Source organism: Melozone crissalis, unplaced genomic scaffold, assembly GCF_028551555.1.
Source record: "Melozone crissalis strain CALT ecotype California unplaced genomic scaffold, PUWL_Pcris_2 ptg000006l_1, whole genome shotgun sequence".
Lineage (NCBI taxonomy): Eukaryota > Metazoa > Chordata > Aves > Passeriformes > Passerellidae > Melozone > Melozone crissalis.
In genome coordinates this window covers 39,577,748-39,634,243 of record NW_026535784.1, presented here as the reverse complement: position 1 = coordinate 39,634,243, position 56,496 = coordinate 39,577,748, and the positions used below count along the sequence as shown (strand labels likewise).

Genomic DNA, 56,496 nt, shown 5'->3' with positions numbered 1-56,496 from the left:
ATTGGGTTTTTTGTTAATTATTGCTTGCTTGAAACAACTAGGTTTGGTGATTTTTCCGGTGATTGAACTAAAAAAAGCAGAAACTTATTGCAACAGGTGGCAAAAGCTTAGGGGCATAAGGATAAGTGCTTTTAGCAAATTGAGTCATTACAGGTTTTGTTTACTGGGGAGCTGATTTAGAAAGCTTTAAAAAGAAAGAAAACCTTAGCAGAAACACAGGATAAACTGAACTTTTGTGTATGTGTGTCCCGTTTTATCCACAGAAGTGGCTTTTCTGAGAACTAACTGATGTTTAGGCAGGACACCAAATTCCTTAATAATACTATCAGATAGCTTTAAGTCTGGTGTGAGCTTATAGCTAAATTAGTTTGTTCTAGAATTTTTCAGTCTAATGACATTCATTCTGCTTTAATATATGCTAGTTAAACCACTAGAAACAAAAGGTAAGTTGGCAAATCTCCAGTTTAACAACAATAAAAAAATAGTCACATAAGTTTTGTCCTTGTTTGGAATTTCATCATTTACACTGCAGAAAGACATTGCTTGGAAAAACAAGTTTGTGGCCTTTTGGTGGGAATCCTACTGATCTCTTGAATTCCCATTGTAAGAGTCAGATAATGCTGGTGATACTTTTGTGTCCTTTCGTGTGCAGGAGAAAAATCACACTTTTTTAAAATACTCAGTTTCACTAGATGGCAGCATCTCAGTATTTCAACAGGAAATTACGTTCGTCCAGGTTGGACTACAAATCCCAACAAGCACAGGGAAAAAAAATAGGATAGAACTTCCTTTGGTACAAGGGTCTGTGAATATAGCAAAGCTGTTCTAGATCTCTTGGTGAGTGACTGTATTAATATTTATTTGTAAAGGCTTCATAGAATCAGTATGGCAAATGTTCATAAAACATGACTATTAGATTGAAAAATGTATTTATGATGCATTTTGCTTCCCACTTGTTAAGGCATTTTGGGGAAGTACTTGAACTGGTCCAGGTGGCTTTTGGAAAGAAAAAAAAATTCTTCCATTACGTTGCTTCAGAAGTCTCATTTGTTGAATGTGTAACCTTCAGGAAACAGTTCTGGTGCAACTTTTGTTAGGAAAAACATCTAACAAAACAGAATTTCTGATCAAAATAAAAGAAAAGAATAATTTATTCAAAAAGTAGGATACTAAATTCGACTCAGTAATCTGAGTCACAGCATGGATTTGAACATCTCTAGAGGACAGCACTGGCTGCTAACATAGGGAAGATTATGGTACCTTTATTTTAATTTCCCGGTGAAGTACTTGATGTGTTGAATTTGTGTGTATATTTCATTTATATATATATATATATTAAAAAAATATATATATAAATTTATATTTATATTTAAGGACTTTGTTCTTATGACACCTTTCTACACCCATATCTACATAGACAAAGTTGCTTGGAGGAGTATGAGAATGCTGCAGTTTAGCTTATGGGGAACCCAATTACCAAACTCCAGATATTTCACTGTGACTAGAACACAGGGACCTCACTTTTTAGGAAGTTCTTTGAGATTTGGTATTTGTTTTCACTTGTTTGCCTGCATTTTTGTATGCTGTATTTCGTTAAACCTAACACAGCACTTAAACAAGGCTGTATTTTGCCTTTTGGCTGCTCCACCTAGGCTAAGGTAGCAGATCCTAGAGGTTCCCTACTGCCCCAGGCACACTGTGTTCCCTGAGAACAGGGAACAAGAGGCAAGACTGGGGGCTTCATTCCCCCACACTTTCCTGCTTCACTGGGACTGAGAGCCTGCTGTGCTGGAGGATTCCTAAGACAACTGAGGGCAGATACCAAGGCCAGGGCATTGTGTGGGATGTATTGCAGTCTAGGACATGGAAAAGTTTGTAGAGAAACAGAAGACAGACCTGCTTTCTGAGAATACCACAGATAGTGGAAACACTAGATTATCAATTATTGTACTGCTGTTTCATCCTGGCTTTTTTTTTTTTTTTGCCTGTTTAAGAAAAAATCAAATTTCTGTTATAATGAAGCTTAACTTCTGAGCTCAAATGCCTTTTGACTTCTTGAGACCCTTTATGTACTACTAAAAAAAAAGAAAAAGATGGGGCAGCGCTGCCTCTCAGAACTCTGGAAAACTGAGGGCCACAGGACAGTTGTGAAGGCAGAAGTACACCCTGGATCGTGTCTAGTTTTGGGAATGTGTTTGCATCTGATTCCAGGGGGGGGATGGTGTTGCCTTGTTTGCTCAATTTCTGCTCATTCCCGTGCAGGTCAGCGCCATGGGGCGGCTGGATGGGAAGATCATCCTGTTGTCTGCAGCAGCACAGGGCATTGGCCGAGCAGCTGCTATTGTAAGTTGGAAAATGTTTGTTCTGCTGGGCCTGTGCAAGGTCTCTTATTCTAACTTGTCCAGTGACACCTGCACCAAACCAGTTCTTGAATTAATAAACCACAGATGATACTAGAAGCACACAGTGAAAAAGTCAGGGAATAATGTAGCCACTATGCTGTATCATGCAGGCTTTGTGCTGTTTCAGTTTATGAAAATCTTCAACTCTGAGTGGAGATGTTAGACAAGGATAAGAACCAGATTTGAGGACAGCTGCATCTGCTTTTATAACAATATATGGTTGGTACTGCCTGTACCTTTTATTCAACATCTCTGTTGCTTTGTTCTGGAAGAAAATAGAGATGATACAGGGGATATTTCCTGGTGTAAGGCTGGATACTGTGAGGATCCCTTACAGTAAAGCCAAGATATTTTACCTATATTCATGACTGACAAAACCAAGTTCACATGATATTAGCACATTGTTCACAATGAGCAACTGTAAGGAACCATTTACAAATTTTGTTTGATTACTGTTAAACAGAATTTAAGGTATGTATTAACTTTCCAGTTAGCTTATAACTCCTTTTGACCAGTTCTTCTCCTGCTACTTCCCTTTTCCATGGCAAATAAAAAACCCAGTAGAATTATCTTGTTATCTCTCTAATGTAATTAACAGCTCAGGAAAAGCTCCTGTAGCATTTTTGCTAGACTGGTTAGTTTCTCATTAGCGTGCTGAGAACACAGAAGACTGCTGATCTTGGCTCTTACATGAATCACTCAGTCCAAGGAGCAGGTAATCCTCCTGATAGTTTCACTTTGTAAATACCCAACCAACCATGGAAAGCTGATATGGTTAATCTCACTATCCCCTTAAGCTGCACTTGGGACACCTATTTTGAAGATAAGGGGCTACAGTCCAAGATGTCAGAATACTTTTTACTTCCTTAGCTGTTGATTTATCAGTAATCACAATAAAAAGAGGCTTTTGAGGAGGCTTTCAAGAATGAAGCAGTGTCTCTGGTTAAATATCAAAAGCCATGCTGCTTTTAATATTGTTCTATTCCAATTACTTGGATACAGAAGATTTTGTTTATAAAATCCTGGTTTATGACTTCTGCCTTTACCTGTCAAATTTTGTAACATTTTAATCTAACAATAGATTTAAATTAGATTTAAATCTAACAGTATAGGCAGTTCTAGCCCCATTGCTTACTACTGCAGCTAATAAGGACAATAATAATTTCCATTATCTTAGTCTGGTTACTGTTCTTATACTTTATTTATGGATTCCTTCCTTTAGGGAAAACACCTTAAATCTGTCTTATCACACAAAGTTAAATAGTTGTCTGCAACTCCCTGATATGCCCAGAATGAAAACTTAGAGATCAGCTACCTTCAGCTTGGCTTGGCTCCTATTTCAAGCCAAAAAGCACCTGAAAACAGATTTTATTTCTGGTATGACCTGGAATATCTAAATATAAACTGTTTCTGTGTTCTCCAGGCTTTTGCTAAAGAAGGAGCCAAAGTCATTGCTACAGACATCAATGAGTCCAAACTGCAAGAACTGGGGAAATATCCAGGTAAACAGCCCTACATCAGGCATTAGTTCAGCTCTTACAAGTTTTGTGTAGGCTATCTGAGATACATTTTGAGGATAGGAAAGCTTGAAAGAGACAGGAAAAAAGAAAACCAGACTAGTTCTTCTGATGTTTGCATTGCTTTATGCTGTGGTATAAAAGAACAGAGATTTGCCATGTGAAATATTGCAACGTCAGCGTATCAGAGTATTATTCCAGACATGTGGAATAACTGATTTTCTTGTGTCACAGAAGAAGTTGATGTTTGCTGGAACAGCACCCATTTCAGTTACCTTTTGCCTTCACTAGGCTAATTATCAAGTGCATCACTCTGGAAGGCATGGGATGTTTTTTTCTCTGATCAAGAGAACATCCCACTATACAAAAAGGTAAACTTAGTGTCTTGCATTTCTATGGTCCATAGTTGGCTTGTCCTTTTAGTGCGTTCCTTATTGTCCTATAGAATCCATATGTCTTCAGAAATGTAATTCTAGCAACATTAGATATGCCTATTCTGTTGGTATAAATGTTCAGGCCTGAAGGTTGTTTTGTACTGCCACCACAGGAACATGCTTCAAGGAGCAGGTTTTGCACAGGCATGTTTCTAATCACAAGTGGGATAGTAGGTTAAAAAGTATTTTTTCAATCTTGAAATAAAAATAAAACTTGGGTGTAGTTCACAGCTGACAATGCTTCTAATTTGATTTGAGAAAAGAAAGTGGATTTAAAGAATTCCTACTAAAGGCTGATAGTAAAATACACAAAACCACAGCTGGCACAACTTTTAGCATGACTATCAGGCTCTGCCAACTGGAGCTCACACCAAGAAATCCCTTTGTTATTGTTTGGGAACTTGAGGGCTTTTCAGGTTCCTTCTGAGGGTATTTGGGAAAATGTTACATTTTTTTCCTCTGCTACTATGCTCACAAGGAAAGAAATAATTTTCCATATACTCAGAGCCATTCCCATCCTTTAGACATAAGATTAGTCAGTCTATAATTCATCAAGACTTGGCACTTTGAGGTCTTTGAATTTTATCCAGGAGAGGTAATTCCAATGTGATGTTAATCACCAGCCTGTAGTCTGATCGAATGCACAAATCTCTTCAAAAGTGTCTCTACATTTAACTAAGGCACAGAAAGCCTTTTCATGGGAACCAGAGCTTGGTGCTTTGATTTCAAAAAAACCCAGGGTTTTATCCATTTCAAATCAAATTCTCCTTTGACAATACTCAGATGCTTTACAGAGAGCTTTACAATGTTTCATGGAATCATATCTGTTGGATTAGACTTTGGGAGGCCGTGTAGTTCCATCTAGTGCTCAAACTGGCACTGGTTAGAGCAGGTTGCTCAGGGCTATGTTTAATTAAGTTCTGAACATCTCTAGGGATGGAATTTCATCTGCAGGACCCTGTTCCAGAGTGACTGCCCTCATGATTTTAATTGTTTACGCAAAATAATTTTGCTGTATTAATTAAATTATATAAAGCTCATTCATAACATCATCAACTACACATGAGAATGTGGCATGTAGTGAGACTGGAAGACACACGTAACTAGTTCCAGGTGTTATTCTATGATAATGTGTGAAAGCTTATTATGATTATATAAGTTCTCTAATTCTTCTGTGTGAGACTATAGTGCAATTCAAACTTATTTGGAATGTTTTTATAGTAAATTAAGCTAGCTCATCTGCTTGTCATGCTGTATAACAATTAAAACAGTTGATCATTTTAATTCTCTCCTGAAATTTTAAATAGCATCATATGCTGTCCCAGATTAACCACTGCACAAACTTAATCATTGAGTGAATTGAATTTCAAGTGCTATCCTAAACACATCAGAAAAATACTCAGCTAATCCCCAATGAAATACATTGAAGCAAATGCTGTGTTTTTTCTAGGCATTCAGATACGGGTTCTGGATGTCACCAAAAAGGAGCAGATAGAAAATCTGGCCAAGGAGATTGAAAAGATTGATGTCCTCTGTAACATTGCAGGGTAACCAGAATCTCTTTGCTACTACTGTTTTTCCAGTTTTCCCTGTCCTCCTTGAAGTAATAGAACTACTTTCTATTACTTCAATGCATTTTATTTGTTATGTTTTAATGGATTTTATACTCTTAATAGAAACCTCCGTGTGTTTCCATCAAAACGGAACTTTTTTTGCACAGCCACATAACCCAGGCCAAGATAGAACAGCTCTGGAACTTGTGTTTTCCTCACTCTATGGGTACCCTGTACTGATGGCTTTGGCCCTTCCAGCACAACAGTGAACAAAGCCTGGCAGTCTGCTGGTGCCTTTTTTTTTTTTTTTTGTTGTTGTTGTTGTTGTTGTTGTTTCTTCTGCTGCCAATCATTTTGTTGCACATATTGAGTCTGCTTTATGTCCTTGATATTTACCAGAAGAAATACACTGCTGCTTGCATTCTTCAAAGGAGCTCTTATCTCCCTCTTTTAAAGGTTGGAAAAGTTAATTGCTACAAAACAGCAATGGAAAGTGGATTACTGTCTATGACTTACATTTACAGAAATGTAAGCCGCAGACAGTAATCCACTTCATGCACTCATTCTAGGTTTGTTCATCATGGAACCATTCTGGAGTGTGAGGAGCAAGACTGGGACTTCACGATGAACCTCAATGTTCGCAGCATGTACCTGATGATCAAGACATTCCTCCCCAAGGCAAGGCTTGGCTGCCCATGACTTTCAGTCTCTGCTGCATTGTTTAAAGTGTGACAGATCAGAGTTGCTGCCACTGTGGCAGTGTACAAAATACAAACGTGCCACTTTGGATAGGGGGGCCCTTAGAATATAGTAATCCTACTATTAAACATTCTCTTCATTGCATAATATTTCAAGTAGACAATTTATCTAAAGGATATGGTAGAGACAATTTATCTGGGGAGTTGGCATATGTCAACTAGCTAAAATACTTCAGACTTCATGCAGAGCAGTGATGGAGTCATTGCAATACAGTGCTAATGTATTCTACTACAGCACACAGCTGCCCAATACCACTGCTACAATGTATTAATAAATCATCTATATTAATATGAATTTTGTACAGCTCTGGAGACTATCTTGCGAAAAAATTCAGGGATACTGATTAGAGCACAGCAGCTCCAAGACGCTTCTTGGTTTTTCCATAATCACTGGGTTTGGGTCTACAAAACCTTGTGGACTGAATAAGGTGTTTGCATTCCCATAAATGCAAAGGCCAGATTTGAAAGCTGTGACTATGACTGGATGACAACTACTATTTTCAGTATTTTTCCAGTTCTTTTTGCTTGGTTGGTTTGATTTTTAGTTTGGTTGGGGGTGGTTTTTTTCTTAGCTGAACTTAATTTTCAAAGTTTGGGGGTTTTTAAGAACATCAGGCATATCAGATTTTAGGATGCCTAAAAAGGTCGTAACTTGAAGAAAATTACAATTCATAGATGCTAGAGTGTTGTGCTTTAGTCTTCTCCAAAACAAGAAGAGTTAGAGTGGGATCAGCGAGTTGCTTCATTGGTAGATGGTATGGGCAGATGTCTGTGTGGTGTAACTTACTGTTGTGACAGAGGGCAATGACTGAGAGGTGGCAACCTAGGAAAAAATCCTTTCCTGGCATAGTGTTCAATCCTGACATGGCTCAGGGGAACTGAGGGAGAATTTCAGACTCTGCTTTACTGCTTCAGTCAATGGCACCTACCCATGCCAACTGAGCTTTGTTGCCCTGTGTATCAAGTAGGGCTGTTCTGTGTGTTGCTGTGGGCTGTTTTGCTGAACCTGCAGATGACAAAACAGTTTGCATTTGAGTGACATAAGTACTCTCTTTGCAGATGCTTAAACAGAAATCTGGAAATATTATAAATATGTCTTCTGTGGCATCCAGCATCAAAGGTAAGTAGCTTGCTAGAGTTCCTTACATAAATCCTTATATAAATATGTAAATTTATATAGAATTCCTTGTATAAATAAAGGTAATGGATATACAATATAAATATTGTGCCACCTTGAACTTAGAGGACATTCTAAGTTCAAAGCTATTTCTAAATCCTGTGGAGGGATCAGTTAGGGAAAAAAAGGGAACACATTCAACTCAAACATAAATGCAAGGAGACAGAAAATTGTAGACACTCCAAGATCCTTACCTCTGAGCTTTTTTAATGTTTTGTAGCATTCTTTTTACCAGTATGTATTAACTAAAAAGGTATTACTTCTAGTGATATCTTGGTACATATGTTCTTCAGAGATATAATAAAAAATTACAATTACATAAGTGCTGTAACTGTGCTTTCAAAAGAAGCCTGATCATCACTAACAGATGGATTTCTACTGTTCCTAAATCTTTGCTGCTTGTTACATTTTCTAGACAGTTCCCCAGGCTTGCACTACTGAAAGATTGTGTGCTTTCCTCTGGTGTATACCTGAGTAGAATCTGGCAGTTGGCATTCCAACTAGCCTGCCCTTATGGAGAGGCTACAGCTGCTACAGGAAATGCTGGAGTCCAGAAGCAGGTGTATATTGAACAATCTTGGCTCTTTTTTTCCTTTATAACTCTTTCTGTGCTGCCTTGACATGGACCTTGTGTTAGGAGTTGTGAACAGGTGTGCCTACAGTACCTCAAAGGCAGCAGTTATTGGGCTAACAAAGGCTGTGGCTGCTGATTTCATTGAGCAAGGCATCAGATGCAACTGCGTGTGTCCTGGTAAGTGTTCTTACATTATCCTGTGATCTAGGAGCAGATGCTAGAAGGCCAGATTGAGTCTGGATTTTTTTAATAAAGAATAGACTTGGAAGTGGTAACTGAAGTTACCAGCAGCCTACAAGAATAGGGCAAGCTTGAAAGGCTTAATATAGAAAAGTTGTTGTTCTGTGCTTAAACTGGATGTTTAGTCTGATTAACCTAGTAGCTGCACTTTACACATACATTACACAGTAATTGAATGGTTCTTTTCAAAGATGCAGTCTCAGAAGTTAGAAGCAGGCAAGAGCTACCTAACAGTCTGACCATTGTTTAACCATACAAAAAATATTGAAACTAATTCTCAAAACTCTTGCCTTCTACAGAAATTTAAAACTCTGTGCTCTGTTGGTGGCTTTGTAGTCTTTCTCCTGAATTATACTGCAAAGTTAAACATAGGTGTTAAGACATACAAATAGAACAAATAAACTTTTGTTGTGATTGCTGATGCAGTTGATTTTTAACACTGAATTTAAAATTTTGCTTAGGAACTGTTGACACACCATCTTTACAGGAAAGAATCCAAGCCCGGCCTAACCCAGAACAGGTGAGAAAGCAATTTATTAGCTTGGTCACATGTATATATGTTTAACTCTCTTTTAAAAATGAATATATAGTTGCACTTCTGCCCATATTCAAGAATGTCCTCAATTTCAGAGTATTGTGGATAACTTAACATTGCTGTCTCCTTTGAAAGTGTGGTCAGCTTGAACTTGAGACAGAAGCCTTACAGCCAGACCAGAACTGAAGCCTCAGAAGGACAATATTGGTTAGTGAATGCACAGGGGCTCTCATCCAGGGAAGCAACTTCAAGTGTTGGTTACAGTATCCAGTGCAAAGGCAGAGGAAATTTTCCATTGTGGCGTGTGTCAGCCACAAGGAAGTGCAAAAACAGCACAGAGCATTCTGGCCTATGCATTTCCACATTATTTAGGATGCTTAACCATCATTAGTAGATAATGCTAAGTTCTCATTTGAAGGACAAGGGAATATCTACCACCAAAGGAAGAAGGATTTTATGTTGGCTTTATTCTAGAATCAGAGATTTAGCTGCTTTCTAAAAGTCTCCTTATGTTTTTCAACCTGAAATTCATATCCCTGTTGATTTTATGTTTTTCTAGCTTTAATTCCCTACGTAGTGCCCCTAAAGGAAGTTATGACTAGAAGCCTGTTTCCAATACTGCTTTGTAGATGTCAGTAAGTAAAAATAATTGGGTTTTTATTTTTGATATCCCAAATGCTCTTGCATATCCAGGCACTGAAGGACTTTCTGGCCAGACAGAAGACTGGCAGGATGGCTACTGCGGAAGAAGTGGCCCATCTCTGTGTGTACCTGGCCTCTGATGAAGTAAGTATAGACAATGAAATGTCCTGTCACAGAATCCCATACTTCTTTGTTATTCCCAGTAAAAAGGGTATTTGTTTCAGGACAATTCTCTTTGAGCTGGATTATAACAAAAATAAAAACCAAACGATGTTCTTTTACTGAGTTCATCCTGCAGTACAAAAGGTGTTCTGAATGTTGACAGTGATTGCAAGGCATTATGTATTTGGTGCCATAGCCTGGTGGTTGCATGTCACCTGAGCAAACTGACTGACCCCAGGTCATCCTGAATGGTGAACAAAATGTGCTTGTCAGCTTTACCAAGCTTGCACAATGGCTAGATCATGTTTTAAGGAGGTAGAATTAGTAGAGCTGCTGGAGATTTTAGTTAATGCTCAGGGTGAATCTGCCATCCCAACATAAGGAAAACAACAGACCCACTGTGGATGTTACACACCAGACTCCAGATGACCACTGCAAACAGCACCAACACTAATGAGCACACACCAATGTTATTTCAACTGCTGTGATTTTACTGAGACTAGAAACTGGACTGGATTTGTCTGAACATGTCCAGCATCTTAATGTCCATGTCAAAATACTTCAGTGGATTTAGTTCGGTATTAATGTTGCTATCTGTCAGTAGTCTGTTTCTCAATTTCATCTTGGGTTTATTATTTTCATAATGCTAATAATTTTTCCAGTCTGCTCACAGGGTTTTCAATGGTGTGTAAACAGAATTCCATTTTTTCAATATATTCAGAATGTTTCAGCAGTGACATAAGGAAGAATGTCAACAGTTCAGTTGCTTACCCCACTATCCTTATAATCTAAGTTTTCAGTTAGGTCCCATTATAATTATTGGCTGACCTGATCAGATTCTGCTCAGCTGAACAGACCTAATAACATCACAGTGTGAGGTATTTACTCCAGCAGGTAAGATATCTAAAGTCTAGCTTTTTTAAATTTGTGCTCCCAGGATGCATTCTTATCTTTATGCCTCTAGTAATACTTTTGCCACACCTCCTTGAATTAAGTAAAAGGCCTCAATTTCTGTTTGTTTCTATTTAGATATTATATTACTTACTCAGGTATTTTTGTAAAACAAAAAAGTGTATAAAAAGAAAGCATATTTTTTAATTTAAAGAAAGTGTTTCCCTGTGATTAATAGCCATGAAAAATTACTTGAAATCATTGTTTATTTTATGTAATTTCAGTCTGCCTATGTGACTGGTAATGAGCTAATCATCGATGGAGGATGGAGCTTGTGATTGACTCTACCTGCAAATGGAAATTCATGCTATGATGGGCAAAAAATGAGGATGGTGTTTCTTGCAAAGATTGAGATCATGCATGTGATGTCTTTCCAAACAAATTTGCTATTTCTAGATTGATCTTACTGATTAACTTTTCCTTAAATAGAGAAATAGTGGAGTAAAACATACTTCATGTGGCTTCAATTTATGGCAGCTCCAAAAACATGAGAGAACAGCAGTTTAATGTTTAAGATTTCAGGAGGCCAGAAATACTATTCAAGTTACAAAATCTGAGTTGTGTTTTAAGTAAAATCTGAGTGAAAGGAATTAACTATTATATTTAGTCTCATCTTACTAGGTATTTGGAAATTAAATACTCACAATTAAATACCCACAAGAACAACTATGCAAGGGCAATACTCTAGCAGGTATGGATGGGGGTATATGTGAGAGGAGTATTCTTAAATATATGGGTGGATTTTCATGAATATGCTCGACTTGAAGCACAAAAGCAAAAGGAGTGGATTTTACCACTCTAGATAGAGCCAATATATTTGTCTCCAAAATGTACTAAAGTACTAATGTACTAATATTGGACAAATTCTGTAAAATCTGTTGCTAGGTGCTATACTTTGGTGCTCTATGCCTTATTCTCAATTACCAATACAGCTCACACTAAAGCACAAGGCAAAATTTCTCTGAAAAGGGCTGTTTCTACAAGAGTATATGCTGATGTTTTTATTGTGGTAGCACATGGTAGCTTTGATTCATGAAATAGAAACCTATTATTGTCAAGTTTCATACTCTGGGAAAAAACATAGGTCCTGTCCCAGAGATCTAAGGCAATGAATAACCTGAATTCACAAAGCATTTGTTTTGCTAACATACTGCTTAAAACCAACATGAATTACATGGTCTGACTGTCAGGTTACCTTTAACATTTATCTAGTTCATTAATGCAACTCTATGTAATTTAATACATATCTTCATATATATTATATACATATATACGTGAGGGAGCAATTAAGGACTAAATGCTACTTAATATGATTCATCAATAATCAAAGCACAGGAAAAATGTACAATGTTGTTTGTGTGTTTCTGTATAAACAACTGCCATGTTTATAAAATCATTGCTTAAGCTTTTCAATATCAGCTGAAGCATTAATATAAATTACTTGATTTCAAAGATAATGAAACACATTAGTTAAAATCTTGCCTCTTATTTTAAAACTATTGTATGTAAATCTAGATTTTACTAATGAGAAAAATATTGTGAATATTGGCTTCATTGGGCTCATTATGGGCTTAACGTTTACCTTTAATCATGGTTGGAGCATTCTGACCTTCTGTAGTTTGTTTATGGGGTTTTAGAGAATCTAATATTTCAATCAAGTGACCCTGGCAGCTAAGCAGGATCAAGTTTGGGCACAAATCCAAAATGGCTCCAAAAATGTTCACTGACATAAATGCAAAATATTAAAAATTAAGGCTGGCAGGACACAATTTCAATGGTTTCAGACTTTAATATGAAGACCTAAGTCCTTTTGTAGTAGGTGCATAAGGCTTACCTTGAAAAGAGAATTTCCCCTTTGCAGTAACACAGGGAACATGTACTGTGTATTCTGAAAATATAAGTAAGAATAGGAGAGAAAATTCATTATATTTATTGCACATTGACCATCCTTACCTGATGTTTCTAAACTCACTTAAAATTGTAGCTCAAAAATGGCTGCTGCTGCTGTTGTTGTTGTCGAAGTACTTGTGCAAGAAAATAAGTACCACTTGCCTTTAAATTGCACTAAAAGGCACAAAAGGGTTTTTTTAGTGGTAGGCCAAAAATCTGATGGACCAGAAAAGTATAAATCAGCAGAGCTTGCTGCCTCTTGCCTTATTAGCAGTGCTTTTCATGGAGGTGTTAACAGTTGCAACTCTGAAATATGTTCCAATGTCATGAGGTTTTTCAGCAGACTTGCAGGAATTATTAAAGGAAAATGCTTCTTAATGCTCTCATGACCTAATTCCCTGGTCTGTTTTTAATGGAACTGGGTAATTCTCTTTGTTTTCCTTCCACCCTAGTGATAATATAAAGAGGCTTTTTGACTTTTCAGATTCTAGGTCACACTTTTCTCTTATGAGGGCGGGAGAAACAGACTTCCCTAATTCTGAGTCCTTCTGGAAAATTTAATCTGATCAAAAAATGCTTTCATTTTCTCTTGAATTTGTAGTCAGCTTAGTTCTGTGTTATGATACCAGGAGCAAACTAGCAACATGTGGCATTTGACTCTGCTTTCACATGGACTGAGTGCAGCTTGCAAATTTAGGGTTGAGAAAAAGAGAAGGTCTACGAGAACATCTCAGGTCTGAGAGAACATCTCGTTACCTCATGTGCACTTACAAATGGCATGGATGAACTTGCTTTAAGAAGTCAAAATGCCGGGATGGGAACAACATAAATATGCAAGGTGTGCTTGTTTGGGGTGGTTTTGGGGAGTGGGTGGGTGGGTTTTTTCTTTTAAATCTCCTCCCTGCCCCAGTGCATTTTGTCTGCGTGCACCCAGAGCAGAATCAGCAGCAGCTCCTTACCCTTTCCTTGCACCTCATCTCCAACCTCTCCAGTGCTGAAGTCTGGGTTAAAGGATGGTGTGTAGCTTCCCTATGCATCTTCCCACAGCCATGGGAAAGGCAGCACGGAAAGCCTTTTTCGTGTGTAGCAGATGCAGTGAATTTCATGGGGGACTGGCTACAAAAGAGACAAAAATCTTCCTCCTGGGTGCCCTGACGGCCACCCAGAGCCTTGGATGGCTCAGGACCGGTCCCATCGCTCTCGCCAACCTGACAGCTCGCACCATGGCCCGTCTGCTGCCGCCTTTCCCGCGGTGACCCTTCAGCAAGGCCTGCGGGCAGCCCTTGGGGGCATCCCCAGCTGCAGCTGCTGGCCTGGCGGAGCTGTGGCGGTGGAGGAGGGCCTGTTGCGCCAGCAGCAGCATTAGCAGCGGGGGAGGAGGAGCCGGAGCCGAGCAGCGGGGCTGTCGCCGCTGGGGCCGCGCCGGCAGAGGCTGAGGGGAGCTGAGGCCCCGCCGTGGCGCAGGTGAGTGCTGTGAGTGCTGTGCCCCCCGGTCTCGCTGCAGCCCATCGCCTGCAGCAGGAGAGGTGAGCGGGGGTGCGAGCGGAGAGCGGGCTTGGCCGGCAGGACGCTGCTCCCGCGTCTACTTGGCGCCTTTTTGGAGATAATGATGGTTTGGGTGTTTTAATCGTTGTTTATTCTGAGTGCCAGTTGCTGCGGTGGGGTTTGCGGGATTTTGTGTGCATGGCTTTCTGTACCTGTGTGCAAAGCAGAGCGCTGACAGTCACCGAGAGCTCATGCTGTAGGCGTGCATGTGCTGTCCCTGTCAATCAGCTCTCCCTCACTACCCATTCCAAAACAACTGGAACGAGCGGATCTAGTGCAAACCTTGCTGCTTTCCATACGAGAAAAGTGTATTTTACAGGGAGGTACTAAAATAGGTCTGCTACTGGCTGATTTCCATGGGATAGGCCTTAACCCTGAGATATAAATTCCTCTCAATGATTTCTCAATCACTGATTTTGTTGGCACAGAAGGTGGAATTGAAAAACCAAAAAACCGCCCCCCCCCACAAAACACCCAAAATCTATGAGCTTCCCAAAGACCCATGCTGGCATAAGTACAGTAGCTACTCACTTTGGTCCTGTTGATCCAAAGGACAGTTCTTGAAGGTAGGTTCTTGATTCTGCCAACAGGGTGAAGACCTGCCACAAACCATATAAAGACAGCACTGTCAGATTCATCATTCACTCCCTGAAACCATTCCTGTTAAACAGAACATTCAATATCCCTGGTTAGTCCATTTTGTCTGTCCCACACGCTGCTGAGAACAGCACTTTCTGGAGCTAAAGCTGTGGTGAGGTGGATTTGCCCTTCTCAGAAGTTATAATAAATCAATTAACTCTTAGAAGTATTAATTATTTTTGTGTCAACAGCTATGTGACTGATGTGGGATGTTGCCTGTGCAGAGCTGGATGGAGAACCATATCCTTCTGTTCTTTGCTTGCACACAAACCAAGTGCAAAATTAAGTACAGAAAACCACCCTGGGAAAGTGGTTGGTGAAGGGAAGGAGGGAGGCACTGGTAGGTTGCTGGTACTTTCTGTTCCAGTCAGGAGGATTGGCATTTGTGGATTCCCAGTCCCAATGAAAGGATTAAAAAAAACCAAATCAAAAGTATCACCAATGTCATTAAAAAGCCTAAAATCCTAAAACCACAACTATTTGGGTCTGCAAGCATTAATTAAAAATACAGAAAAATACTGAAAATTTAGTAAATAAGGACTTTAAATAGGAAAGAGGGAAAAAGCAAAACTATTAACTTATAACACACTGAAAGTGTTTGGCTATACCTCTGTATTGTGCTGTGACTTGGTCATGCCTCAGGCCAGTTTTATATCAGAACAGCTCAAACAAAACCTCATAGGTGTTAGAATGGCCCTTTTCTTTATGGTATCCGCCCTTCCCAAATAACAAATATTTCCTTTTAAACTTGAGGCTTGATAATTGTGAGAATCAGCTCTGACTTACTTCCAACTATCTAGCAAGGAAGGCATTTCTTGGCTCAGAAGTTCTGGCTTAACTTCAGTGATGTTTTATATGGCCAGAGCAGTGTAAAAGACTTGACAGAGATTTAGCTGATGGAGAATATGTGCCAACCTTTGATGTAAGAGAGAACACTATCAAGCCTTGCCTCCAGATATATGCCTGCCCCCTTGATGGCTCACACTTGTGAAACTACAGTAAATACATGCACCAAAAAATATCTGACATGCAAAACAGTGCACTGCCATATTTTTTGTTAGAATCTGTGGGAAAAGTAGTGGACCAGTTAGAGCTGAGCAAATACAATGGTAACTATCCACAAATGACTTGGATCTTACTTCTCTGAGAAGTACCTCCATAGGATATAGTCAGTAAAAAAAGAACCATGTTTAATTGGGCTGCAAGCTGTGAAAAGTCCTGATCTTTATTCAAACAGGCATCTTCACTTTCTTAGATACTCAGTCAATGTGTTCGTAACTAGTAGCATCTAGAGAAAACACGTTGTTAAAATTGGTCTGAAAATCAACCTGGATCAGTCAAGCTTAAGTTAGGGGGGAAGTGTCCCCTCCTGAAGCCTTAGAAACCTCTTAGAGTTTTAGAAACTATAGTTGTTCTAACTTCATTAAATGGTCACTTGCACTGACATGTACACAGGACCCGTGATGCTTTCAGGACTAATGGTCCTGCTAAGTGGTACTGACAGCAAATAACATTTAATATGTGCTGAAAGAAGGCACAAATGGAGAAAGATTACAGCTGATGTTTTAAGAAGAAATTAAGAGGTTAGCACAGATAATTGTGATTCTAAAACTCAGATTTTTTTCTTTTTTTTTTTTTTTTGGTGCTTGAATTTCTAAGCTTAATACAGTTATTCAGTTAGTTTCTGTCCTTTGTTCTTAGGTACAGCATACAGAGGGACACAAAAATCATTAAACTTGAAATTTTATGGGCTGAGAGGATTTTTCTACATGGTCTGTGGGAAAAGACATCACTGAGAAGTCATCCATTTGGAAAACTATTTGCTTCTCTGTAACTTTTCCCTCCTTATTTCTTTCTCTAGGTTTGCAACAATGGTAAGGGAAGATGTAGATGACAGTGAAGATTCTGAACTATCAGTATGTGAGAGAAATGGCATGATTCCCATGCATGAGCAAAGTGAGGTAATTAACTAAGATCCCAAAATATTATTCTAGTCAGAGAGAACTCTCCTTTTTTCCCCTTTTTAAGAATAAAATTCTTAATCTAAAAGGCACTTAAAAGTAAGCATATAGTATTGCGTGTATCTCATATAGATGTCTGTATGGCACATCTTTATGCGTATGGTGATCACAGAATCATGGGGTAAACAAGTCACTCCATTCTGAACGCTCATGAGATCTGTGTTCCAGTCATGACACTGAGTAAGGGAAAAAAAAAAATATATATATATACACAGAGAGAGAGAGAGGAAAGAAACAGAAAAATAATCAGAAATGTGGAACTACTACTGGAGAAGGGCCAAACCACATTATAAGCAGAATTCCATGTCTACAGTATGACAATATGCTGACATGAATAATCATACAGGAAGGCAGATGATTAATTTGTCAAAAATAATGTTAAAATTAAGTGAGCCATATCCAAAAATGGTCAAAAAGTGCTTTGGTTATGAATATGGATAAGTAGATGTACCAGTATAAGAGAACAGGTTCAAGGGAATGACTCGCAGTTATAGTATTTATCCATCTTTACTTTGACTTACCAGCCTGAGACTTCCAGCAATGGATCATGTGAGTAAAGCTTGTGCTGGCCAGCTGTGCTGTTTCTTTCATCTTTGTTTTGTTATTTTGATTCAAGACTTTGCAACAGAAATTATTAAGGAGTTATATTAGAAGTACCATCTCACTGGAACGATGCTAATCACTAATTCTATTGTGAAATCCAGTCTGGAAGCAGAACATTAAGAAATTGTAGTAAATATTAATAAATGTTTAGTTGTGTACACAAGACAAGATGAGCCTGGCCTGCTATTATTGTTTCTTCATCAAACATGCAAATATTGTTGCTGCACAGGTGCCATATCTGTTGGGACAGGAGCCCTGTCAGGTGCAGATAAAAAGACAAATTTCCTGCAATTTCTCACATCCAGTTCTTGCTGCAATGCAGAAAAACAAACACAGGGCCAAAATGCCAGAATTACATCAAAGCTGGGCATTCCTATAGTAGTTGTTCAGTTAATGTGGTTGCCTGTAGCCAGTGTGGATCCAGTGCATCTCAGCAGACTTCAGGTGGTGCACATTACTTCAAATACACACAGTGCCACTTCTGAGGGAGTCTCCTTGTTTGCCTTCAGCAGGAACCAACAGCAGGTGCCAAAGGTACTGATGGGAATGCACAAACAGAAGAAACTGCTCTCTTAGACCACTGCACTCAGCAACCTCCAGAGCCAACAGCAGAGTCTTCAATACCTGCAAGAACATGGAGGCAAATATTTGCTTGTCCTCCTCAGGGTTTACTGGCCCAAACAGTGACAAATGGTAGGTAAGAGACACAGAGTTTAATTGAAACGAGAAGTGGTGAAAGAAGTACTTGTTTCTCTGAATTGGATGATATCTCTCCACTGTCCTTGAAAATAATGAATGGAAATAGCTGTGTTTTACTTATCACACCATTGTTTGAATGTTTGAGCCAGAGGGGAAAAAAAAGATGAAACAAATGTTTGAATGTACAGTTTTTGTTTCTCCAGTCTCATATGTTTGCTATGGTAGGTATATTTTGCACTGCAAACTATTTTTATCAAAAGAAAGACCTCCTAATTTTTGTCTTGATAGTTTGTCCTTAGTACTACAGGCTTGCAAAGGCAAACTGATCTATTTTATTTACAATTTGTACTAAACTGAAAACTCCCAAAAGAGATGCCTGGCTAGCTAATTATTTGAGATTTTTCCTAACAAAAGGCATTTCATGTGTCCTTGATTGCTTCCACAGCCACTTGGAATTCTTAAGCTTTTATGTTTGGAAATCTACTGGTCTTTCTTTGCCCCCTGTCACTCTCAAGTAAGATTAAGAAAACTCCAATTTGAAAATGCAGGACATTTATTCAACACATTTTTTTCTTCTCCTTCAGTCTCCTGTTTTATATGTCTGCATGCCTGTTCTCGTTGGGCAACTGTTGGAACAGATTTGTGAACCTTGAAAGAGCATAATGTTTTCACATATCTTACAATATTTTCACATACTGTTCTCATAACATTTTTCAGGATTTTTCCCCCTCTGTATTATTCTGGTTTGATTACTGTATCAAGGAAAGTATTTTACTCCAGAGGTCCAGAGACATGACCCTCTTCACAATTTTTTTCCCAGGGATAACAATGTATTGCACAAACACATTGAGCCAAAAAATTATTCTTCAATTATTTTAAAAATTAGACTGGAGCTGCATTCATCAGCTTGAAGATACAGCCAGGCTGTTCAACAGTAGATTTTACTGTGGTTCTGAAGTAGCTGAAGGAAGATAAGCAAATGCAAGATATGTTAGTGAAAGTCTTTTCTTCAAGTTTGGAACCTGTGAAGTGCTTTTCACAGCAGACAAAGGCTCACTAAATTTATTTATTGATGTTCATGTTACCAATTTTAAAATATTTTAGCATCTATAAAATCAGAACATCAGTTTGGGGACCATCAAAGATTACCTGCATTGTTATGATTAAATTAATTTTTAAGGTAAATAATTTCATTTCTAAAAGTCATGGCTAACATTTTTCTTCAATAGCAAAACAAATGTGACCTAACAGCAAATTTGTTGCTAAGAGATTAACTGTTAATTATTTTTTGTTTTGTTCCAGTTGCTTTTGTGGTTCTGGTTTGGGCTGTGGTTTGGTCCATTACTGGGGCTGAGTGTCTCCCAGGTGGAAGTATCTTTGGAATTCTGTTTCTTTACTTTTTTGCTGTCATCGGAGGTAAAATTTTTGGATTCATTAAGATAGGAACACTACCCCCTATCCCTGCTCTTCTGGGTAAGAGATCCTTCCTTCTTCCTGCATATTTTGTGTTGTCAAGTAGTATCTCTATGGGTAGATGTGTTTGGATTGGGAACAAATAAACTGTGTCCCATTGAAAATCTGTAGCTTTTCCAAATGACTTTTTCTGGTCCTCTCTGAAAAGGTGCAAAATTCCCCTGACTGGAATTGAAATTACTCAAGGCTCTCTTCTTAATTCTTTGTGGGTCAGAGAACTGTTTACCTACAGACTCAGTTTATTGTCCTTCAGACCATTCTGTCACAGATACTTAAAATTTGGGATTAATAATACCAAACAAGAATCTTAATCCAGACATCATTTTACAGTAATCTCTTTGCAAAATTATTGCTGAGCTGTTTCTTTAGTATCTCACGCAATGAAAATGTTTTCCAAAGAAAACATTACAGCAATTCCCTGCTACTGGTGGTACAAAGGATTTCTTTCTTCTCCTTCCTTTATCTCAAGATAATTGAAACCTAAGAAAATAAATTCACAACAAGGAATAATTCTTCTGCAGAGAGTTATACTGATTCAATCATAAGTTTTTTTCCATATCAACATCCTATTTTATGTTATGTAGAACTGCAAAATAGAAGTGGGAGATTAAAATAACGTTAATGCTGACATCTTTAGAATCTTTTCTGGTTTCTTTCCTAGAGGAGGTTTTATCCTCTTAGATGAGTACAATATTTTGAAGTGCTGTGATGTCAGTGGAGCTGGAAATGAAGCTCCAGGTTCTTCTCCCCAGCTGTATGCTGTCCCCTTGCTGTGTTTAGTGCATAAATGAGTAAAGCTGCTGACAGACAGTAAAACTGCTTGGCAGGGTGGGCCAGGTGTGGCTCTGTAGCCTGAAGGGCTGGTGCTGTGCCTCACGCAGGAGCTCCTCACATGGCTCTGTCCAGGCAGCTGTGCACTCTTGTGCTGTTTAGTTTCACCAGAGGAAAGAAATTCAAATGAGAGGGAGGGAGGTTTTGCATATGGCATGCATGCCTGCAGTATGAACATGGAATGTCACATGCAGGGAGTCTGCCCTTTCTAAGTAAGCACACCTCTTAAACAAATAAAAGTATTTCTGACCATTTGGGTTCTGCTTGCTTGGGAGTTTTTTAATTACATCTCTATCTGAAAGTTATGAGTTGAGCATGAAACTGCTTGTCAGACAGGTAATACTGGACAGCAGAAGCTTCAGCATGACAGCACATGTCTCTTGGGTTGTTTAGGACAGAGTTCATTGTTCACATCCCCGGTCTTTGAGGAAAAGTGGAGAAATGTATGACTCAGAAGACAAGACAGACATGTCTGTGAATATTCTGTTTTTACATTAAGAATTCAAACCATGTGCTCTTACATGCCTATAACCCACTTTTGCTAGGTCCAGTAGAGTGTAAGGTGGCTGGCTGAGCGCTTAAGCACCTTATTGTGAGTGTCTCTCAGGAAAAAAGGAATGAAATTGGTACTGAAACGACCACATAATAACATTTTAGGTGCATGTTGCAGAGAGGTTTCTGCAACAGGAACTATGAAGCAATCAATTAAGATATCCTTTGGGGTGGAGATTATTGCTTTGTTAAGTAGATTCCCAGATCAGGGTAGCTTCAGTGACTTGGACCTCATGCAAATGTTGCAAACAGCTTGTGATCACAATGCCAGCCTCATAAAATTGTCACGAGGTACCACAAATTAATTATGACACTGTTCTTTTTCCGAGATGTGGTGGAAAGAACAATGTCTGAAAGTTTAGTGTCCCAGGACAAATTAAGTTCACAGTCAAGGCTCACACTGAGCTGGACCAACCTGAGCACAGTGATTTGTTTACTTTTTGGGGTTTTTTAGTTTCCTGTTTCTAAACATGACTAATATAAAATTATGCTACAAAAATGTATCTTTGAGTCATCAGGACTCACAGTGAATCCTCTGTAGATCCGTATTTGAAGTCAACTTTTCCAGTACTTTTCCATATGCTTCCAGAGCTGTGGCTTCAATAGCTTTGCAGGAAGTCTCTGCTTTGACAGTTTTACTAATATTTGTAAAATGTTGTGTCTTGCAAGTAGCTCAAATAGAGGATAAAACAAAGTTTATGATTTCCTTTCCCTTTTTTGTCCCCTCTTTGTGTAAGAGTTTCATTGCCAGAGCCCTTGAAAATGTTTAAATTAGTCCATGATGAGCTCGTTTAGATTATATTTCCTAGTGAATGCAGCATAATGGTTCCTGTGTTACCTGCATTTCTTACACATAAGAGGATTTTTAACAATTCCCAACTTCTGAGATAAATACACGATATTAGATGATCTTCCTATTTTTGTATTAAAATAAGCTAACAAGAAAAAAATCTCTAAGAATGCAGAGGTGTCTTTGCTTATGCTAAGTATGACCTGTACCTTGTAAACAAAGCTGAGTTCTTTTGACTCAGACTAAAGCTGTGTATCAGCTGATTTATTAATTGATAACCTGCTGGGTTCTGAGGCCACTTTCGCTGCTTTAAATGTGTTTATCTCTTCTCATGCCTCAGGTCCGATTGTTAAAACATGGCTAATAATTTGGAATATAATTTTTTTTTTCTCTCATAATAACATGATATGGTTATCTGTTTTTAAGAGTGCTATACACAAGGCTTTTCTTGTGCAATAAAAAATCATTTGACAGGAGCTTATTTGTTTTTACTAAAGGGATGCTACTTGCTGGTTTCCTAATCCGAAATACCCCGTTCATCAGTGACTTTGTCCAGATAAACCTACGCTGGTCCGCAGCACTGAGGAACATCGCTCTTTCCATTATCTTGACCCGAGCAGGACTCGGCCTGGATCCAGAGGTATGGCACCAGCCATTTGTGTGTGGCAGACTATACAACAGCAAACAAAAAAACCTGAGTAATTGGTTCCATTAAAAATATTGAACTGCTCAGTCTTGGAGCATCTGGAAATTAGATCATTACAGAAAGCATAATTTCTGTTGTATAATTATATGGTAATATTGGCAGTTGAATTTGTACATTAGGCAAGCAATAAAAAAAAACTGAAGAAAGAAAAATTATTATTATTTTTATTTCCTGAATTTTGTGAGTGGAACCTATTGAAGATGTGTGCACTGTCGTGGTCTGTCAGGAAGAGTTTATATATTCCCTGACCAATTCCCTGTTAGTTTATACTGAAAATTTGAAGCAATGCAAGGGATCCCCAGTCCTTGAAAGACAATGTTTTTGAAATCCCAACCAACCAAAAAAGTCCCTGTGGGACTTTTTTATACTTTTTTTTTATCCTTGCTATTTTAATGCAAATATGTTAATTGCAAAGATGAATCCTGCTGCACTACTGAAACAATGTTTCTCATCACAGTGAAGCCCGTAGCAGTCCTGTGAACAAAAAAATGGCTCTGCACCCTGAGAAACATGATACTTCATGAATTGATGAAGGCAAGGTTTTGCTTATTTAAAATGAGCTGGCTGCAGTAAAGCTGTACTGTTGAAGCAGCATCCCTGTTGAAGGAACTACTCAGAGTTTTATATAAAACTTAGATAAAGTGTGGGTAGTTTAGAATATTGAAACTCATTTCTCTTAACCAAGAAAAACTACAGGGAAAAACTACATTGCTACAGTTATTTAGGAAAATAAGATTTTGTCAATATTGAAAAATATCTGTTTTCCTGTATTATCATCATCCTCTTTTCCAAGACATTGAGGCTTATAGGAGCATGAACTCTGTGTTGTTAGACACAGCTTGGATGCCTAGTTTTGTGAGACTGCATTTCTATTTATAAGAACTTTTTTTGCTGAGGGAACTTCATTTTTCACTCCTTTTTCTTCCATGTGGTCAGAAAACTGTTGCTTGGACTCTGTGTGTGGCAATGCTTTGATGCAGTTACAGTTGTTCCTTGGGTAATTTAAACTCTGAAGACATAGAAGTCAGTTTCTCTTAGTCCTGATTATGCTGGGATAAATTGGTCTGGTAAAAAGTGGAACTCACTGATTATAATTTCTTTTTTTTTTTTTTTTTAATTTCATGTCAAAACTAGGGACCTAATGTTTGTGACTATTAAAGACAGCTCTTAGAAGCAAATATGCCAGTTTAGAAAATTTTTTTAAAGTTGCTGAGCCAAAAGGAGCCTAATCTCTGAATATCAAGTGAGAGAAAGCTGAAAGATGCTTGGCTCCTTGTGCCAAGTTGATGTCTATAACTTTTCATGATTTGTTCATAGATTTTGGGGCAATTTTGGGGGCTGCTCATGCAACTTCTGGGATTATAGTAAAATATTTTGTGGATGGAGCAAATGAAGAGAAGCCAAACAGAATTTTCTGTTACTCCTTCCTGTGACATTCAGGCACCTAATCAAACCTAGATTCACTGCCACACTTGTAATTTTATATCCAAATCCGGTTGGGCTTGGGCTTATCTCTCGTTTAGGCCATGTCAAGTCCTATAGTGTAGCTCAGACCGGATTCTTTAACAAGCCATATCAGATTTTAAATGTTTTTCCTCTCTGTAAAGCCAAGGGTTCTGACACTGTTGTGCCTGTGTGGTTGCAGGCTCTTAAGAAGCTCAAAGCTGTCTGTTTACGGCTTGCTTTCGGACCGTGCCTCTCAGAAACAGGCACAGCTGCTGTCCTTGCCTACTTGTTCCTGCATTTGCCATGGCAATGGGGATTTATATTAGGGTAATGTACTGCCTTTTCTCCTCTATGACAAAAGTGCTGGTTTCCAGGCTGCAGCTCAGTGATCCAACTGTGGTTAGTTCTCTGTGACAAGCAGAGACCTCAGTTCAGTGCCATTTGGGAAGCTGTACTCAGCCCCTCTGGTCTTCTGCTTACCCTTTATGTCTGGCTCTGTGGCTTATTTAAAGGTCATATTTTCAGGCTGCAGAGCAGTACTTGCATCATTACTTTCCTGTGTTTGTGACCTGAGCACTTGAAGAAAGAAGGATGGTGCAATCCCTGAGTCTTGACCCACAACAAAGGGTGCTTGTAGGGACAGCAAATTATACCAGTTTGGACAGATTTCATACTGGAATTCAGAACTTCCATACAGAAAGATACACGTAGGACAGCCTTCCTGTCACAAATCAAGGACAAGGATGTGGCATAGTACATCCTAGAGTAACATCCTTGAAGAGAAGACCTTTTCCATCTAGTCCTATCTAAATTGGTAGACTTGGGCCAGACCCATACACTAGAACAAGATGGGTGAACTCCTCCTCTGACATGTGCTGAATTTTATGAGAAGGAACTGGGCTGCTGAGTCATAAGTACGTCTAGACCAGGTTTCCAAATGGGACAATCCAGGTGTCTGTCAGGGAGCATAACTGGCCTGCAGTGGAAACTCCAGTTTTAGCCTGTGGAGCCTTTTACTTCTAATGTTACTGAGTTGGGCAGAAAGTAAGAGCTGATTGGAGATCTGCACAAAAATATATCCCTGCGTGTAATTAGAGGGGGAAGGTTAGGAAAATGCTTTACATAAAGGTCTACTTATTTATACTTCAAAAGAATTAAGGTCAGAACATTTTGAAGTTTTTTTTAGTTCAGTGCTTTCTTTTTGAGATGCTGAACCTATGTATTTTCAGTTTTGTTCTAGGTGCAGTCTCGCCTGCTGTGGTGGTTCCCTCCATGCTGATTTTACAAGCTGGGGGATATGGGGTGGAGAAGGGTGTCCCAACTTTGCTAATGGCAGCTGGCAGCATTGATGACATTCTGGCTATCACAGGCTTCAACACTTGCCTTGGGATGGCTTTCTCTTCTGGTATGCTGGTTAATCTGTAGATGATGAAATGCAGAACAGTGATATTTTGGAGAATGTGTGCTCTGTTATGGCTGACTGGTTTAATGGCATCTTGTTATAAAAGTCATGTATAGCCTTAAATACTGAGATGGAAATTACCCATGTTCAAAAGTTGGTGTAGCATGGTCAGCTCTGAGTTGTGGGTCACAACAACTTTTAGAGAACATTTTTCCCGGAGTGCTCCCTTACCTGCCAAGTCTGGGCCCTGCATGCCCAACATGATGCTTTGAAATTTCACTGGGTTTGGCAATGTTCTTACAGTGCCTTTTTCTCTGACTTCTCTTGCACACTTTCTTGGCATGAGCTTTCAGAGAAAGAAAGTTGCACCATCCAGTTCTTTCAGGCCCATAGGTTCCCTCCTGAACTCCTTTGCCCCGAGTAGTTTAAAGCAGACACTGTCCTGGAATCACCTCATATAGGTCTGGAGAGCATGGTTTGAGTGAAGCTCTGTGAATGGCATACTGAATGTGTTTTCCTTTTGCAAAATAGGTTCTACTCTGTACAATGTGCTCCGTGGAGTGCTGGAGGTCACTGTTGGAATAGCAGCTGGGGCAATTCTGGGAATGTTTATTCGATATTTCCCAAGCCATGATCAGGTAAAAACGTAGTTTAAAAAATATTACAATCAAGTGATTCTTTGCTAAGGGATTCTTTTCTTTAGTTATTAATTTCCAGCTTCCTATGAAGCTGGTTTTGGGGAAAGCTTTTTACAGTGTAGCAGCTTCCAGATTGCAAACCTATCAATTGAGGATGTGTTTTAAAGGTGATTATTTATCTACTGCACCAATAATAATGTATGATCTCGTAGTCCTCCCTGATGGAAGTTTGGAACCCAGCTCACCATCCTGCTCTCATTGAAGGTAGTGGAAATGGAGGAAGGGTCTGATACCCATTTCAGACAGTAAAATAATAATTTATTAGATTGATGCAAGACACATGTACTTCTTTAAGATGTATCCAGTAGGCCTAAGATTAAAAATTAACAAAGCAGATGTATTAGAGGTTTTAAGTGATTGATCATATTGTAAGTATTAATTACAATGTGTTACTTTCCATAAAAATTACATCTATAGAAAGTGTTAGATGAATTTTCTATTGAGGGGTAATTAAATGAACAGAAAATTGTGGAAGAATGTGGATACACTCTGGACTACCAAAGTCGATATTCAGAGCATCTATTGCCCTCAGTGGCATCAAATTTGTGATTAAATAATGTAAGAAGTGTGATACAAGAGCTAAAGAGTTAGATAGAAATGAGGAACAATGGCAGATAACTGTCTGCTGTGAGACCGAATGAAATAAAACTAATTATTCCTGGCAAATGTTTGACTTGTCCTTAAAAACATCTGGCAAAGATTTCACCTTTCCTTGGATAAACTGCTGTAATACTTGACTACACAGGTAGAAAATCCTGCTATCACAGAGCTGAGGCAGAGCTGCTGGAGCAGAGCATCATGTTCCTTGCAAGAAAAATAGCCTATTGGCAATAAAAATCTGGGTGTGCAGAGGGAAAAAAAAATATGTTTTCAAAATGTGTATTCTTAGGAATAAATGTCTGAAAAAAATCCTCAATCGAACTGAGCAGTTCAATTCTCACTTGGAAGCTTTGATTCCTTCAGAATTATTCATTTTTAATTTTCTTTTTAAGTTCTTACTTTCAAAATTCAGAGGAGTAACTTTTTTCCCCCATTTCTGAAAGAAATTCACTTTTTTGTTTGTCTCTTTCCTTGCCTACAGGCATCTTTGGCATGGAAGAGATCGTATTTTATACTTGGACTGTCCATGTTTGCTGTTTTTGGCAGCATCTCCTTCGGCTTCCCTGGATCAGGAGGACTTTGCACATTAGTCTTAGCTTTTGTTGCAGGTGTGGGATGGTCTGATGAAAAGGTGAATGTTTACATAAGAAGCATATCATATCCAAAGTCTGATGAATGTACAGCCTGACAGGAGCTTGAATTTCTGTCTGGAGTGGTAATGGTATATTGCTGAAGTGTTAGAGGGTGTACAGATTTAAAAAGCAAACAAACAAACAAGCAAAAAAAAACCCCAAAACCTCACCAAACCAAGCAGCACATTGTACATTTGTTTTGGAAGTGTTTAGCATTTTCTGTGACAGAAAGTGACCATGTGTGTCAGTAGAGCAATATGTATGCCAATACAGAGCCTGGTGTACTGACTGAGAAATGCTCAGCTTTTCTTAGACATCTTAAACCATATGAAGGAGACTTAACACTTGACAGTAGCAATCCAAAGCTTCAATTCCCAGTTCTGGGAGTGTCTGTACACAATCACTTTATGGTTAAGTTTACAAATGAGTGTCCAAGATGCAGTTGTGTACATGGCCTGAATACCCTGAGGGTTTGTTCCCTGTGGTTTGGAGGGGGTGAAATGAAAAGCAGTGATTTACTATCCTCTCTCATCTTTCCCAAATCTCAGCCCAAATTTGGATAACTTAGAGAGCAGGATGCACACAATAAATGATGATGTAAGGCCATAAAAAAACCATACAAAAGACTGCTTTTTAGTCACTTTCTCTTAGGCCTAGCCTACTTCATCTTACTGCTGCTGCCCCACTGCCTTTCCATACCTTGTCATGTCTGACTGCCTCTTTTGCTTGATCCCATCTACTTTAATGTTTTGAGGGCATCTTTCTCTCCACAGCTATAGCTGTGTGACATTCAGTAGAAGGAGGGGAAGAAAAAGGAAAGGGGGTTAGTTATAGTAGAGTCCATGTTATTATCCCCATCTTGACCCTGACTTTACAAAGATACCAAGGTTTGTTATAACAATGAAAAGGAACTAAGATTGTCCAATTTTAAAGGATGAAAAGCTCTTCTTGGGACTTAACTAGTTGAGGACATTACAAATGATAAAGCTCTCTACTGAAAAGCTTTTAAACCATTATAGGAGGAAGAACCTTAAAAAGAGTATATGCAGTCTGTAAAGGCTTAGTTTAAATTCTTTTAATCTGTGAATGAAGCTTCATGGCCTTAAGTATATTGATGTCAAATGCCTTAGCTCTTTTTTTCTCAGATAGGGATAGAGGTTTGTGTGTACTCAATATATTACCGAGGTTTTCCTGCTGAACTTCTCAAAGGCCACTGCCTCCCACTGTCCATGGTGGAAGGCACTTGACAAACACTGTCTACAGAGAACAGTGAACATTGGACCTATTCCTGGCACAGTCAAATGGGCAGTAAATAGGCTGAAATCACTAAAGAAGGGATTTCTGGGGGCTCTTTTTTATTTTTTTAAATTTAATTTTATTTTGCCAGAATTGAAAAGGGTGAAATAACAAGGGGAAATGAGGCCAAAAATGTTTATATATATATACACACACACACACATATATAGTTCCACCTCATTTTCTTTATGGTTACAGAAGTTTTTGTGTTACTGTAACCTACCATTCCTTGACAGAAGAGCAAGGTGTTACAGGATCAGTCCCAAAGAGAATACCAAGGATGGGACATGTCTAGGCCCTGGATTGATTATTAAGTGACAGAGCACTGCACCCATATTTTCCACACACTCCTGCCTGAAGGTTCATTTGCTATTGTAGAACCCACTTAATTGAAAGACAAATGCTATTTGATATACTATGTGTACCTTGTCATGTAAGTAAAAGATTCCTGTTTACCCTGGCAGCAGTTGTTTTAGGAAAATTATGTAAAGTTCAAACGTGAGGAGAAAAGATGGTTTTGCCTTTATACACTATATTGCAGTGGAAAGTTCATCACTTGTTCCTGCTGTGTGATTTCAGACTTGCTCAGGCTGACTTTGCTCCTGCTGACATGGAGAGGGGCCTCTGACTGAGTGTAGCACGAACAGAGGTCGTGACTGAAACTTGGGAGAGTCAGACTGCTCAGCTACAAATGGAAGAACATGTTTAGGCATGCAGTTCTCAAAGGCTCAGAAACTTAATGGCAAAGCTGTTGAAATTACATCTTTCTAAATACTGAAAATCAACAATGCTCTATTTTCTTCCTCTTGTCTGCAAACTGCTCTGTTACTGTTCAAACACCAGTGCTTTTTATTTCTCCTCTCAAGACATCAAACATTTATTTACTAGGACAGCCAGACTCAGTCTGACCTTCAAAAGGTGTGCAACTGATTTTGAATGTTTTAGTATTAGTTCAAAGAAAGAGGAGCAATTCTGGACAATCTTTATGAAACATTTTCACTTTGTCCTATGATTACTTAACTGTCATGTCTGCTTGGCCATCTTTTTGTGAATTTACAGATTTGTTTTGTTTTTATTGCAGAGAGAAATAGAAAAAATTGTGGCAGTTGCATGGAATATCTTTCAACCTTTTCTTTTTGGTTTAATTGGAGCAGAAGTATCCATTACATCTCTTAGGCCTGAAACTGTTGGTAAGATCATTCACAAATTATTATCATTCATTCATTTTCCAGCTTTCATTACTGGCTTTGAAAGAATCTCTATAAAGAAATCTAAAACAAAGAAGATTATGGCTGACCCCCCAAAAAAATCAAAAAGCCAGAAGCACCTATGCACAAAAGCACTGAGAAGTGTTTGTCTGTTGCAGGGCTCTGTGTTGCTATATTAGGCATCGCCCTAGTTGTGCGAATCATAGCAACGTTCCTGATGGTGTCCTTTGCTGGGTTTAAGTTCAAGGAGAAGGTATTTGTCTCACTGGCATGGATTCCCAAAGCCACTGTCCAGGTAAACTATCCAACATCACTTTCATTCCAGGCTAAATCTATTTTCTTTAGCAAAGCTCCCTAACTAGTGTAGCAGTAAGCGGGGAAAGGTTCAGGCTCAATGACAGCTGAATGTAGAATATTGACTGTTCATACTCTAAAAGACTCTAACTGCTTGAAAAGTGTGTGGAGAACCTTCTATGTGCAAGTGTTTTGCTTGCATCCTGGGCTTACTCTTTATAATGACAGTGAATTGTATATATACCACAGGTAATGTAACCACTTTTCAGCCACTGCTGATTATTGTGCCTTCACATACAGATTCTGAGAACTCTCAAAGGTAAAAGCATTTCCCTCTTACACATGAAGTATCTGCAAGGACAGTCACATCCAAACTCGGAATGGGTTTCGGTTTGTGATTATTTTGGTAAGGAGTAGTCTGAGAGTCATATTAACAGAGATGCCTCTGGCTGGCTACATTCCTGCTCCTTTATTTCAGTGATTGTCATGTCATTTGGACTTTGCCTCAATAGCATGATTACTTGCAAACAAAAGTTAATAACCAAAACAGGCAAGGCTTATTACATGATCAGTGATACAAATTTTCAGAAGCTTCTACTAGTTGACTATTGTCAGGATACATTCTCCAAGTGAGGCATTTTCACAACTGCAATACAAAGTATACTGGCCTATTTCATTAATCACACATTCCCCAGAAATGTGGATAAAATGGCAGCTAAGCAATGTTCTTCACAGGAGGAAGCCACACAGATAAACTCATTAGCTTAGGAAATTCCAAGCATAGTCAAGTGAAAATTGTCCTCATAGGTGTAATACAATGCTTGCTTCACTATGTACAGCCTAAAAACAGGTTGAATGCATTAAAAATGTCAAATTTCTGTGGAATGTTGACTAATGATTGAAAGGTTCGCTTTTTTCCTCATTCAGTGCTAAAGATTACTTTCTCCATCTCAGCAATGTTTTCTTCCCTGCAGGCTGCAATAGGTTCTCTTGCCCTGGATACAGCAAGACAACATCAAGATGAGCAAAAGGAGAAGTATGGAATGGATGTGCTGACAGTAGCTTTCTTGGCTATCTTGATCACTGCTCCAATTGGAGCCCTGGTTATCGGCTTGGCAGGGCCCAGACTTCTGCAGAAGGCTCAGACAAAGAGCAAGGAGGATGAGGAAAGTGCAGAGGTTGGAGAAGAGGCAGAGGCCTGTGAACCTTCGTAAGACAGACAACTGCAGCAGTCTGGTCCTTCAACCCTGACACTTCTGCTGTGTAAAGGTGGCATGTCTGATCTTGCTGGAGGAACCTAAAACTATCAGTCACCCCTGCTATTTTTAAAGCAGCCCTGGTGGAGTTCTATAAAATATTTTTATGTGAAGATGGTGCCTTGAGATGAAACATACAGTGAATAAGATGACCTGGCAGTGAGTCACTGAGAAGTTAGCAGTCAAGACTTACTTGAAATGTGTGGGTGGTGAGGCCAAGGAGAGGGTCAGAATTGTTGAGGTGTGGAGTGGAGTCATGAGGTAGAATATAAGCCAAAAAAATGGAGACTAATGTGAATAACTTCTTGATGGTTGAAACTGGGCTGTGAGATGACAAGTTATACAACTCAAAGAAAGCAACTTCAAAGTAAGTGGTTGTTGATACATAGTGAACAAGTCCTGCCATCAGTTAATTAGTGATTGGTGATTGATCAGTTGGTGATTCCCTCTCCTTCCTCAGTTGTGTTCCAAAACTTGCCTTTCCCTGTTGCTGTTCCTCCTCACAGCTGATGCGCTCTTTTGTGCCTTCAAGGACTGTCAGCTCTGCTCATACAGCAACTGGTACTTACAGGCTCAAAGAGACAGTTGGGGCCATCATAGACTGGTAATAAAGATGTTGGTGCCAGCAGAAAAAAGGACAGAGCCTGAAAATGAGATGAGGGTTGTGGGATGGCTGTGTAAGGACTGGGGGAGGGTTGTACGGGATTGGGATGGCTGCTTCTTCACCTGTGTACCTCAGCCTTCACACAACATGATGTCAAGAGAGACATGCTGTTCTACAGCCAGGAGTAACCTCTGTTGATCAAAATCCTACTCTTGCCTTTTAGGTTTGGTATCACTTGACAGATAACAGCAAATCTGTCTGGCTTCAAGGAAGTTGTTGTTAACTCCATTCTGAGGCACAGGGTCAGTACAGCATCCCTCAAAAACTGGAAGTTACTGTGTTATTTTTTGGAAAGGCTATTAGATTGTGCCTGTAACTGAGGTGGGCAACACTCTCCTGCAGATTGCTACACTACAGTTCACTGAACTCATTTTACCGCATCCTGTGTAGAATAAATTTGATGGTGTCCGGGTTTTGGCATTAGTAAGAACAAATAATTTCTATTTTGGCTTTTAAATTGTTAATATGCAAAACAAAAAAAAAAAGTACAAAAATACTTTTAACTACTTAAATACTTCTAATGTTGACACTGTACTATTTGCAGGTAAGCTCTATATGTAGCTATACAGATGAGCTGTATATGTAGCTGTACGTGCATGCCTTTATATAAGCCTTACTCTCTAAGCAAAAAGAAAACTTCCTGAGAAATACTTCAATTTCATAGCCTGCAGTTCCAGCACAATGAAAAAATGTCAGGAAATTTATCTGTTAAGTTTTCCCCTAACAGTTATCAAGTACATTATATTTCTCTTAACTGTGCACACTGCTGTTCTCTCTGCTTCCTCGGGAACGTACCATCTTCAGTTCAGTTCAAGTTTGTCTCCTGATCCGAAAGGAAGATGCTTTCAAACTGCACCTGATGGGTTTGAAGCTGGAGCAATGGTTAAGGGTGCTGTGCTTGGTCTTTATTGTGACATACCTGGCCTTCTGTGCCTGTTCTGACTACTTCACGTGCACTCCTGGTGTCTCCCTGGCCCGATCCTGTTCAGTATCTTTACTGATGATCTGGATAAGGGGATTGAGTGCACTCCCAGCAAGTTCGTGGACAACACAAAGTTGGGTGGCAGTGTTGATCTGCTGGAGGGCAGGAAGTCTCTGCAGGGGATCTGGACTGGCTGGATCAATGGGCTGAGACCAGCAGAATGAGTTCAACAAGGCCAAGTGCTGAGTCCTGCCCTTGGGTCACAGCAGCCCCAGGCAGTGCCACAGGCAGGGACAGAGTGCCTGGGGAGCTGCCCAGTGGAAAAGGACCCGGGGTGCTGGTGACAGCAGCTGAACATGGGCCAGGGTGTGCCCAGGGGGCCAAGAAGGCCAAGAGCATTGTGGCCTGTGTGAGCAGTGGTGTGGCCAGCAGGAGCAGTGACTGTCCCCCTGTACTGGGCACTGGTGAGGCCACAGCCCAAGAGCTGTGTCCAGTTCTGGGCCCCTCACCACAAGAAGGACATTGAGGTGCTGGAGCGTGTCCAGAGAAGGGCAGTGGAGCTGGGGAAGGGTCTGGAGCACAGGTCCTGTGAGGAGTGGCTGAGGGAGCTGGGGGTGTTTAGCCTGGAGAAGAGGCAGCTCAGGGGGCGCCTGACTGCTCTGCAGTGCCCTGACAGGAGGGGGTAGCCAGGTGGGGGTCGGACTCTTCTGGCATGCAGCCAGTGACAGGATGAGAGGAAATTATCTCAAGCTGTGCCAGGAGAGAGTCAGGTTGGATGTTAGCAAGAAATTCTTCACAGAAGGGGTTGTTAAACAGTGGAATGGTCTGCCCAGGAAGGTGGAATCATCTTCCCTGGAAGTGTTTAAACAAAGACAGCACATGTCACTGAAAGTCGTGGTTGACATGGTGGTCATAGGTTGGATTCAGTGATCTCAGAGGTCTTTTCCAACCTCATTGATTCTATTTTGTGAAATGCATGTAGTTTTAATAGGAGGTTAAGTAATTGGAAATTGTAATGTTGGTAAAGTTAACGGACAAGGTGAGGAAATACAGTGTGCATCAGTAGCTGTCTATAAAATAGTTCTTCTTGAGTAAAACTTAAAGGAGTTCACTTTTTTGCAAAGCTTTATAAAAAGTAGAATCCTCACACAGGGATCACTATGCCAAATTTAGAATGTGTTCAATAACAGAAATGTGATGTTGGAAGGACTACAGCCTTTTAAATTTGGACACAACCTTAAGTACAAAAGCAAACCTCTGATGAAGAGCTCTTGTTTGTGATAGCCTCTAATACTTCCTCCCCAGCAAAACAGCATGTCATAAATGGGATTTGCCTGTTCCTGTAACCTCAGTGTGCTCTCAGTTATACATTAGATCACTTCCACAATTCTGAGTGCCTGAATAAGCTATACCAATGAAAACTTCCCATCTTTTTTGTTAATCTAAGTGAGATTGAATAGATTTTTCTTTCCCTGCCATTTTATGTCCATATTTCTCATGAGACCCCCTTTCCCCCAGCTTTTATTAAATCTTCAAAAAGTATCAGGTTGGAGCTATTATAGGGACCTGCAGATCTAAAATTAAAAGCTTTAATGCTTTATAATGTTCCCTCTCCTTATCTTCCAGAAAGAAAACACTTGCATCTTTTCATTAAATGATATGTCAGGATTAAGAACTTAAGAGACTGGGGTTTTTTAGTAAGTATCACGACAGTTTCAGCTGCTTTTGAATAGCAAGTAACTTTGGGATTAGATTTCAGTTTTTATCAGAGTACGAGTGAAGCCTGACATTAAAGAACACCTCCTTTTTAACAAAAAGCCTTGAAAATCGTTACTGAATAAGGCATAAATTCAAGCCAATTAAATAATTATGCCATGGTATTCTCTTATTTGCAGGAAATAAAATAAGAGCACAATGTGCAGTAACTGATAAGCAGAGTCCCGCTGTCATGCAGACATAATCACAGGCATAGTGTGGGGGAAGTCTGAGTGTGCTGTTCCAGAAGGTTCACAAGAACCTCTGCAGCAGAAAGGTCTGACAGCAGAAAGTGTTCCCAGCAGCCAGCATCCAGCAGTTACAGCAGGCAGCATATGGGAAAAGACAGAAATTGTCTATCTGCAAGCAGGGAGTCCAACAGGCCAGGGAATGTGATGATGATGTGATTATAATCACTGCTTACTCTCTCTTTTTCAGCCAAACTGAGCTTTTTATGGAATTTAAACTGAAGTCTAAAATTAACTGTGAAAGAGTCATGGTGTAATACAGCCACAAAATGGATGATAGTTTCTGTATCTTGGTTTTTAAATAAAGAGTGCAAGAGACCAAATTTTTGGTCAATTGCACTTCAGTTACATTTGTCTAGTAGTTGCCCCAAGTCAGACACCTTTCTCCAAACCTATTTTACAAGTTTATTTGTATTCTATTATAACCATGTTCAAATTAATTATGAAAAGAAAGGAAAACATTGCTGTTCTTGTAAATAGGTGTCACAAAATGCCGATTTCAATTTCCCCAGATTTTCCATCAACATTGAAGACCTGGTCCTATGACCTCTGTTCCAGTCTTTACTGGTATTTAGGGCAAATTTATTTCTGTGTATGGAGCTTCCCAAGTAGATTAGAAAAGTCAGGTAATTAGTTCAGCTTCTCAGTTGCTGGTGAGACACAGAGCTGTACGGGCACTTCAGCTTTTAGCTATCTATCTCTGACTTCAGATGGAAAAGATTAGTAAATTCTTTGAGATTTTCTATAGGAAGTTCTGTGGACATGAGAGAGTATTACCTTGACAGATTTTGAAATCCAAGGAAATTATGATTTATCTTGCTTGTGATTCTCATTAAATTATCTTGTGGAAATTATAAAATGTGCTTTCTACAGAAGAACTGTGACTTGCTCTTGCAACACTACAAATTTGTTCCATGCCCTTACAAATATAAGCACAAACAAAAAAACTGTCCCTGTTTATCCTATAGCCATGTCTGTAGATTGCTGTTAAACTATCTCATCTAAGAGCAAGTAGGGAGAAAAAAAATAATTCCATCTCTAACACAGCTTGATTAAGTAATGAAGAGGTTAAACCTTACATTGTTCTTCTCTTCAAGGAGTTTTTTGGGAGAAACAAAACCATGTTGCTGTATTACTCACTTTAACAAGGTTTCCCTTAATTTAACAGGTTTGGTTGTGATTTCAGAGGAAACCAATCTGTTTGAATACAGAAGTATCCTGGTAAAAGCTGGAAGCACATACAGCCCTGTGTCTAATAAGTCTGCTACAGTAGACTGGTTTTTAAACCCTGAAAAAATTGTCAGAGACAGGGCTTTACATTTCACAGTAAATTCTTCACCAAACCCAAGAATTGGGGATTGATATTCTATATACATCTATAAGTGAAAACAGTATAAGACACTTACCTTTATATATTTTTCCCTGTTATAAATGTTTATATCCTAATACATTTATGGTTTACTCATCCATTAAGGCAAGACCACCATGAAGCATTTAAACAATAAACATTATACCATGGTTCTGTTCCACACTTTATAAAAGCAGGCATTTAACACACAGTCACATCCTGATCTGCCATCTTTTGCTGCAAAGCAAGAGGTTTTGGAACCTAGAACTACAACTGTCACAAATGGAGGAGGAATGATCTACCTTAACTCTGCTGCTGCTGCAAGAGCCCTTATGGGTGAGAACAGCTTTCTGACTCGCTTTCTGTTTCAGCACTCTGGTGATCAGCTTTGGCAACAGCTCTGGGGCTTCCCACCTAACAAAGGGTCAAATAAAATGCTGTTAAGGAATGGGTGAGAATCTGTCATGGTACCACTGTCTGAAACTGGAGCATGGACCGAATTTTTATTTTTAAACTAATGGATACACTATTTCGTGGGAGAATTAAGCACTTTAGAATAATTAATTAGAAATCCAGATGTTAGGTAAGTAGTAATTATCTGCATCTGAATTTAAGCCTCAACACAGCAATGTTCTGACTTGCCTAAATAATAATTCTGAATGAGTAACAAGCCAAGAGAACAGCTCAACTCTGCATCCTCACTTATGTCTCTTAACCCATTCATCCCTTGAAAATTCCCAATGCAAAAAGTAGTGACTGTAATGCAAGGGGGAACTTGCAGGAGACAAATTTGTGTTTCCTTACCACCAAAACAGGGCCCAAAATACAGGGTTGATGGTGGTGGGTGACCTGCTCAATAATTTGGTTTATATACGGCCTGCAACTGCCAGCACTCCACTGGGGATGCTGTGTGAAACTTTCCAGCAGTGTGGGGTTTGTCTGAGCTGGGCTGCTTTGTCTAAGACCAACAAACTGCCCACTTAGACACCATGCAGGCCAGACCTTCAGCTAGCATGACTTAACACTGATCTGCTGCCTGAAAATACATTCACAAAGGAGAAAGTTGGCATCTTTTTCTCCCCCACTTAAGTACACTTAAATTTGTTCCTGAAAAGCTGAGTAAAACATGATTTCTCAGCAGAACAAATTCAACAGAAATGTGCACTTGAAATAGTGACAGTTTTATAATTGTATGTTCATACAAAAAAGGCTTAGTTGTAGAAAGTCAATTTATTATTGAAATAAACGACTTATTTACAGAGATAGGTACTTTACAGTTTTACAAAGCAGGCAAAATTCTTCTCAGAATAAGGTACCAAAACAGTGACAAATTCATCACTGTCTAAATGCAATTTATTCCAAAAAGAAATCTACAGCAATCATGAAACTAAATCATACCAGTCACATAACAAAATGCTGTCCCTTGCAACTACAACAGTATAAAAGACTTTTTATCAGTCATGATCTAGATTAAGCATCTGCTATACTTCTTTCTTCTTGAGTATTAGTGGACCTACATTATCTCCTGTTAACTCATTGTGCTTGTTGTGGGAGCCATCACAGACAGGGAACTGAAAAATAAAAACCAAAAAGAAGGAATTAGCATAATTCTGTACAGCAGTTGCATGGTGATTTCTGTATTAAGCCCTGAGTGCTCTGATAATGTTGCTAGTTCCTCCTGTGATGTCCTGGTTCAACATCAAACTCCCTGTCCCCTATCAGACACAGGATACTAAGGGCAACAAACACAGTTAATGGGTAACTAAGTTTGGGAGATCCTAAAATAGCTGTTCTTAGACACACAGTCAGGGACAAAGCCTTTTCCATGAAAGAACAGCAAACAAAACAGCCATCACAGCTACAAATGGATTTACTGTGCAACTATTGAGAGTGCTCTTAATCGATTTAGTAATTTGCAGCTAGAAAGTACTTTTTTAAGAGAAGCTGAAATACTTGGCTGAAGTGATTAGTCCAAAGTGAGAATAGCTGAGTTAAGCTTTTTCAGTTCAGGGCAGACTTTATTGTTTTTATTAAAAAAGGAAAGCATTTGGTCCAGGGAAAACAAAACCAGACTGTGGTCAGGACATTTAAAATTGAATCAGGAAATGAAAATTGAAGCAAAATGAAATACACTTGTTTACATCTAGCTGATTTGGGGGATATGGAATATCCCAACCAGTCATCTCACTGCTCTGGCCCAGACAGGAATCACCAACACAGGCCCAACCTTATTTTCACTGTAATATGAACAACTTTCTAAGCATTGTTCTTTGCAAAATAAGAGTAGTTTTCTCTTAATTAGTTGCAATGTATTTCCAAATGGTAAAACAGGTTTGCTTGGTTTTATTCTTACTCACATGTGGTCACTCTCTAAACATTTTTAGAGAAACCCTACTGTGTTTCTTTCAAGTTTCCACAGTTACTTTCTTCATACAGTCAGGTTTGTGCCATTCTGCAGTTCCAATTCCAGACAAAGACAACAGCTCAACACAGAGCAATCCACCACCAAAGCTCTGCTAAAAATATGCAAGTTTCAATCTCTAACCCTAGAGCAGCACAATGTCTTACCGTCTTCGAACGCCAACACCTGCAGTAAGCTTTAGTGAGGCACAGATCTTCAATGTTGATCTCATTCACTACTTTGGGATTTTCCTTCTGGATCTTGAGGTTAATCAAGCTATCCTTCTGCTGTTTCTTCTTGGGGAGGAAGGGACGAACAGCCAGGTAGCCGAGCAGGGCCAGCACGCCCAGGAAAGGCAGCAACCGCAGCCATTCTGAAACTAGAGACAGGGTGGGATTTAGGCTGGCTTTTGGCACCGCCCCAGGATGCTGCTGCAGCAGCTACGTGCACATGGCTTAGGCTGAGGGTATGAAATGGGGCTCAGCAGGGCCCTCAGGGAAAACAAGATTCCATTGGTGAGTCTCAGGGAAAAAAAAAGAAGACATAGATTAAGTCCTAGGATTTACTCCAGCCAAAGTAAAAATCTGACTCCTAGAATTTATTGAATTGAAATTAATTGATGAAATTGAATTTTATCACTCTAGAAGATGATTCAATGGAAGAATATAAAACATATAGAAGATTTATTGAAATGGGCAACACTAAGGTACTGGTAAAACCTTCACCAATCTCTTTGGTTTTATTTTTCAGACCTCTGCTCAGGGATCTGCAATTAGTTTCTACAACATGGAGAAAGAAAGACACCTAAGACCAGGAGGTGAAGTCACAGAAAATTGCTTTTTACCAAGGTAAGGAACTTCTCTCAAGTACAGTTTAAAAATAAAAGTATCCACTGCAGATCTGGCTGCCCTGCTGCTACATCATTATAAATCTTCTAGGCATACTGGTGAGAGAAGGCTTACTGGACTTTTTAAGAAATGCATCAATAATTGGCATTTATATAAATAAGGTGGATCTACTTTTCCAGCAGAACATGCTGTGAGGAACATGCACCCCAGTGCAATTTAAATACCATGGTGCACTAAAGGTTGAGAGCATTTCTCTAAATTTCTGGAGAATAATTAAGCACTCATACAGAAGGGAGTTTAAAAATATTTTAGAAGAGAAAGAAAAAAGTATAACAAGCTGGACCACAAGTAGCTGCACAAGCACTTTTTAAGACAAGACAGTAATTTATTTAAGATTAGAATATAGCAATATTCTGCTCTAAAAATTGTTTTTTGAAAATAAGATATACAAGAAAGAAAACACAACAGAGCAGGCTAAGTCTGCCAGGTGGGTTGTAGCCCTGAAAAAGTACAATATTCTGTATAGCTTGATTTAATTTGTACTAATAAAACACAAGTTTGCTAATACTTCTCCAGTTAGAATCCAATGGATTTTTCTTAAGGATTTGAATTTTTTGCAGCCAGACCACGTAATGAAAATCATTTGTGGGATTAATATTTTGTTCTTTGTTGCCTTTGATGTGACAGCCACATTTAGTGCATTTATCTGGCAATGCATCACAGCTGCATAAATGCTAAAGGCACTGCAAGAAGTCTCAGCAGTCATTCCCCAACTGCACCTGCAGCAGTCCCTACAAACCACAACTCACCACATTCACTAGGACTCACTGCAATGCATTAATCTCTGGTGCTCTTTACTTAGTTCCTCCAGTGAGCTGCAAGCCCTAAATAATAATTAACACTGAGATACTTAAATGTTTTCAGCTGCACAGAACCCTGAGTTCCTGGACAGCAGTGCCTGTTTGCCTTCTGTATCATTACTTTTCCAGAACACTCCATCAATTCCATCAGGAATCCAAATACGCTTTCTTACCTTACCTGAAGGACTGACTTGGAATGTATTTCAAAAGAGAGGTAAAATATTTGGTCACTGAAAAAAAATTCCAAACTTTGTATTTAACCTGAGAGTTGACAAAAATGTGGATCTCTACAAAGCTACTCCTCTGAACTCCAAGACAGAACAGTCATTCCAAGAGGCACACCAGGACCAGGGCATCTGTCAAGTATGTGGTGAATATAACTGGGCTAAGATTGACACACAAGAAGGACATGTCTCACACTCTGATACAGCATCAAAATCAGAACAGTGGTCATGTCTCTGAATGGCTCACAGCCAGCTGGGTTCATACAAGTGAAAGAGGAACGTGATAGCTGTAACCTCTGAGAAAGGAAATTAGAAATAAACATGAATAGGATGTACAAGGCTGTTGTTTAGGATGGTTATTATTTAATATTTGTACCAAGATAACTGCTGATAAATAGTTTTGTCCTCACTAGACAGTAAATTCTGTGCTTACTTCTAATGTGGGAGTCTCTGGAAAGCCCCCAGCTACATTCATGTGTACACTAACCATGAACTGGCTTGTTATTGCCAAAAGACTGCCTGAAGCTCCTGTGTTTAAACTGAAAAATCAATGTGATCATGTTCTAAGGCATGGATACAAGACACTGTCAGAGATTTTTAGGCTGGGTGAGCAGGGATGGTAAAAACCCTTCATCCACACTAATGCAATGCCTTCCTACAAGTGTAGACTGCTCTGGTTTTGAAGCCATGCATACCTTTCTGAAGCACATGTAGGGCAATTCACAAGACTTTATTTTCACAGCTGACAACTCAGAATTCAGCCATTACACTGTTTCTGGAGATTCTTTATCTGTTCTGCTGCATGGGGACAAGCAGATTTTGGAGACAGAAATGAAGAGTAGTGTATGGAACAGGTCAATCTTCAGACTTTTGTTAGATAGAGACTAATCCCAAAGATAAGTCCTGGAAAATATCAGAAACCAGAGAATGCCAAGAAGCTGAGGCATTGGATATTTTCAAGGAGAGGTGGTCTTAATTTTTAGCCCAACAGTAACATGTCCAAAACCAAAAGAAACACATACACTGTGAATAAAGGTACAGACCAGCCACTGAGAGGAAAATCAAGCAGGTATTCCCTGCTTATCTTCCATCAACTACTCCTTTGGTATCTTTGATTTGTTTCAGCTACTTTTTGTGGAAATAACCCTATGCAGACCCAAAAACAGCTTCTTACAGTAACAGCTCAACTAAAAAATCAAAATTTTAATAAGTATTAACTACCAGTCAAAAGGAATATTGGAACTGTGCTTGTATGTCCTCTAAAGTGATGACATTCTTCATGCAAATTTGAAGTACCTACTAATTACATTCTCTTCAGAACTAGCAAGCAGATCTATCCTGGTTTTGGTTGTTTGCTATTTTGAGGTGAATCTCTATGCCATTTTAATGACACCTTCCAGGGCGAAAAGCAATGCTGGCATGAGACAACACTGTTCATTTCACTGAACTTGAGAAGACTAACAAAGCAATTGCAAGAACCTGGAAGAGGCTTCTGAGCAGCACAGCATGATAATTTAGATATCCACTTTCAAACCCAAGGTCAAACATTCTTTCCTTCCTCCCTCACTGCTTTTACCTTCAGGAGGTATGCACTGGATGTTAACAGTTTTCTTCTTCAAACAAGCAGTTTTTCATTCTGGTTTTATAAGGTCACACCAGATAACAGATGTCCACATCTTTAACCAGCACCCTATACAACATCCTATAAAAAAACCAAAATGCTCCATTTACTTTTGTTCTGTTGTTTCTACAACTGATGCACTACAGGAACTGAAACTGCATCTGCCTACAAGCTAATGAGAGTTTAGAAGCAGTAAATGAGTTAAGACTGCACTGTTGCAAATCTGGATTCTGGCCTGCATTTGCAAACAAGGTCTATGTTGCCCAGTGTTTCATAGTGCTGGTCCCTGACTAAGTTCAAGAGATGCCACCAAAGGGCAAATATTAATGCACTTTAAATATTTTTAGACCAATGTTACTTCTCACTTTCCAAAAAGGAGCAAAGTATGCCGTTTGCCAAAGAATACACTTTGTAATTACAGTAGCAAACAAAAGGTCACATTAATTTTCTTTATTGTCCAATAGTCTTTCCTAATGATAATTCACTGTAAAATAACGCCAGGATTGGGAATCCCCTGCTCTTAGAGGCTTTAGGACAGGACAAAGACCACAACAACACAGACGAGGCAGCACTTGCTCCAGCAATCATTTTCTCAAATGAAACTTAAGACTGACAGCAGCTCTGCGTGCAAGCAAGCACACAGCTCTTCACCGAGCAATGACGTTTCAATGACTTTCAATAACCTTTATGCCCTAAGAGATGATAATTTTCTACTGTAGGTGCCCAGGATGCAGTGTCCTACAACATCCTTCTCAGAAGTCTCACTGTGTTGCATTTATCCCATGCCATAACTTGAAACACCTGTACAGTTGTGCTTTTTTCCCCCCTTTTCATTCATATTCACCCTGGCAGGAAGAGGTATAAGCATGGTGGCAGATACAAGTCTAGTTTACTATTGAATAAAAATTTAAAATGTAAAAATGTTCTCTCTATAGCCATCTATTTTTAAATATACTTTTGTCTCCCGTTTTTAGAGTCCATCCAAAAAATCACTGAGAGCTAGAAGCAGGTATGCTCATTAAACCCTGCCAGTTCTCAAAAGCAGTTTCTGACTCAGCTCCTTCTTTTACTTTTGTTTAATATTTTTGGGACTGACATTTCACATGTTTGGTCTACACTTAAGAAAGCAGTTATTTGCTTCTTGTCCTCTCTCCAAATTTGAGGAAGTACCTTGAAGTCAGTGGGGTAAACAATGTGACAATAAAACAGTTCTCCCATGCTGATCACACTAGGTAAAAACCCCAAAGCCTGATTCTGGTCTACAGACCAAACCTTCCAGAGGTTTTTCAAAATAAATCATATTACTACTACACATTATGAGTACAGAAGACTGCACAAATAAAATCCTGTTACAAAAACATGTAGTTAGACGAGTGAAGCAGTAAGATAATAAAATATTACTAAGCTTAACAAATTTTAAGTCAAGTTGTGGTTACAAGGGCAATTGGCCTCATTAATAAACTGACAAATACTAGAAACAGGAGAAGTTGCATTGTTCTGTAGTTTGTTCTATCCTCCCTTTCCTCCCAACTCTGCAGCAGCTGAATTTCTCTATTTGGTTAACATAATTAACAGCTTTTTCATATGAGAGAGTACTTGTGGAAGAAGAACAGTTAATTTAAAAGAGATCTGCTTGTTTCTGAGGAAGATAATGTGACCTGCAGGTCACAAGCAGCATAAACATGCTGGAAAAAAGAAGTGCTCAAAGCTGGCTTTAAATAAACTGTGCCTGTTCTAAATTTAACATTTTTCCAACACTATTACAGTCTGGGTGTTAGTGCTGCAAGATATGAGGTTGATTCTGCACTTTGATAACTTTTTCTACTTCTACTTTTTGTGGAGAGCGTTCCTTCCTTCTTGTTACCGGACTAATGCTGTCACTTGAGCCTGCCTGAGGGCCCGCGGGTGTCACACGGCCGAGCCTGGCCCCCAGAGCCCGGCGTGCGGAGCACGGAGCGCCCACAGAAGTCGCCACTGCTCACTCTCCGTTCTTGCTCACTCTGGCACAGAGTTACAATCAATGAACTGCTGCTTCCACTCCCTCACGCAGAAAATACTTACAACAATTACTACATTTAAAAACTATCCAAACTTTATGTATGTGGCAGGTTCCTAGAAAGAGGATTTTTTGGTTTAACTCAGTTCAGATGCTGCCTTTGACCTGTGAGGAAGAGGAAGAGGCCGTGCTTCAGGCCTCCGGCTAAATCCCGATCCATCCCGGCGCACGGCCTCTGGCCCAGCGGCCTTGGTTCCCGGAGGAATTTCAGAGGCGAACGTTTCACTCTGTCCCTGCACTTCATCCCGACACCTCCTGCCGGGTCATCCTCCTGCTGCAACAGTTCAGGGTCCGGCGTTCCCCGTTCTGTGCCGCGGCCGGCAGACTGCGAGCGATGCCCGGAACGAGGGGGGAGAGCCGGATCCCAGGCAGGACCGACCGCGCCGCCGGGGCGGGAAGGGGGTCCCGCTGCCCCCGCCTACCTGTGAGGCGGATGAAGCCGCCGACGCTCTCGGGCAGCGGCAGGCGCTTGAGGTACGCGGGCAGCTGGACCTTGACGATGCGGGCCAGAGTCTCCAGCACCATCGCCGGCCTCTCCCGCCGTGCCCCCGCGCGCCGACCCGGGGTGCGCGCGCCGCGCACGCGCCGGGGGCGGGGCCGCGCACGCGCCCGGCCGGCCGGGCCCCTGCCCCCCGCGCCCCGCCCGGGCCGCGCTGCCCGCCGGCGCCGCTAGGGGGCGCTGCCACGGGAGCGGGGATCGGGAGCGCTCCCGCCGCCAGGGGGCGCGCGGGCGGGGAAGGGAAGGGAAGGGAAGGGAAGGGACGGGACTGTATTTAATAATATGTGGCTTATGCTTACAGGTTTTATGTAATTATCTGTCATCACCCTGCTGCACTCAAGTTGTATTCCATGTTGATGGTCTTATAAATATTGAAGTAAAAAGATTGAAGGTTTTTCTTCATGTGAATGAGGTAGGATAATGGGAGTGCTGAGAGGTTCAAATTTACAGGAAGAGGCCCATCCGCCTCATGTTTGGCAATAATTTGCACAGAATAAGACCTATCACATATGTTTGTTTGTTTCTTTTTTTGTTTTCACTTCATTTTATTGTTATGTCTAGGAGACTGGACATAGACAATCCTCCCTGTATAGGCAGATGAAAAAGTGGGAAGCATGTAGCCGTTCTGGGTCAGTTTAGACAATCCATCCAGACCTGGAGACTCTAATGTTAATCCCTTGGACATGACAACACCATTTGGTTCAAGGTGCTTTACTACCATAAGTGAATCTATCGAGTGCTAATAGCATATAGCACAAGAGTATGAGCAGGAAAGCTGAAGCAGCACAATCCTACAAGACCTGTCTCCTTCCTTACATGATCCTGACTGAAGCACATTTCTCTCTCCTCCCTCAGTGTACTGAAATCCCACCATATCTACCCAAATCAACTGTGTGCTTCTCCTGCTGGAAAATACTGGGAGCTAAGTTTAGGATAAATCAAATTTATTTGCGCTTCTGGCCTATTACTTTTCTACCTGTGGCCCTACATTAACATTTCCTGATGAATCATCATCTTTAGCTAGTGGGAATATTCCTGTGATCTCAGAGTATCTAAGTTCCCTACCTCACCTAAATTTATTCACCTAATGACTGTGTCTGAAGTCCTAAGATGATTCCTTCTTGTCTAGGCAGATGCCAGCTATTAGACAAGATAATGAAAGAGTAAAACACTTGGTTATTCCTGTAAAAATTATACATCAGATGTCGTGATGTGACCTCCTTTGTGAGACTTTCTGAGGGAAGAATACATAAGGTAAATACTCCAGCCCTAAATCAAGCAACTTCACACTGAGGTTGAGAATCTCTGTCCTGCCCTCCTCCTCTGGATGCTGGGAGCACAGCTGACATTGTGGGGAAGCTCCTGAGCCCTGCTGTGCTGCCTTTGATCAGTGCTGCACTCAGCACACTGCAAGTCCATCTGCACATGTTGCTCTCCCTGTGTCCCTCCTGTTGTGTAGGGATCAGCTGACATGAGTCACACATGGGTTTGGTTTATCAGAGTCTGAAAGTCACAGATTAGGGCAAACCTATAAAGAAAGTGAAACCTGGATGAGATCTTTAACCAAAGCAGAAGTGAAAAGTGTCTTTAGAAACCCAGTTTGAACTGGAGCACAGGAGATGCACGTTCACCCTGCCATTTGGCTGCAGACTTCTGTTAGCTTTAAGGGGAAATGTAAGCTTCAGGCTTGCTCAGTCCTGCAGGAAAGAACAGGCTTTTACAAAGTAATCCATCTTTAGAGACAACATTATGGGTTCAGAACTTAGTCAACATCAGGAAGTTTAACAGGCAGGTGTGACATCTTCCCTCTGTTACACATGTTTAACACCCTATGTGGACATTCTTATTCCAGAGGCAGATTGCTTCTTCAGGATTTTATCAGTGTATTTTTCAACTCAAATATCAGATATTGTTTGATATCTGGAAAATGTTCTAATTTTTTTGTGGGGAGAGTAACATGCAACAATTCATTCTTGTATATTTAGTCTCAGTCTGTGAGTTGTTAAAAAGTAGAGATTGCCTCTGCTTGTGTGTTTCATGCTAAATTTGGCCACTGAAACTCTGGTATTGGGAGGATATGTAGAAGTTGCTGTAATAAAAGAGCAGCACAAAAAGCTCAGACATAGACACTTGAACAGAACCTAGGTCACCTGTGTGGAAAGATGAATATTGCTTTCAGCACTAGGTATCCTCTATCACTGGGATTTTTCATCTCGCAAGAACATTACAGATAAAATGGAGCACAGAGCCCACATGTAGAGGTCTCCATCCATAGGGCTAGCTCAGGTCTTTGACATGGAATTCCCCAAGCATTGCCCAAATGAGAACCAGCCCATGCTTTGATAAGGATGGGAGAAAAGTTGGTGGTGCAGATGATGTTTGGCAGAATTTGTTCTTGTCACTACAACATAGCTGCACTGGTCCTGCTCACAGCAGAAATAAGAGCTGTCTTCAGCATCCACAAGCTGGTTGGTCCTGGTCCAACAGACTGAGGATAGATGAAAAGAATCTGTGTTCCTCCTTATGTTACCCTTTGAAAATTGCTCTGTTTCCTTCTGCCCTCAATTCAGCTGTAAAATGAGATAATATTTACTGGTCTGTCTAGAACATGTGAGATTTGCAAAGGAGAAGAACATTTATAAATTCCATATATTTATTTTATTTCACCAAGTACACAACAGTAAGGATAAAAGATAAAAGGTTCTGAGGCAGCAGACACACAGTTCTTACATCAGTAAAACAAGCCTAAGTAGTAATTTGCTCAGCACTCTTTCATGGTAATGAGCTTTTCTATCAAGAGGATGTCTGGTGTTGTTTCAACTATTTTCTTGGAATTGGTATTGCCATTTTCCAAACTGACCACCTGGAATGATGTCTGCAGCAGGCTAAAGTACTACTGCCAACTAAAAGGGCTGGCTTCTGTGATCAGCAAACACAAGTCTCCTAAGAGGAGGAAGCTAGATCTGTCCTTTTGTATTTGAATCATTTCACAATGGGGTGTGATTAGCTGCTGTTCCTGCTGTATGCAAAGATATCTCTCTCTTCCACTTCCCCAAAAGCAAGCGAAATCATTACACCCCGAAAGAGCTGTAGGAACTGTGATTCACTTCATGCAGTATCTCCATCAGCTAATTATGCAGCACTGTCAACATCCAACTATTAAATACCTGAATCTCAAAACCTAAGCAGACTGCCTTAAAATTGGATATAAGACCACATAGATACAATTACTTTTCTGTATTTTATGCATAATAACATTGTAAGCAAGTTGCAATTGCACTGCACACAGGTTGGGTTTTTATTTCATATTTTTACATCCAGAGGTTCAGTTGCCCAGAGAAGAAAGCTGAGAGTGTTGTGCTTTCACTTGACTCTGAGACCTGGCACCTTAAGTGGCTTCTGCTGGTGTTTACTGAAAATAGCTACCTGTCCATGGTGGGCAAAGTGTTCAAGAGAAAAATAAGTTAAGGAAACAAATCACATTTATAACAAAATCAGTGGGCTAATCATGTGATACCATAATGTTCATATTATAAAATTACTACTAAATGAGCATGGCATTACTTTCTAATCTAGCTAATGTCCAAGAATTTTACAATGTAACCATTGTGTTTTGAAGGGAGGTACTATCATAATTGCCTAACTGCAGTGTCCCACTAACAGCATGTATTATTGTTGAATTTTAAAAAATCCCTGTAGCTTAGAATGGCACTTATTGTTGGAGATTGTAGGGAATTAATTTTGAAGAGAATGAAAACAAACACGAAAAGAAAAATTGCAAGATTTCTAAGAATTGCATCAGGTTCCAACATGGCAACTTTGTACATGAGAGAATAGAACAGTAGACACTGGTTTTATTTATTTGAGAAAAATGCCATGCTTTGATCTCTCAGCCATGGGTTTAACACTTTAATTCCTTTCTCTGATTGCTACTGCTGGGGAGTGGGAAATGTTACCCTTTAGTTGGGTATAAAACAAAGTTGAATAAATCCCCTGCTCAAGAAAAAAGAAGTGTATTCAGTGCTAACTTCCCAGATATCCCCAGCCAAAGTTCAGTTACTTTCTATTTACATTGTATGGGTTTTTCCGAGCTGGAGCTGTCTTTTTATGAAGTGGTTATCACTGGTAGTAGTTTCTACAGCTACTCTAACCCCTGCAAAAATAGCACAAGATGAAACTAAGAATATCCACTCTATTACCCTGAGTTGAAATTGCATTTATTTAAAGCACAAAAAGGAACAAGTTGTATGACACAAAACTGTTGTAAAAAACATCAGCCAAGTAATACTAAAAATGCACAAGAATACTAAAAATGCACAAGAAAGTACATAGTAAATTTAATATTTTAATCAGTTTTAAATTTTGACCCATTACAAATCACCCAGTTTTTCCATCTGCACTAGGTAGCTGATCCAGAATGTACTGCTCGTGGGGATCCAGAATGATCTGATTGTTGGTCACATACAGACTTGCATAGATTTGGAACTTCATTGGCTTCCAGGGAGCTGCTATTTCACAAGTCTTACTCAAATCAGAATAAGTACCTTTAGGATTCACTAATATGTTCATAAGAGACCAGATATGTTATTGATTTGTAGCAGGTTCTGCCTGGCTTGTTGCAATAAACCAGACTGCAAAATCCCTGATTGTTCCCTGGGAGGAAGCTGCAGTGATGGAAAACAGATACATCCTCCCCTTCACTAAAGGACCTACAGAGGACAAAGCTGACATAATCTGGGAAGTGCACACTGTTAAATGAACAGATGTGAAATAAAACCACAATCAAAACACTGCAAGCTGTGATCATGATGGGAATTGTGGGGACAAGAAGATAGATATAGATATAGATATAGATATAGATATAGATGATATAGATAGATATGTGTGTGTGTGTGTCAGTATATACTCAGCAGCAGACCACTCACCTTTCCTTTTTAAACTACATTGATGAGTGAAGATTGTCTATTCTTGACCAGATATCTGAGGATATATTTTTCCCTTAGTGCTTTGCTCCCTTGGCATAAGAGCTGTCACTGAAAGATATTTCCTTTATTTTGGAAGGCAAAGGTGAGAATGCCACAAGACTAATTCCTGTGACGCCATGTGCGTTCTTTGGCAGTGGCTAATTATAGCACAGAAAAACTACCAGATCCCTGTTGAGGACAGAGTATATGATCTCTGGTAGGACTGCACTCTGCTCTTGGGTTCTTCCTGTGTCACAATGCCGATGACACTGCAGTGAAAGGGCAGTTTGTCATCCCTTCTCAGACAGCTGTGCAACAGCAGCGCTGAGAGATTTCTGAGCCTGGCTCCCCTTTTCAAGGTTAGCCAGGTCTGGCACTGACAGTAACCCATATTCATTCTCTGTCATCTTACAAGAGTAAAGAGGAGCAAAAGAGAAACCTCAGCCCCCAAACACCATGCCTCTTTAGTTTAGACAAGTGTATGTCCAACAGATGGAGATGAAAGCCAGAAAAAAGTGGCTATCTTGATTCCAAGGCAATGACATGGAACAGTATTACAGCTGGTAAACAGGATTAATACAGCCTCACTTATGCCTATCTTACTAATGCTTTTTCTTTTCTGTTTTTTTTCCAAACATTCCCCATCCTCTGGACCATAATTCAGTTACAACACAGTGCACTTCTAGATCTACACAACTGGCTATTCCCTAGATCTTTAAGTTACTTCATTTACTTTTAAAGATATTGCCAGAAATTCATATAAATTCTGTACTCCAGCCCAGTGCACAGAGCTGTAAGATCTGTAAATATTTTTTAATAAGATGCTTTCTCTGCTGATTCAAAGGGGAAAAAAAGTAGCGGAAACAAAATGTAGGATATAAACATATCACCCCCAAATTTACAGAACTTACTTTACAGGAAATGTAATCCTAATGGCTGTGAAAGGTACATGATAATTGAGAGGCATTCATGTTGAACAACATGCTAGGAGAGTGTTTTTGGAAACTAGGAAAAGATCCTAGTGCCCCTTTTTATTAGAACAGAAAGGCTTTTATTGAAAGCTAATGTTGTGATAGTGTCTAGTTAATTTATTAAAACACTTGAGAATGTTTTAAACTGTTTTCCCAGGAGGAATTAAATTATTTTTGGTTAGGGTTTTTGTTTTTTTTTTTACTTTTGTGTGAGTTACTTTGACAGTTTCAGGGGCAGAAATGTTTTGATTATTCAGGAAACAAGTATAGTAGAAACCACTGATGCACATAGTCCCTCAAATTGCCTGTCCATCACGATTTGATACTGTCAAATATCCTGAATGATGAATGGGTAAGGGTATAATTTAGTCTCCAAGTACTTAAGTCCTCCATTTCTATTGTAGCAGTGCTTTTCTTATATGGGAGCTAAATGGAGATCATAAAATCATTTAAGATTAGCCACCAAGTAGTCAGGAAGGAAATTATCTTTTTTGCTGTTATTTTGAATGTATATCGCTATGACTGAGAAAATTAGTATCTTGGATTCCACTACCAACTCCTTAAGTGAGTATTTTTCAGGGGGTATTTTTTTTACAAGATGATATCCCATTTTTCAAAGCAAAACAGACCAGAATATTTGCAATCATTATTGTCTTTATAAAAACAGATTCACATTTATTGCTTGGAAAAGTGACAAATCCATGCAGTATTTCTTGATGAACTGAAAAGCATGCTTGACATTGAAGAATAAAAGTCAGCAGGAGTACAGAAGTCAGGTTGCCTTTGCTTTATGATTTGCAAAATTTTCAGCAACTTGCCAAAACCTGGCCATATTTCATTACTACCATGTCACAAACCCACCTCCCCAGAAATACTGCCCTGCTCCATCCTCCTAACCATAATGATGAAATAACTGGCTAATTTCAGTATTGGTGACTTAGAGTCATCTACAGTATTTGCCAAATTACAATAGGACATCAAACAAGAATAATATGCCATACTTCTAAGAGATATATTCGGCTGTAATTACCTGGATATTTGAGGTCTAAGTAAGCTCTTGAATACCCTGTGGTTAACCGGAACATAGCAAAGAAAAGAGCAAGCAAATCTTTAAAGATGAGATTGCTCAAAAAGACAGAAAGAAAGTAAAATGACTCCTCATTCCAATGATACTTGGCTAGTTAAATCCCTTGTCTAAATAAACAGCATATACTCCTGACAGTTCAAAGACAAACCAACCAACCAAAAAACCAGAAGTATTTCTGTGGAGTTTCTTATTTTCCTAAATCATTAAATTAAGTCAATACACCATCAAACAATTAAAACACAGCACTCTACAAGACACTAATAATTTCCCCAGAGAAACACACCATTTTTCTGTATAAAACACAATGAGGGGAAAAAAAGAGAGAGAAAGAATGTTCAAGAAAAAAAAACCTCTAAATGAAGAGTGACAGCAAATCAACCTGCTGCCTCTGCTGAAGTGTAGTGTTGATTTAGTTACAAATATATGAACAATTCACAAGCAGGACAGCCTCAGAAGAAGGAGGCATGGCCAGAGAAGTAGTTTGCTGCAGGCCATTTGTGACATTAATGGTACCAGGGCTTCTAGCTCAGTGAGGGTCTCTGCCCCAAGTCTTCTGGAAACACTTCCCTGCTACAAGTCTGCAGGGAAACCTACTGAGATAAAAGATGGTTTCTACTTCAGTGTATGAAGTACACCATCAGTGTCCTGATTAGCTCAGGCTAACTCATTCCCTGTACCTCTAGTCAAACAGTGAAAACCGTATTTTGCACATAGCTGGGCAGGTGAATGGAAGCTGCACCTCAATCAACAGAGCCTGCTGTGACCCCTGAACAGCCGTGCCCATACCAGGGAGCCAGTGAAACACCTTAACTGGCCTGTTTGAGTAATTACCTTTAAGCATTAACATTTTATCAGAACTAGCAACTTTTAAAGCCCATTAGGCAAGCTGCTCAAATCCTTTCTTAAACCCAAACACCCCTCAAAGGTTGTGGTTTGCTTAGTACACTTGCATCCTGGAACAAGCACTAGAGTGGCAACCGAATTAGGATGGTCCAAATCTGGCTAGTAATCAATTACATCAAAGTAATAAAAATAGACATATCTTGAAAGCTCTCCAGAGAATCCTTTGATGTCTCCTTTAGTAAACACAATAGGTCAAATTACCTACTGCTGAAAACTGCTGTTAAGAGCTTGGTCATTTTCAGTAACAGTGTAACCCACACAGACTTAGCTTGCAGTCTGAAGGCAGCCTGAGGGGACAAAAAACAGGTATAACAAGGAGAAGCAACCACCTCCAAAGGGATAGGGTAAAGTAGGTCACCATTAAATACCCTTTTGACAAGGTCTGCAACCGATGTACCCTGGCCTCCTGAAACTGATAAAATTCCTGAGCTGCTCCAGAGAGGGGTTTTGCCCGCTGAACTCAGCCTGTGTTACCTTATTTTAGCAACAGTGGATAATTGCTTAGCCCTTAACACCCCTCCTATTTTGCCATGTATGTTTATATTATCTATGTTTATTCAGGCATGTAAAGAGTTCATACAAAAGAAGGAAACCGAGGTAGTTAGTAATTGCACAACAACAAAAAATTTCAGTTTTCAAATTTGGCATCATAATTACACCACGCACATGCTCATCTGACTTTCATGCCTCAATGTCCATAGAGCTGAATCAGCAAAGAAAATGAACATTCTTGTTGACAAAAATGTGACTGCTGGTGACTTGACAGGGATATATTTTTCGTCTAGATCAAATGGTAGTTTTGCTGGGGGAAAAAAAAGAGTGATACTCTGTATGCATACTAATAAATAACCTGTAGTGATTTTCAGAGATTCTCTTGCTTAGGTCTGTAAAAAAAGCATAAAGAATTTTATGTTTTCATATGTTTATTCTTGTAAAATAGCTCTTATTTTCTGGAAGGATTTCAAGAGAAGAAAGAAAAGAGAAAAATCTGTAACTGAAAGAAAACTGTGTTGTTGCTATGAAGATAAAAAAGTGCCAAACAATGAAGTGCTATACAAAATCCTGAAGACCAGAAGATTTTGTGGGGGACTTAAGTCTATTTACCTTGGTGTAAGTTACTGAAGTGTTCTATGCTCTTGTGAATCCCACATGATTGTGCAAACTATGAAAGCTTAGCATACATTCAACAAAGCACTCCAGATTTTCTCTGGGAGTCATATGTAGACTTAAACTCTAGGCTTTCCAACACTCTACACAAAGCTGCAACAACTTAAAATGGATTGATGTAGGGACTCAGTGTTTTGCACTTCTAATTCAAAGGAAATATGGATTAGCTTGTTTCAGTGAAAATATGAGAGAAGCTGTTGAAGAATTGGCCAAGTTGGAATACCAAGGAAGTTACCTTTTATCTGGTATTTCTTGAAAACTAACTGCTGCCTAACTCACTGACCTTGGGCTTCATTCCAGATGTGAAAGGGGGTTGCCTACCTCTTCTTCCTAAGAGAAGGAGACAGAATGGTCACAGATGCAACAGCCAGGGAACTAAGCATGCACTGACAACTGTGACCTAGGACCTTCATCCCCATTGAAGGGGAGGTACCCCAGCTACACAGAAAGGCTTGCTGATCTATGGAATTTGAAACAGATCAAGTGGAACACAATGGCATCCCCAAACCTGTTTTTTTCCACTGTCTTGTCATGGTGCTTGGCAAATTCACCCTTTTTGTTGTTGTTTTCTTAAAAAAAAAAAAAAAGCCAATGGAACAATCTTATTTTATCAGCTTTCTCCTGTGATCTTATTCTTTGTGGTATCCACTGAATCAAAAGGGTCCTCAATAAGGTGAGTTTTGCTCAGATTAAAGAAGGATTTGGCTGCAAGCTTGATTTACAGTAATTAAAGGAAAAACAAGTTGGACAGGATGCTGAAGAGAAAATTGAGGCCTGGTAATACATGCAAACAGGGAGAAGCTGCTGTTGTTGTTGTTGTTGTTGTTGATCTTAGTTCTTTGTTTTTCCAGCAGCATGAGCTGAAGTATTCTGAACAGGAACTAACAGTAATCTATTGGATGGTTTAGATGGAAATCTTGCTTTTGTTGAAGTAATTTTTTTTTTGTCTCCTAAAATGGAAAATCTTTTTGGAAAACCTTTGCATCTTGTTTCCCCCTTTCCCCTCAGATATTTGAAGCACCCTGTATGGAATGCTGCTTAGTGTCCAGGATGCTTGGTTGCTCCACCTGTTTTGAAGGCAGGTAGAATAGCATTCTCCAAATATAAAACTGGCTGGTCTCAGGCAAGCAGAAGTGAAAAACCAGCAGTGATGTACAAGTAACCTATGTTAACCTTTACACTAAAAGGCTGGGCTGCTTTCCCCTCCAGGGCCGAGGGGCAGTGCTGTAACAGCCAAACAAGGCAACCTCCATCCATGGCTGCACCTTCCATTCCTCTGTTGGACCATCAGGAAGCAGCTGAAATGCACTGCTGAATCCAGCCTTTGGAAGCTGTTGATCACTTGGCCACACAGGGCTCTGGAACACCATACTCGAAAAAACAAAATTTAAAGACAGGCTTCAAGAGAGCTGGTTTGCTCTCAGTATTTTTGTGCAAACTGTTTATTAGCAGGCCACATCTACTGAGATATTTTGCATAATAAACCTCTAAAAGTCTAACCTGACTCCACTACTGTGGAGGATTAGACAAGGTAATACCTCTCCACAGCCACTTCTGAGTATTAGCTTCAAAAATCAAATTAAAATGAAGCAAACACAAATAGTTCCACAATAAGTTGCAACACCCTTATTCAGTAACCATCATCTGCACCTCTTGCATTTTATATTTCTGTATAAGGATTCTATGCAAAAGAATACACATGCTGTGTGTGGTAAAGCTGAAAAACTCTGCATGGGCACATCACCATATTCAGGTTTTGAGGCCTTGCTTGCCCAAATATTCCTAGTGAAGTAAAAAAAATGAATGGGTTTTATTTATTTCCAAAACTGAGGAGAAAATACATGATTTTTACATCACAATTTCAGGAAAAGGAGGTGAGAGTGGAAAGGATAATGTTCTCCAAGAGGAACTGTGTGCTGTGACTTGCAGAACTGGTCACAGAACTGTGACTGCATGTCTTGTTTTTCATTCCTACACAAGCCGTAATTTTTTATTATTTTTCTCAAAGGTCAGTATTTAAATGGGCAGATTTGTTATTCAAAAATGACCAGCAAGTGCAATGAAGTGTTTGCCTAAACAAGTATACTAAACTAAAATTGGCAAATCTGTTTCTGAGCAATGGCTATAAACAAGAGCCATCCAATAAATTTTAAATTCTCTTAGGGGTCAAATGATAATAGACATATTGAAATTAACACGTAACAAAACTTGATTTACCAGATTAACAATTCCAGTTGTCTTAAATTAGCAGGGAGAATTACACACTGTCAACAGTATGTTTGGGCTGTTCTTAATTTCTTTCATTATACAGAAAATGTGAATCACAAGTCTGATCAAAAATGTTGATATAGAGTCATATTAGAGGTCATTAATCTCAAATAATAATTACAAAATGTAGAACTGGAATGCTGCCAAGTATCTAAATCTCCTGA

At 39.5% G+C, this 56,496-nt stretch overlaps 3 protein-coding genes across 4 annotated transcripts; 2 read left to right on the top strand and 1 right to left on the bottom strand.

Moving 5' to 3' along the window:
- Positions 1-818: 818 nt before the first annotated feature.
- BDH2 (3-hydroxybutyrate dehydrogenase 2) lies at positions 819-11,752 on the top strand. Its single transcript, XM_054294368.1, has 10 exons — positions 819-837; positions 2,263-2,343; positions 3,826-3,904; positions 5,804-5,900; positions 6,476-6,584; positions 7,724-7,784; positions 8,479-8,592; positions 9,117-9,175; positions 9,884-9,976; positions 11,170-11,752. Exons 2-10 carry the CDS (start codon positions 2,272-2,274, stop codon positions 11,221-11,223), a joined length of 738 nt encoding a protein of 245 aa, XP_054150343.1. The 5' UTR covers positions 819-837; positions 2,263-2,271; the 3' UTR covers positions 11,224-11,752.
- A 3,525-nt stretch (positions 11,753-15,277) lies between these two features.
- On the top strand, positions 15,278-33,740 carry LOC128949850 (sodium/hydrogen exchanger 9B2-like). Of its 2 annotated transcripts, none has more exons than XM_054294722.1 (12): positions 15,278-15,359; positions 16,881-16,980; positions 18,156-18,336; positions 19,645-19,815; positions 22,486-22,628; positions 24,340-24,467; positions 25,370-25,545; positions 26,074-26,180; positions 27,322-27,471; positions 29,850-29,958; positions 30,135-30,271; positions 31,245-33,740. In XM_054294722.1, exons 2-12 carry the CDS (start codon positions 16,891-16,893, stop codon positions 31,482-31,484), a joined length of 1,632 nt encoding a protein of 543 aa, XP_054150697.1. In that variant the 5' UTR covers positions 15,278-15,359; positions 16,881-16,890; the 3' UTR covers positions 31,485-33,740. The 2 variants fall into 2 exon arrangements, with proteins under 2 accessions (XP_054150697.1, XP_054150691.1); XM_054294716.1 differs by having other exon boundaries at positions 18,153-18,336.
- Positions 33,741-37,674: 3,934 nt separating this feature from the next.
- Positions 37,675-45,038, bottom strand: CISD2 (CDGSH iron sulfur domain 2). Its single transcript, XM_054294735.1, has 3 exons — positions 44,896-45,038; positions 39,032-39,243; positions 37,675-38,034 (listed from the first exon to the last, which is right to left on the bottom strand). The coding sequence occupies exons 1-3, from the start codon at positions 44,996-44,998 to the stop codon at positions 37,945-37,947; spliced, it is 405 nt and encodes a 134-aa protein (XP_054150710.1). The 5' UTR covers positions 44,999-45,038; the 3' UTR covers positions 37,675-37,944.
- Between the last annotated feature and the right edge of the window lie 11,458 nt (positions 45,039-56,496).

Coding starts and splice junctions, on each gene's coding strand:
- BDH2 (XM_054294368.1), top strand. CDS start 2,272: ATGGGGCGGCTGGATGGGAAGATCATCCTGTTGTCTGCAGCAGCACAG. Junction 6,585..7,723: donor TCAAGACATTCCTCCCCAAG/GCAAGGCTTGGC, acceptor CTCTCTTTGCAG/ATGCTTAAACAGAAATCTGG. Junction 9,176..9,883: donor CCCGGCCTAACCCAGAACAG/GTGAGAAAGCAA, acceptor TTGCATATCCAG/GCACTGAAGGACTTTCTGGC.
- CISD2 (XM_054294735.1), bottom strand. CDS start 44,998: ATGGTGCTGGAGACTCTGGCCCGCATCGTCAAGGTCCAGCTGCCCGCG. Junction 39,244..44,895: donor CGGCTTCATCCGCCTCACAG/GTAGGCGGGGGC, acceptor CCCTGTCTCTAG/TTTCAGAATGGCTGCGGTTG. Junction 38,035..39,031: donor GGTGTTGGCGTTCGAAGACG/GTAAGACATTGT, acceptor TTTATTTTTCAG/TTCCCTGTCTGTGATGGCTC.
- LOC128949850 (XM_054294716.1), top strand. CDS start 16,891: ATGGTAAGGGAAGATGTAGATGACAGTGAAGATTCTGAACTATCAGTA. Junction 18,337..19,644: donor GGCCCAAACAGTGACAAATG/GTAGGTAAGAGA, acceptor GTTTTGTTCCAG/TTGCTTTTGTGGTTCTGGTT. Junction 19,816..22,485: donor CCCTATCCCTGCTCTTCTGG/GTAAGAGATCCT, acceptor TTTTTACTAAAG/GGATGCTACTTGCTGGTTTC.